The 58308-nt window shown below is 40.0% G+C and overlaps 5 protein-coding genes and 1 long non-coding RNA gene across 8 annotated transcripts; 1 reads left to right on the forward strand and 5 right to left on the reverse strand.

Moving 5' to 3' along the window:
• Window positions 1–12631: 12631 nt before the first annotated feature.
• LOC146473552 (uncharacterized) lies at window positions 12632–22430 on the forward strand. The gene is made up of 2 exons (XR_014866374.1): window positions 12632–15357; window positions 22215–22430. It is a non-coding gene; the product is annotated as an uncharacterized LOC146473552 (long non-coding RNA).
• On the reverse strand, window positions 15096–19877 carry LOC146473553 (uncharacterized). 2 transcript variants are annotated; one of them, XM_085118285.1, is made up of 2 exons: window positions 19762–19877; window positions 15096–16635 (listed from the first exon to the last, which is right to left on the reverse strand). In XM_085118285.1, the coding sequence occupies exon 2, from the start codon at window positions 16620–16622 to the stop codon at window positions 15999–16001; it is 624 nt and encodes a 207-aa protein (XP_084974411.1). In that variant the 5' UTR covers window positions 16623–16635; window positions 19762–19877; the 3' UTR covers window positions 15096–15998. The 2 variants fall into 2 exon arrangements, with proteins under 2 accessions (XP_084974411.1, XP_084974410.1); XM_085118284.1 differs by lacking the exon at window positions 19762–19877 and adding an exon at window positions 19359–19512.
• A 105-nt stretch (window positions 22431–22535) lies between the features above and the next one.
• LOC146473554 (uncharacterized) lies at window positions 22536–28519 on the reverse strand. 2 transcript variants are annotated; one of them, XM_085118283.1, is made up of 2 exons: window positions 28419–28519; window positions 22536–23480 (listed from the first exon to the last, which is right to left on the reverse strand). In XM_085118283.1, the coding sequence occupies exon 2, from the start codon at window positions 23465–23467 to the stop codon at window positions 22844–22846; it is 624 nt and encodes a 207-aa protein (XP_084974409.1). In that variant the 5' UTR covers window positions 23468–23480; window positions 28419–28519; the 3' UTR covers window positions 22536–22843. The 2 variants fall into 2 exon arrangements, with proteins under 2 accessions (XP_084974409.1, XP_084974408.1); XM_085118282.1 differs by lacking the exon at window positions 28419–28519 and adding an exon at window positions 28011–28162 and having other exon boundaries at window positions 22539–23480.
• Window positions 28520–30212: 1693 nt separating this feature from the next.
• On the reverse strand, window positions 30213–34445 carry LOC146473555 (uncharacterized). The gene is made up of 2 exons (XM_085118221.1): window positions 32922–34445; window positions 30213–31075 (listed from the first exon to the last, which is right to left on the reverse strand). The coding sequence occupies exon 2, from the start codon at window positions 31060–31062 to the stop codon at window positions 30448–30450; it is 615 nt and encodes a 204-aa protein (XP_084974347.1). The 5' UTR covers window positions 31063–31075; window positions 32922–34445; the 3' UTR covers window positions 30213–30447.
• A 69-nt stretch (window positions 34446–34514) lies between these two features.
• On the reverse strand, window positions 34515–35388 carry LOC146473556 (uncharacterized). The gene has a single exon (XM_085118220.1). It carries the CDS (start codon window positions 35386–35388, stop codon window positions 34558–34560), a length of 831 nt encoding a protein of 276 aa, XP_084974346.1. The 3' UTR covers window positions 34515–34557.
• Window positions 35361–37941, reverse strand: LOC146473557 (uncharacterized). The gene has a single exon (XM_085118222.1). It carries the CDS (start codon window positions 37939–37941, stop codon window positions 37339–37341), a length of 603 nt encoding a protein of 200 aa, XP_084974348.1. The 3' UTR covers window positions 35361–37338.
• Window positions 37942–58308: the final 20367 nt, after the last annotated feature.

Genomic DNA, 58308 nt, shown 5'->3' on the forward strand with positions numbered 1-58308 from the left:
CACACACAACTATAGGGTGCGGCTGGCTTCAAGCCAAGCGCTCGGTTTATTCTCCGAAAAGACTAAAGGATACATGACATATGAAAGAAAAGAAATATACAATCCAAGTAACACTAAGCTCCAAAACAAAAAAAAACTATATCACAAGCTAACTGAAATGGGGTCGTGGAACAACAAAAACCTCCCCGTACGTCCACTTGCACCTAGGAGGAAAAATCCCAGGCCAGCTGTACCCCATATACAACTGTCCCCTGGGCAAGACCAACTAAATAGAAACTTAGAAAAATTAAAGGCGGAAAGAACGAGAAAACTAAATACAACAATCCAAGCTCCATCCCTATACTGATCAGTTTTACTAGATTGAATAAAAAACTTTAACATCTCATTTTCGATCTTAACATCGGATCGAACAAGCTTAGCAAGCTCATCAAACCTGGGAAAGGCAGCAAAAGCTAGCAAGCAAATAACAACCAAACGAATATTGAACAAAGAGGCCACCGAGTCCGCCTTGCAGGCAATTATAACTGCTCCAGCTGAGAGACTGTGAGAGGCTCCTTCTTGGATGCTCGATGAGCCAACAAACGCTGCGCACCGGCAAGAATACTCTTCACTAACGGATGATCAGAAGGAGACGGCTCGCCACCCAACTGGTGAACCCAGGTAATGCTATGAACTGCTGACTCCAAGGGAGATGCTGTCTTCGCCTCAGTCATTAAATGACGCAAATAAAAAGCAAAGCGAAACGGAGAAGCAGGAAAAACTGAAGCCATGTTCTCGTGCCCAAGATCTCCATCTGTTGTAAGAAGAAAAATACTTAGAGGAAGTATTGGGAGCTCTGCTAGCCAAAGCAACATCCGGAATAGAACTTGCAAGGGATTGTAAAACACCAGATCACTGGGGAACCGCAGCCCGAAGATCCGACCACATAATAGAGCTAAAAACATCTGCAAAATAAAAGCAGAAAGAACACACACACATGATAAAAGGACAAAAACAAACAAAAATGACCCGAACGCTGGAACAGCAAGACCGAGAAGAAAAACAAAACCAGTAAGCCCAAATATATACCCCCACTGATTACCCACATACCAGCGCACATGCCTTAGCAAACATAAGAAACCGATGAGAGCATACTGTAATTTCCTGCTAATTACCGAGTCAAACGCAGGAAAATACTATACTCGATGGCTTTTTCAACTGGGAGAGCACCGGGCTAATGTACCGTGCGGGAGGTCGCGGGTTCAAACCCCGGCCGGACCAACACTCAGGCCGTCTTTAAATATCTGAGGAGAAAGTGCTGCCTTTGTAATGACGTCTGCAAACGGTTACACTTTCTAATCTTCTCGGATAAGGACGATAAACCGTAGGCCCTGTCTCACAACACTTGTTCCTAAAAATCTGTGGGGTGTAAAAGAACCCACACACTTTTGGAAAAGAGTACAGGACGTAGTCCCCGGTGGGGTGGTCTATCTCTATCTCTGATTTAATCTGTCTTTCACATTCATGCGTGAGTTCGGTGGGTAGGTGGGTGAGATCAAAATATGGACTGATAGCGGCTGACAGTGATACCTTTACATGCTGGTGTCCGATCTCACCCCACAGAAGAATTGTAAAGCGCCATGAGACTGTGAAATGTATTTTCTAATTTGTGAAAGAGGCATACTCGGAAAAATTCAGAGTTCTTCTAACAGGAGTCGAACCTATGATCTTCCGATTACTGGTCCGCATGCGCCTGAATACTGGGCCATGAAACCAAGTTCATACAAAGGTTCAATATTCTCTTTGTTTAGTAGCACGTTTTGCTGTTCTTAGTCTCAACCGGCCGCGGATGAAAATGTTCTTCATGCATTTGGTTCAGTTCCGTTGGTATGAGGTTTCAGACTCCAAAACTAGGAAGCACGTTTACATCTTACTTATTGCCAAAGAGTTAGCTTTCACTGAAATCAAATATTTCATCTGACTGTTGAGAAAATAGTTTTCGGTCCTGGTAAATTATTGGGGCATTCGTTAACTATTTTTGTGAAATTTTCTTTTTAACCGATTGGTGCCAAATTCAGTAGCACAAACGTGCCAGTATGTTATATACGTAAAAATTGAGCTTTCAAGATCTCTTAAGTCATTAAAAATTAAATACCTATTTATCGAAAACATTGCGCACGCAAAGTAGAAAGTCATCGGGATCGGATTTTCGGCGGAAAGCGTGCTGAAACTGAGATCGCTACTGGGAAAGAGCAAGTAAACCTGTCATGGCTCCTGGTCGAGAAACAATGCCTTCATCGTTCGGTCACTCGTTCAACTTGATTCACCGAAAAACTCCTGTCTAACCAATTCATTGTTTTATCATCAGCTTTTGTATGCATTGAAAAGCGAGGGCGTCTTATTAGCAGGCGGACTGAGTTTACAGCCACCAAAGGCCAGTTCGATAAGATAACAGAACGCCCCTTTAGCCTGCAGGGGCTGATTAAATGATCGCGTACGTGCAACCCATTACAGGCTAAATGTTCTGGGGGCACGTTCACTTGCCATTTTTCAACGAGAAAGGCCATCTGTTCCGCAATATTAAACTGATCGGTAGAGAATTTATCTGAGACCAGTGACCGTCGACATTGAAATTATTTATCAGTAAAGCGATTAAGTTTAATCCCCGACATCAGCAAAATGAACAAAGTCAGATATTTTATGAATTAAAAAAAATATATTTGTTAAGTAACATTAAGTAACCTATGCAATCACTCAACCGTTCCAAACTACTTTTTTTAATAGCGTATTAAGGAACCCACTTGAGCGGTAATTCAATGGCCGCTAACGTATTCGAGACATTTGCAGGTTTTCCAAATAAAACTTGAATAACCTGAAAAAGTGTGAAAGATTAAAAAGAAAACCCGGGTTGCAATCAGAAGTGAAATAGCCGAGAAATAACCGAGAAAGCTATTTAAGTCAGGCCTCAGCAATCAACATGCAAATTTTCCTCATTGGTCTTCAATATGTTTCGAAGACACTTTATTGTAGAGAAATGACATATGTTCGGATCATGATAATTTATTGGCGGATTGTATTTGAACACTTGAAACCAACCCAATTACTACTATATTTTAAATCAGGCTTTCTGTCTTTTTTCCAGCTTTTTGCGTCGAACTCAGTCTCGTGTAGGTCTTTTCAGCATTTGCAGTTTGTTGACGAAAAGCAAGCGATAAAACTGATTTTTTTAAAAACTAAAAACATGGTTTGGGGGCTATAATCAAAATCATACATACACACAACACCTTTAATTTAAATCTTACATTTATGCTGTATGCATGGTTTGACAAATAACAAAAGTTTCTTTTTACCGTACGGTTACCAAATATGTGCGCCAAGAGCCCAGCCAGACAAGCCAATATCAAAGCATTGAGCATAGAAGCCCTTTGCGCTGCCGAATCTCATCGACACATTTTTGCCAAATGAGTCATAGCTTTGAAACAAATGTTGCCGCAAAATTTTTCACGAAAACTAGCCATATAAGTTATCTTTTTTGTAAATTGCACCGCTATCATCGATAATTGGATGGTTCGCGCAGTCAATATTTTTACCCTCTGATTTAATATGAGAGCCGAGAGACTGGGCAATCCGGTCACCCTCCTCAAAAACAGATCGAATTGAAATTAACCCTCCTTTTCTCTATAATCATTATTTTATTATTATTTTAATTCGTTGAGCATCATCATTATTATTTTCAGTGGTGAAGGCATGCTTCGTAGAATCGAAGCTCTTTCTCTTGCATTTTCATTTTGTATATTCAAATCCTATAAGTGACAAAAAAAAAAAGAATAATCATCGTAATGATTAAAACAAATTTTTCTTTAGCTAAATGTTTGTATCGATGATCAGTAACCTTGACAGCCAAGCTATTTTGGCTGAGTGTAGAAGGGAGCAATTGAATAGAGTCACGAAAAATTATAAGCCGACCAATATCAATAATTATTTACTTTTACGCTAAGCACGCAAGGCTTGCGTTTGGCTTTGCTTTGCATCCTTTTGAATTTTCACCAACTTTGAAGTTCAAAGTTGGTGAAAATTCAAAAGGATTTCGAGCTCAGTCCGACTCAAAGCCTGGGATCGAGAAGCAAACAACATCGAGACGAGCGAAAATTCACGTTCACTCTATACATTTTTAATATATTTTAATCATAAGTTACCATATATACAATAAAGATAACAACGAGGCAGCCAAACGCATTATATTATTTCTGCCAAGATGTCACGATTGGCTTAAAGCAATTAGCTGGTCGGATTATGTTTCAGTGTCAAGCGAAGCTTCACCTTTCCGCTTTCAAACTTGCTAAGGTTGCAAACTGAAAAGAAAAAAAATCCAAACTCTTATTTGCAGAACCCTAGGAACAGCAAAAAGTTCAGCGTGAAAGTAATAACTCAACTGAATGACTCTTCATAGCCCTATAAGCTTTACAAAGTTTCTCTCAATCATGGCTTAGTCTCAGGAGTTGACTTTAAGTCTATGGGTTACAACCAAGCTAAGCGAGCAGATACTGTGCCGCCTATTATTATGTGGAAGTGTTCTTATGGTGTAAACGGCGGGTGGATGCCAAAATCCTAAAGCGTCACTGTTTAAATCGGAAAGGTATTGATCACAGCTTTGTTGCTATAAGCCAGCAGCTGTTCTCGTTGTTTCAAGATGGCTCTAACCTTTGACCATGCCTGAAATCGTCACGATCAAAGATCTGCGAAGCTTAAGTTTCCAACACTTTGCTGTAGTTTGCTGGTTTTCTTAACATTTCGCCGAAAGAAAGTAAAATAAAAAAATGAAATCACGTTTTTCCTATTTAGATTAACAGCCGGCTCTTGGCTGTGAAAATGGTGATCCACAGTACACAGCGCAGAGGTTGTTTAATTTCTTGGCAATTTTCCGTTTGTTTGTTTTTCAAACAATGACAAAAAAGACGGTAGCTAAATGTACATAAAACGGAGCCGTGAAAAATGAAGAAAATGAGAAAACGCCACTAAAATATAAACACGACATAGAACGATGTGGTATAAAGTGACTAAGTAATTACATAAAGCTTTTAAAAGGAACGTGACAATAAAATTTGACTTTATAACATACTCAAATAATTCGAGCTAATTTATTCACAACTGTGAATGCACTGCTTCCTTTAATATATCATTTCTACGTTGAAATTGCAAGATGATAAAGTATGTTTCCGCTTTAAGGGTATCATTTTAAAAACTCCTTTGATGTCAATGTTTCCATTGCATCAATACCATCCTTGAGTTGGTTCCGTTTGTGTGACAAAGGCGACTCAAAAAATAACGTGCAATTGTTTTGTCGTCCGCAGACGGTCATGTATATTGCGCAATTTCCTGTGTCACAAGAAAATGCAAAGTTTTAACGAAAATAAACAACAGCGGAACAAACCGTGAAGCCCAACTTTCTGCTCTCCGTGATCATATTTACAACGAAAAATTGCTCAGCCACAATCCGTCCTCGACTTGTTTCTAGTTCTTGCGTGATTAATTGCCAGCAGTCGCCTCAGACGCACAACTAGCGTATAATTAATTCCCTCGATGTTCTTGAGGCCGCAGTTTGCTATCTTCCCTGTCGTTCGCATTCGTCTCCATTTCTATCAGCGTGGTTTGAATTTCTGAACAATTGTTCTCACCATTGTCCTCCCGTTCGACTGTATCCGGGCCCAAATCGCCCAGGTCAACAAACATGGTTTGATTCTGTGTCTCGCTGTCCGCTGGCTGGTCGTATCTCTTACACGTTACGCCACATGCATCACAGAAATTAGCGATCACACACATTAGAAACCCGCTAAAGAAGGAAACCATTCCGCATGTGAGAACAACTTGCCGGGATGGTTCCACTTTGCCTGACCAAACGAGCCCCAATAACAGGCAACCCACGAAAATAAGAATAAACGGCAAGAGACAAATCATACAAAGTTGGTTTGGGGTTTTCCATCGCCTGAAGTCCTTCCATGATGACCCTACAGTAGAAGCATTAGAGCGCGAGTCGTCAACTACATACTCGACATGTTCTCCAGACATCGTCTTCGCTGTCTTTGCCTAAGTCGATTCATTAGGGTCTCCACGCAGCTGACCAAGTTTTTCTTCGAAGAACGCGCGATGCAATGAGCACGTGTTCTTAATGACGACCGATGCTTCTAGCCTGAAGCAGTGTTTACATTCTTTAGCGCAAATTGAGGAAATATATAACGCAACGTCGAATCTGCGTGAGGTATTAGCATTGAGGCGTGACACCCACTTGTCATGCTAATGTGGCGGTAATGCTATTAACAAGATTGAAATTTTATAAACGGTGACAGTTTGAAGGGCATTACCTGACAATTACATTGATCACGATATTTTTTTAAAAGACGGATTTCACAAATCTTAAATGTTATCTGGCGAAATAGGTTTGAGGCTGATTCTAGAGGCGATCTACGTAGCTATCGATATTATACAGTCATAAAGACCGTTGAATAGGTCTTAATAAGCCTGTATTGTTTATTTCACGAAAGGATTAAACTACCGAGTCTTACGTAATATCATCCCAATGAAACGCACAGCAACAGCTGTGTATGTTCATAAGCCAACACGCTCAGGTTAGACAACACATCTTCCGGCAATTGCAAGATATTTCCCCACGGATTGAAAGTGTACTAAAGAGGTTGTCTGTGAGCACTGTATTTGCTCAGCATCTTTTAATTTACTTTACTTTCTCAATGAGAGATTTATTTATTTATTAGTTTATTTATTTATTTATCTATCTATTTATTTATTTATTTATTTATTTATTTATTTATTTATTTATTTATTTATTCGTGACACCCATTTCATAGCATGAATTTCAGGTGGTTTGAGGGTACAATAAAATCAGAATTATAAAGCGTCTTGTAAGAGCCCTCAATCATCATGACCCCACTTATTTTTCATTCATTTCACCAACTTTTTTTTTCTTCGGTGTTAAACCCTAAGGGCCTACGCCATTAAGTATACGGGGCGCGTGATGATGAGGTCTGTAGCTTGGAGTTCCCAACTCAAGTTGTTTTGTTATTATTTTTTACACTAACTGTATGATTCCTCATGCCTTATCTAAGACCTAATTTGAAGGCAACAAATGTTTCATCAGTTTTGGCTTCAAATACAAAAATGACCAAAAATGACATTCGATATGAGCAAACAATACAGTGATATATTTCCATCTGCATTATAAAAATAGATTGATCTAGAGCAGGCTCAGTCATTTCCAGACTTTCTCCGAATTAATAGAAATATGGACATGCTTTGGAGAATTTCACTGAAAAAATGAAATTTAACGATCGGCATCGAAGATCGGAGAACAACATCCGGAGTCAGTTGTTCTTTCAATTCTCTACCCATTTCAGCTATATGTGTCCCTCGCGTGGTACAGACTATTATCAGAAGGCCGTTTGTGTGAAGTCAATGAATAAAATAAGAGTGATTTTAGGATTCTGAACACCCCGTGATGACTTCCTCTTGAAGCCCTTTTACACATGCGGGTGATAGCGTGGCACACATGATGTTTCTCTATGAAGACTGAAAAGCCCTTGGCCTGGCTCCAAAATTCACCTGCTGTATCCCTCGGGGGTTTAATAAACGCCGCCGTTTATCGGCCTTCCATCCCCCATAAGGTGCCCGCCAAGCTCAAAACAGGAAGAACTGAGTTCTAAAAGAAATTCGTTTGGTAAAGTATTGATAAATGCGGCAACACCGAAGCGCAATAAAACTTCTGCCCATGATAGAGGCTTTATCAGTTGGCTTGTCACATTTGATTGTCACTGACTGACGCCGAGGTCAGAGCCACTTTACATCGTAAAAAGTGGGTTAATTATATCGAGGTCAAAAGCCTCGCTGAGCAAATTAAAGATGGCATGTGACGCGGTCCTCCACATTTTCTTGTAGATCCGGCAACCTGGGTCTGTTTCATCTTTTTGTGATGTGGTGGCAGTATGATCTGGTGGTTAGGCGTTGGTTTGCGCCGCAAAAAGGCCTTCTGTTTTTGCATTGATCCCTGGTGGATCAAGCCACTGGTTTGGGGACTCTTAAGGGTATCTACCGTGCCTACTTTTTTTGCCATCTCTTTTTTATTTATTGCTGGCCTTGGCGTTTTGCAGCTATTCTGAACAGTTTTACATGCCTCATTGTCGATTATTTGGGGTATTTCACTTCAAAGGCTAAGAATTTGCGAGAAATCTTGTATCTTGATTGCGAATTTGTGATAACTGATTATCAGTCACCATCGGTGACCATCGTTTCTTCAAGGTCACTGTTTGAAGCTAATTCTTCTCGCCATCAGATGACTGGTTGTTATCAAAATTTTCTCTCAACTCGGAATACTGTTTTGGCTAAAACACAGATCATTAATATTTGACTGCCTTCAGCTGAGAGCATTAAAACTTCGTACTACGGTGATCATGAACAAAAGCTGTCGAGTTTTAAATAAATGGGTTTTTAATGATCTCTTTGTCAATCGCAGTGAAGGGCTTTCTGTTTCTCTTTCAGTTGATGTTTACTAAGTGCAGTTGAGTGGTTAATACATAGTTACGGACGCCTTCTTCGTTTAAGGCGTTCTGGGTTAATGGAATCGCAATAACACGATCTGTAGTAGGGAATTGTACGGTTCATGGGTACGCCGGGTTGAGACGAGAAAGACAGTTGTCATAACAACACCGAACAACGAATTCTTGCTATTCTAAATTAGCAAACAACAATTAATGGTTCTTTACTTTTCAGTAACTGCAGATTTTCATGCGTCTCCACAAAACTTCACGACACGTTGAAAACAAAAGACCAATACTATCGCAGTTAATTATAATTTAACGAAAAGGGTTGATCAGACCCATGCAGTGCGTATAATGAGTTAAGAAACTTTTAATTAAAAACACGCATTTATATATTTCGATTTAGTAATTCTGTTTGAAAGTGTTACAACGGCAGTTTCCGCACGTGTAGCCGAGGGCCAAAGTCACTGACATTTCCTGGGTACAAGTTAAGTTAACATCTCTAACACTCCGGTACAACTAGTGAACGGGAATTTTACTGCCATGTTAATCAATCTGTCAAACATTGTGCTGGTATGTACAACATATTCATTCTTCTAGATTAAAATATGTAAGGTACAGTACGTTGATAAGAGTGTTTTGATATGTCACGTCCCTCTAGAATTGAGAAGATACCAAAAATGTCACCGGTTGAACTCACGGTCGTGCCAGCGATGTGGGGCGAGTAAACAGTAACAAATGGGAGCACAGGGAATGGCCTTGTTTGCACTGATCAGGGTAAATTGTTATTGACAATGAGAGATAGCTTAACATTATTAAAAAGAAACAATAGCTCAGTAAGCAAGATAGATATCATTTATTTAAATATTTATTTCCCGATAAGGAACTTTTAATTTACCCTCAACATACAATTCAAAAAAGCTGCGCTCCACTTGAGTCAACTTCGCTAAATGAATAGTTGGCTTTTCTGCAGACGAATCCACGCAACTAGATATTCGTCAGGTGCTTCCCTAAAACCTTGTGACAAACTGATACTGTGGCTAATGTATCAACAGCAAAGGACAGCCAGTCTGGCCTGTATCTGTAATGTTGGGGGAACAATTTACAGTAATTCACTGAGTAATCTATCAAGCTTTAAGAGGTTTATCTTGCATACCCTAGAGTACGTTTCTTTTACTCTTCACATTCCGCGCTCTATTAAGAAAAAAAAAAACACCACAGAACACAAGAAAATAACTTCTCATTGATCAACCGTGAAGAATTCGAAGCCACGGGAAGGTTTCGTAAACGTAACAGCCCCGCAGAGATAGTACAGTGGTAAGAGTGGACGACAATTGACCAAGGTACCGCAGTGCCGAAGCTGCAATTGGAACGTGTTACTGAAACTTCTTTAAATACTTAAAACAGTGAGTGAAATTGATTGCTCTCAGCCAAGACAATGCGTATGGACGAAGTTTCAATAAGGACTCCCGTCTACAGATATAACCACGTCGATAACAATCCTGCTAGTCGAATTTACGCGGCCTGCAATTGCTTCCCGACGATACCTTCAAGATGGGATGCAGCATTAAGAATTTTGGGCATAATTCTGCTTCCCTGTCTCACCAGCTTCGGAGGGATCACAGTATTCATTGCTGGCTGTTTGACTAATTTGTCGGGTTTAATAATCGGTGGAGCAGTCATGTTCATAGTTGAAATTCTGCTGTGTTTGCTGTGCGGCCACATCTGCGATCGCTCCTCGACGAGGTCGCCAATTGGCGATAACGATTTTGACGGTGTGGCACTTTAAAGTGGATCGAGTTTTGCCCACTGACCTTTTTGAAAATGGCTCGCTTTTAATAGTAGGTGATATCTCTTACTTCAGAAATTTCCTTGGACAAAAAATATTTGGGAAACTTACATGACGTCACGTTCCGTTTTGCTAGAGTTGACGTTGAGTTACGATTAAGTTGATTCAGGAAAACAATGAACTTCTTAGTGTGTTCATTAAGTTTATTTTTTCTGTGGACATTTTCTTGAAGCCCATATGTGACAACTTCGTGGGAGATTATCAAGAATAAGGACTGAAGAGCAAGAAGTGCATTCTTCTGTAATTCTAGAGAATTCGTTAGTTTTTAAAGATCCGACCACATGTATATGCTGATAAATCAAAACCGGAAGTCAGACCGTGATAACAACTTAAAAAAGCTATTCACATTGGGGATAAGTCCAGACTTGATCAATTGACTGATCAGTTTGGCTTTCCAAATCATTGAGTTTGAAACAATCAAACGGTTGGATAACACATTTCGGCCCTACATTTTCTTTTTTTGGTAAGAACGTTAATAAGGCTGAAATTGGCTTTATTGATTTTAACACATGCTAAGAACGTACCCAAGGTGAAACTAAGAGATAAAGGTGTTCTTTTTTTTTTTTATTTTTATTTTTTTCAGCCCTACACTTTAAATCTCATCTAGCCAGGCATGTTATCAAGGTTCAAGGTTCAAGGTTCATTTATTCGATATGATACAGCGCACAATGGTCTTTTTTAGGTTTCCTGGTAACGTTCGTATCGGTTTTCGGACATTCTATACCACGTAACTTAAGAACATCCCAAGAACGTTTTAGGCTAAAAACATGAAGAAAAAAAAGAGAAATAAATAAAAAGTATATATCCAGTTTCGGTTCAGTCTCGGGCCCAAAATTAGACGTCCTTATTAAAAATGAGTGTATATAAAAAACTATAAGGAGAGTGAAAGCTACTGATTTTGCTACCATCTGAATAGAGAGATCTTACGGTCCGACGCGCCTTACCGTGGCCACCCAACAAACTTTTTTTTTACAAGTTAGTCAATACGCGAATTTGATTAACGGTTACGCCTCCTTGCAAAGTCTAACAGGCAAGTGACGCAACAACGAATTATTAAAAACATGTCGTTTTGTATTTTATGGCTAACTTGTAAAAAAAAGTTTGTTGGGTGGCCACGGTAAGGTGCGTCGCACTGTAAAGGGGCACTGTCATGCAGATTTTGCTGTATGCTGGTAAAACTGCTCAAAGATTTGACTATGAACCTCTTCTCTAACATGAAATTGCTCTTAAAGCACAGGGAGGAAAACATGAAATGATTTCTCAGAGAAAGAAGAAACTATAATTAGTTTTGAGAATGATGTATTATTCCAGAAAGTGACACAGGCATACTCGGAAAAAAGAAATCCGGGTGCTTCTATCAGGAGTCGAACCTAAGACCTTCCGAATACTAATTCGGATGCTCTACAACTGAGCTACACAAACAGGAGACTCGTGGGAGCTAAGGCCATTAAACTAGGTTCATGGGACAAATATCCTGCATACTGCTAGGATTTGAACTAGTAATCGGAAGGTCTTAGGTTCGACTCCTGATACGGAGCACTCGGATTTCTTTTTTCCGAGTATATGTCACTTTCCGAGAATAATACATCATTCTCATTCATTCACCAGACTTGAAATATACCATCACATTTATTTCATATACGTACCACACGTTTGACATTCAAATCCATTTCAGTGGATATCTGCTGAATGCCTTAATCGCCTCAGGAATTAGGATTTAGCCATGAAGAGGATTTTATCTGAGTTTTCTTCGGCAAAATGCCAGCTCAAAAATTTCGTAATTCTGGAAAAAAAATGTCTCTCGTTCTCGATGAGACAAATATATCGCCAAAAATGCGAAACTGAGGTCAGCTGGCATTTTCGTATAACCAACAACAGCTAGTAAATTCGAGGAATATAATTCAGTTTCCGAACAGATCGGTTGTCCTGTGATATTTTGTCTCTTTCCGTGTAATTGCCTGAGATCGCACTACTAATTTCACTCTATCGAAGGTACTGCAAGTACGTATCTAAAAATAATTTCAGCTGTTCGAAAGTGAAGGAATGTTGGACCTACCGGACAAGGGGAATCGGATTTTTTTAATTATCAGGATAGTTCACACTTTTTTATGTGTTCATCGGCTGTCCATTAAAACCAACCTCAATTATATTTTCACTGTTCTCGAATCTCTACTTTAGATCTTCTGAGCAGCAATTAAAGGGGAAGTATCATGGGTTTTTTTTATATCTTTTGTTAAAAATGATGAAATAAGACCTTCAATCACCTGCCAAATAATTCTAGAATGACGAGAAATCAACTCAATTCTTGAAAGAAACAACTTGTGATCTGTTCTAGCGCATTTTGGAAACAAAAATGCGAGAACTTGAAAAACATTAGCCTAATATTTTTCAAGTTTCAATCGAAACCGGCCTACACTGCCTCTGGCCAGAGGTATTAATCGACAGTTTTATTGTACTGGGGTGATAATTTTTAACAAACTTGACAATTATTTTGTTGTTTCTGCTAACAGTCAAACATTTTTGGGTTTTGAAATGACAGCAAATTTTCGTGATACCTCCCCTTTAAGTCTTTTGATCATTGACAAACCAAATGTTTAAATGTACTGTAAAGGCTGGTTGGTACCTCAGTCTGGAGATGAGCAAATATACATGCCTAAGTGTATGTCCATTCAGTTATAGACTCACTAAATAATGTTACTCCCGGAGGGTCAAAAGTGCCCAATCTGTTGTTATTGAGTATGTGAAAATAAATTGCACATTTTATCAGTGAAAAAGCCGTGCCAAAAAATACAACGTCAAAACGAGAAACCTACAGTATGTGAAAATAAATTGCACATTTTATCAGTGAAAAAGCCGTGCCAAAATCACAACGTCACAAAAAGAAAAATCTAAACAATAAACGAAACAAAAAGTATAGGGTCGATTTGTTTAGACTGCATTTTGTTATTAATGCTAATGACCAGCTGTGACACGTGAGTGATTAAATCGAACGAGACAATTCAATAAAAGCTTAACTCAGAGAAAAAGGTAATCAACATTTTCACCGGTAAGACAAAACTTAGGGATGAAACAGTTTACCGCCTTCAGTACAGTATCGCTTTTGTCAGTAAGTTTTTCAAAACTTGTATAATTAAATGCGGGCGTGCCATCTCTGCGCTAAAAATAACATTTTCTTCAGGTATTTATCTACTTGACGAGGGGTGAATGAAGCCAAATTTTACCGACCCCCTACAGTAAAGTCCCAGAGGTTCAGGATATAGTGAAACAGCTGTGCATACCTGTGACAGCTGCAATCGCAAGCTAACAAATAAAATTCCGTCGTAGTCATAAATTCATATAACCAAAACAACGTACCCTCGCACTTTACGGTTTTATTTCTACGGATGTCTTTGCTGATCCGCTATTGAAGGGCACAGCACTATTTTCTCAAGAAACAAACCTCTGATTGCAATGGCAATCCTATTAGTACACGATAGCTCAATGTTCAACGCTAAAGCTGAAAGAGATCGTAAACAGACGTGTTCCAAGTGTCATCACCACCACGTGAGATGTCTTTTAGTTTGTGCTTTTCCAGTGGCTGTTGTAACTGTAGGAGTATTTCTTGTCAGTGCCGGCCTCTGGTCATCTTCTTCCTCCACAAGGAGTGCTCTAATGATTGCTGGAGCGGCTGTGTATATAACTGGTGTTGTCGTTTTTGTGATTATCAACTTGAGGGATCGGTCTTCCAAACAGGAATTTGACAGCGGAGACTTTGGTGAAGAAATAAGCGAATCTTTCACGAGTGAATCAAGACAAAGCTTTCATACTGTGGCCATGACCATGGATAGCACGTCAGGGCGTAAGCACAGTATATTAGAAACAGTTTTATAGTTCTATTTCCAGCCCAATCCACGGTGGAGCTGAATGAGGTCACGAGACGTTCGTGATATACAACAAGAAATGTTTGTCAGTATCGTTAGTTCTCTCAGTTCTCCCATCATTTAGTCATCACCTTAGCTGTAAATCGCGAAATTTCGACTTGGTGTTTCCAACGAAGACTGACAGTCAAACCATTTTCATCCTTAGTGACTCCATTGTGAGATTGATCACTTCACTGCCAGTATATTACCTATCAAGGTGAACGGCAACCACCTCTTACAGTCGGACAAGAAGTTCATGAGCTACTTAGTGCTGTAAGGCATGGCTGTTTTGAGGGCTTTACTTCCTAAACTTATGTCAAAAAAGTATAGTTACAGTACAGTTGTCATTTGTGAAGCACCGCATGTAACTGCCCAAGGCTTAGTAATATGATATGTAGAGGTAGTCAGCGAGTAATATAAACGTACTTTTGATACCAGCAGCATAAACTATTTGTAAAAAAAAAAAAAAAAAAAAAACACGAAAAAAACAAAGGTTGACCCGACTGCTTTTGAATACATTTGTTGTAATGATCAGGAAGCAAAACATTTTCATTTAGACAGCCTCTTGACATAAACTAAGCAAGCATTCTGATTGGCTCCTTTCCGGTACTGTTTCAAGGTATACAATAAAAAAGAACAGGTGGTGTGGCTGTTACAGACTGGCACATGGAACTCCAGCTGGGTGCAAAGAGTTGGATATTTAATTGCCGAATTTCTTTATATTATTTGATGGCTTCTGCGGAACGATCATGCAGATCAATGACTGAGAGGTCAACTATCCCTTCATATTCATGCAATGCACTGAAGAATTAAGCGAGTCATGCAAACGGACCATAACCTCTTTTTATTTATTCATTCGCCTACTATTTTGGGCACCGCGAGGTTGTTTGGCTGTTAAAGCAATGATTCATTTACTCACCAGGCTTAGAATATCCCAACACATTTATTCCATTGCGCATATGCCACACATGACATTCCAATCCTAGCAGTATGTAGGATGTTTGTCACATGAACCTAGTTTAACGGCCTTAGCTCCCACGAGCCTCCTGTAGCTTAGTGGTAGAGCAACCGAACTAGTAATCCGAAGGTCTTAGGTTCGACTCCTAACAGGAGAACGACAGTTCGGATTTTTTTTCCGAGTAGTCTGTGTCACTTCCAGAATAATTCATCATTCTCAATGATTAAATAGTTCACTTGGACAGGTCAAAGTAACCGTAGGTCAGGTCTTTGTGGCGAAAGTGATACGGCACACGACTTTCGTACCGAAGGTCTCTGGTTCGAACATCACTTGGTCTAAAGGAAGACTAAAATTTATAAAAAAAAATCGTTAAAAATGTAAGTCGCGTAAAGTGGGGCATAAATGAGGCCCCTTATTAATAAGCTTTATAGCGGCTTTCTTGGTGTTTATATTATTAAAACAAAAACATTTACAGCTTAAACGGAGTAGACCCCCCCCCCCCTCCCAAAACGGAATTTTACAGCTAATCTACTTCCGTACCCGACTGATACATGTTTAGCTTTTCGAAAACAGACTAAGATTGTATTGTCTCGAGATTTAGTAACACGGGACAATAACACATTTCCGTAAGGTTTTCTTGGTTTAGCGAATTTTCTCAAAGTTAAAAAAATTGGCCTTTTTTAGTTTCTCGAATGCATTTAGAATTAGCTCTAAGCTGTCCTAAGCTATATCAAAGTCTCACAACAGCGCAAAATATGCGCTTGTCTCTGCTATTCCTGTCCATGAATTGAAGTACTCGCCATGCCAACCGTTGCCTCTTCATATGTAGGAGGCATCTCAAAACCATCAGCAGTGGCCAACCCGAGCAGCTCTTCATCTTCAAACAAGGATGACTGCTCCAGCGAAGATGGCCGCATCAGCGCTCTCGAGCCTACTGGGACGACGTCTTCGTTCAGGAACGGGCTGCGACGTTCTGGTGCTGGCTGAGGCTCACCATGACATAATTTGTCTTCGTTTTTAACAGCCACAATCACAAGAGGCGAGGTGTCCCAAAAGGCATTTTCTATCCTTGAATTCAATCCTCTATTGTTAGAACCAAGAAGGTTACAATTCATCTTCCCCAATCTTGTGCTAACTACGATGTAGAAGACGGTGCTGATCACGACGACGGCGCACCCAACACCTGCTATTATAGCTCTTCCTTCCCCGCCATCGAACACGATGAGCGAGACGATTCCAGCCAGGAAAAGCACAAACCCAACACAGGCCGTCATCAGGCAAATCGGAATAAGCATGCGCAAACACTCGTAGTATTTGGAGACTTCAGTTGAAACGGCCCGAGAATTTTCTGTGTTTGTGTTTGACCGTGTCCGTTCTGGTCTGTGATCATCCATACTTCAATTGAATCTGTAAGGATTAGAATATTCCGTGTGGTCAAGATGGCTTAAAATTGGCTATGCTATATTTTTACAAGAGGAGTGGCTTTGCCACGAAAGAGTTTGAACGCACTTTGCAAAATCTCTTTGAACTCTTTTCTTTTGTGGGCCTTCATCAGTTGCAACCAAAATTTTGAAACAAACGAAAGCTGGATAATTTCTGAACACGCTTACCTGACAAAACGATTTTTTTAGGTTTCAGTAACTTCCGCTGAACTTTCAGTTCGCAATAATAGCTCGAATACCCCTTAAAAAACCGCTTTTTCTTCGATATCCAATGGGCAATCATTAGTAAATATTCAATAGAAAGAGTTACATGTATCTTATTTAGCCTCGGAGAGTATGCGATCTTTGGAAGTTATTCAATTGTAAATTGACTTTTAATTAATAATACTCTCAGGCCGTGTACTTCATTTATCCGATTTCAGAGCCGTAAAATTGTTGTGCATAAATTTGGTGCAACTTCCATAACGCGTGAAAGGCAACAGTTACAGAAACGCCAGATGTAGAAGCCCATAAAAGTTTTGGCGCCAAAATGAAATTTGTTACTTCAAGTCTATTCTAAAACGTTTCTTGAAATCAAAAAATTAGATTTAAAACTGCTGAGCGCCAAGCCCGCTCACGGAGGGTAGTACTCGGGCACCGTTGCTACGGAACGGGCACTGGTCTGTACGGGATTTTGTCAGTTCCCGCGCTTTTTCCTCATGCCTCCTTGCGATACCGTATCGCAAGGAGGCATGAGGAAAAACCGCGGGAGTAAGCAAAATAGCGGGCACTAAACGAACGAGAACACCGTTACTCCTTGGGCACCAAGGAGTCTGAACAACGTCCTTTTCAGTGCCCGTACACAGGATCCCGGCACGGGCCTTATAACGTTTGACAAAATTTCACCTTTAATGCCGATTGCGGGTATGTTTGTTCTGTAAATTAACAACTGGGCCCAGTTGTTCAAAGCTCGATTAAGCTAATCCTTTGTTAACGTGAACCTTGATTCGAATTTTCGTTACTAATCAGTAAAAGATTCTTCCAAAACATTTTAGTCCCTTAAATTTGACTTAGACTTCTCTTTACCATAAACTTAAAATTAGCTTTTTAAATACATTTTTAACATGCGAGTTGAAAACCTCGGTTAACCTTTAATTGGGGACTTGGGTTAATCGGCTTTCGAACAACCGGGACCTTGGCCACAAGTTGAAAGTGTCGCCGAGTTCCTCGTTTAGTATCAATTTTACCACATTTTACAGGATCCAGTCAGTTTGGTGGAATATATGTGTTCAGCAGAGTTGAGGGAAAATGCCAAAAGCATATGTATTGTTCGTTTGAATAAAATTTGTTGCTGGAGAGGCTTTTATCGATTATTCCGTTTTTTGTTTATTCACAAGCGAAAAAGTAAACATTGTAAATTTGCATATTAAAGGTAACTTGACTGATTTGGTATAAGCTTACGGGGCCAATTTAAAAAAATGTTATGAAACAATTTTACAATTTTGTTGATTAGTTTGTTCTTTCAAGATCGGTCATTGTATTTCCTATAGCTAGCGATGTAAAGAATCAAATCTAGTTCAAATAACTGTTTAATTTTGCGGTCACAGTTGTTGCATTTCCTTTTTAAAGTTCACGCAGTTGCCAAATAAAGTCCCCTTTGAATGACAATTTCAAGACAGTGTGGTAATCGGCAATGCAAATTCCTGACATATGGTTTATGTATTTTTGTAATAAAGTGTTGAGTTTGAAAAAAGAATAGTTAAATTTTCTTTATCAGTGGCCAGCTGGGGGAATCATTAAAATTAGGTTTGACTTGCGATCGTGAGCCCAGACTACCCCTGCACTAGTTCACATCGCTCTTTTTTAAAAGCGAAAATGCTTGTATCTAGACATAATTTTTTACATTTCTTAGTTCATGAAATCCACACAGTTAAAGTGATGGAAAATGGACAGCTCGCAGCGAAGAAATTTGGTATTGACTGGCCAGATTGTGTTTTGCAATGCTGAGAGGTAAGGTCAAGCTTAAGCTTAAAACATTACCTGCGCTGCAGACTTTGTTGAACTGATGCCTAAACGTTACTGGAAATCCACTTTATAAAAAAATTAAAGGTTTGATTGTCAATTTCTACTTGAGGTTTTCGTGTTCACTTAGGAAAGCTTTTTTTCTGTTTGTCTTTTTGTCTTCAACAATTAATAGTCTGCCCCGGGTACCCGGGTCATGACGTTTTCCGAAAGCAATTTCCTGTATGATCTCGGATAAATAGGAAATATAGAGCCCTGAATAGCGCGTCATGGCGAGTACCGTAACGCAATATTTCAATTGCGAAGGGAGGATAGCTTTAAAAAATCTGCGAAGCATACAATGGTAATAAATCAGGCACAGCATCACGCATAAATGCCAGTACAGGCATCTTGTTGAATAAATGATGACTCAGCCATAAAATATTGTCACTACAAGTCCGTTTACCTCTAACCATTGATATCTAGCTCCTAAATCCGGTGAATGCTTGTTGCAATTGATTGAAATGTTGTTGGATTGGTTGCTTTGTGGACTGTCGAGAAACATTTTAAGGGGAATTCGAGCAGTTATTGTGATAAAAAATAGTAACTGAAGATAGAATTGAAAACCGATGCGCGTATGCTATGCTATAAGCGGAAGACACAAACCCTACTTTGTGAGGAATAAGTTTACTTATTTTGTTTACCTACCTTTGATCGACCGACGAAAAAACACAAATTTCTCTCAGCGGTTTTCGATAGCAGCAAAATGCAACACTGATGTACCACAGTTGAACGCAAACTCCTGTAATTCACAGACTTTCAACTCGAGAACGGAAGTATTTTTGCTTATCGGGCAATTGTCAGTATGATAAATAGGTCCGCACAGATATAATTATAATATAGGGGAATTCCAGTCTTTCATTTTCAGTTTCATTTCTTTTAGTGACGTCTGCCGTGGCCTCCTTCACCTTGATCAAATATTCATGAACTTTAATCAGCTTTAATTTTCTCTAAGCTTTTTTCTGAAAAAAAATATTTTGTTTCTATTTTCATCGTCGATACACAAAACCCTACTTTCTGATGAATAAGTGTACTTATTTTGTTTACCTACCTTTTGTCAACCGACGAAAAAACACAAATTTCTCTGGTTTTCGATAGCAGCAAAATGCAACACTAATGTACCAATCGTTGAACACAAACTCCTGTAATTCACAGACTTTCAACTCGAGATTGGAAGTATTTTTCTTGCGTATACTTTTGCTTATCGGGCAACTGTCAGTATGATAATTAGGTCCGCACAGGTATGATTGAGGGGGAATTCCAGTCTTTCATTTTCAGTTTCATCTCTTTTGCATAACGTCTGCCGTGGATTTCGTGACCTCAAGTGATCAAATAGTCATGAATTTTAGTCAATCAGCTTTAATTTTCTCTAAACGTTTTTCAGGAAAAATGTTTTGTTTCTATTTTTATCGTTGATTTAGGCATTTAACTAAGACTACAAAAATAAAAGCGACTCGACGCTTCCATGTAATACCTAACAACATCAAGAAATGAATTCAATTGATGAATTTACAATTCATGAACTTTAATCAGCTATTCTCAAAACCTTTTTCATAAAAAATTTTTTTTTTATCTTTGATTTAGAAAAGTATTCAACTTAAAATACGAAAAATTTTAGCGACTCGACCGTTTCGATGTAACTGCTAAACATTTAAACAACAGTTGTGAAGGGCAGCAAAAGAGTTCAAAAAAAAAAATAAAATTAGAAAAGCAAGCGGCATTCGTCTCCGCAGTTGTCCCATTTATATAAATACTTTCGCGAGAAATGAATCACTTTGCACGTTGGGTTCAGCTCTTTTATAAACAACATCTCATAGATGAGACAGTTAAGTTTGTTCCGGCGCCTTTGGAGTACCGAAAAGTTCTCGGTTATATTAAGGATGGCTTGTCCAATTCATGCAGGTGTTTCAAGTGTTTCCCAATCGTTGACAGTAAGGCTACCGTATTCCGCAATGCGTTGGTGTAGGTATAGGTTTGATATAACGGACAGAGCGTTTTTCGCATAGACCACATTTAATGTAATACACAATGCAATACTGGTTCACGATCTTTGGTTTTGGCTCGGTAGGTTTAAATTAGAGTCGCACCTATTTTTCTGCTTGTGAATTGACAGGTTGTTTCGAAACCGATTTTGTTACTGAGCCACTATGAAGCTGTCTTCTTGTGTTGCCAGGTGATCTTTGGTCCGATAAATTAAAGGAAGGGAAATTAAAAGAAGATCTTATGAGGGGTATCCGGTGTCAATCACTCCCGTTGTGCCCGCCATGTGACTGTTGTTACTGCTCGCAGTATAGACTGCAAGCAGTCGCACTTTTTTCCTCTGACTAAAGCGCGCAAGGTGATGGTAAAATTATTGAAATTAGAAAAGTGAACGAGGAGGGTCTGGGGAGAGGGAGCTCCGCGCCCGCGTTTCTCGCGGCTTCGTCGCTCGCTAGATCCATCGCGCTCTGTAGAAATTAGAAGAAGAAAGAGACTGTTAGCAGTCTATCTCTCTAAACATTTATGGCACTTTTTGTGCTCCCCCCCCCCCCCCTTTTCTCATTTAAAAAAGCTTATGGTAAAATTTTGAAGGATGTGTATTCGAATTCAGTTCCTCGTGGACGTTTATGTCAAAAGGTATTGAAGATAAGATCTTCCCTATTAGAAAATAAGATGGGGAAACGTCCAAAAGGTGTTCCGAGCTCGTTCGCTTATTTTATTGGTGGCCTGAAGTCGTTTAGCTGTTAAAATCGTTGTGCCACGGAAGCCAGATGGTTTGACGCACGAAGATAATAATTAAAGAACAAAATTAAGCATCCTGAGATAAGTTGTTCAGTGTGATGGTACATGACTTTGGAAGCGGAATCAGCTCGGGTTTAAAGAAGGGTCCTCTAGTCCTCCTAGGGCTGAATGGAGAATTTTTTGTTGTTGTTTCTATTTTTTCGTTTCCCTTTCGCCTTCCAAAGCCGACCTCAGTACCGGCCAAAGGCTCCAAACAATTTCCAAAATTTAAATATGCTTGAATAATAATTTAGACAAATTTACAAAATTACCAAATGTTTCAAAACGTTGAGGACCACTATTCACAAAGCTAAATCTCGCTGAGGGGAACGCCCGAAAAAAAAAGCTAAGCGGTGTAGGATGCGGAACAAATGAGGCCGCTTATTAAGGCTATATGGCTTTCCAAGTTGTTTTGGTTAGAAGAGAGCAGTGTTCAAAGGCTTGAGTAGGTCAAGATCGTGCTTGCAAAAAAGAAAGAGAAAATACAATGGAGAAACCCCGCCGCATGTGAGAGTGGTCCGAGCTCATTCGCATACTATTTTGTGTACTGCGAGGTTGTTTGGCTGTTAAAGGAATGATTCATTTATTCACCAGGCTTAAAATATCCCATTACATTTATTCTATTGCGCATATGCCACACATGACATTCCAATACTAGCAGTATGCAGGATGTTTGTCCCATGAACTTACTTTAATGGACTTAGCTCCCACGAGTTTCCTGTCATCCGAACTATTAATCCGAAGGTCTTAGGTTTGACTCCTGATAGGAGAACTCGGATTTTTTTCCGAGTATGTCTGTGTCACTTGCTGAATAATACATCATTCTCAATGATTAAATAGTTCACTTGGACAGGTCAAAAAAACCGTAAGTCAGGTCTTTGTGGCGAAAGTGATACGGCACACGACTTTCGTACCGAAGGTCTCTGGTTCGAACACCACTTTGTCTAAAGGAAGACTAAATTTACAAAAAAAAAATCGTTAAAAATGTAAGTCGTGTAAAGTGGCGCATAAATGAGGCCCCTTATTAATAAGCTTTATGGCTTTCTTGGTGTTTATATTATTACAAAAAATCTTTACAGCTTCAAAGGGAGTAGACCCCCTCCCCTCCCCTCCCAAAAAGAAAATTTTACAGCTGATCTACTTCCGTACCCGACTGATGCATGTTTAGCTTCTCAAAAACAGACTAAGATTATATTGTCCCGAGATTTAGTAACACGAGACAATAACACATTTCCATAAGTTTCTTGGTTTAGCGAACTTTCTGGAAGTTAAAAAATATGTCTTTTTAGTTTCTCGTATGCATTTATAATTAGCTCTAAGCTGTCCTAAGCTATGAAAGTCTTACAACAGGGTAAAATATGCGCTTGTCTCAGCTATTCTTGTCCATGAATTGAAGTATTCGCCATGCCAACCGTTGCCTCTTCATATGTAGGAGGCATCTCAAAATCATCAGCAGTGGCCAACCCGAGCAGCTCTTCATCTTCAAACAAGGATGACTGCTCCAGCGAAGATGGCTGCATCAGCGCTGTCGAGCCTACTGGGACGACGTCTTCGTTCAGGAACGGGCGGCGACGTTCTGGTGCTGCCTGAGGCTCGCCATGACATAATTTGTCTTCGTTTTTAACAGCCACAATCACAAGAGGCGAGGTATCCCAAAAGGAATCTTCTACCCTTGAGTTCAATCCTCCATTGTTAGAACCAAGAAGGTTACAATTCATCTTCCCCAATCTGGTGTTAACTACGAAGTAGAAGACGGTGCTGATCACGACGACGGCGCACCCAACACCTGCTATTATAGCTCTTCCTTTCCCGCCATCGAACACGATGAGCGAGATGATTCCAGCCAGGAAAAGCACAAACCCAACGCAGGCCGTCATCAGGCAAATCGGAATAAGCATGCGCAAACACTCGTAGTATTTGGAGACTTCAGTTGAAACGGCCCGAGAATTTTCTGTGTTTGTGTTTGACCGTGTCCGTTCTGGTCTGTGATCATCCATACTTCAATTGAATCTGTAAGGATTAGAATATTCCGTGTGGTCAAGATGGCTTAAAATTGGCTATGCTCATGTTATATATAATATATTTTTACAAGAGGAGTGGCTTTGCCACGAAAGAGTTTGAACGCACTTTGCAAAATCTCTTTGAACTCTTTTCTTTTGTGGGCCTCCATCAGTTGCAACCAAAATTTTGAAACAAACGAAAGCTGGATAATTTCTGAACACGCTTACCTGACAAAACGATTTTTTTAGGTTTCAGTAACTTCCGCTGAACTTTCAGTTCGCAATAATAGCTCGAATACCCCTTAAAAAACCGCTTTTTCTTCGATATCCAATGGGCAACCATTAGTAAATATCAATAAAAAGAGTTACATGTATCTTATTTAGCCTCGGAGAATATGCGATCTTTGGAAGTTATTCAATTGTAAATTGACTTTTAATTAATAATACTCTCAGGCCGTGTACTTCATTTATCCGATTTCAGAGCCGTAAAATTGTTGTGCATAAATTTGGTGCAACTTCCAAAACGCGTGAAAGGCAAAAGTTACAGAAACGCCAGATGTAGAAGCCCATAAAAGTTTTGGTGCCAAAATGAAATTTGTTACTTCAAGTCTATTCTAAAAAGTTTCTTGAAATCAAAAAATTAGATTTAAAACTGCTGAGCGCCAAGCCCGCTCACGGAGGGTAGTACTCGGGCACCGTTGCTACGGAACGGGCACTGGTCTGAACGGGATTTGTCAGTTCCCCCGCTTTTTCCTCATGCCTCCTTGCGATACCGTATCGCAAGGAGGCATGAGGAAAAACCGCGGGAGTAAGCAAAATAGCGGGCACTAAACGAACGAGAACACCGTTACTCCTTGGGCACCAAGGAGTCTGAACAACGCCCTTTTCAGTGCCCGTACACAGGATCTTGACACGGGCCTTATAACGTTTGACAAAATTTCACCTTTAATGCCGATTGCGGGTATGTTTGTTCTGTAAATTAACAACTGGGCCCAGTTGTTCAAAGCTCGATTAAGCTAATCCTTTGTTAACGTGAACCTTGATTCGAATTTTCGTTACTAATCAGTAAAAGATTCTTACAAAACATTTTAGTCCCTTAAATTTGACTTAGACTTCTCTTTACCATAAACTTAAAATTAGCTTTTTAAATACATTTTTAACATGCGAGTTGAAAACCTCGGTTACCTTTTAATCGGGGACTTGGGTTAATCGGCTTTCGAACAACCGGGACCTTGGCCACAAGTTGAAAGTGTCGCCGAGTTCCTCGTTTAGTATCAATTTTACCACATTTTACAGGATCCAGTCAGTTTGGAGGAATATGTGTTCAGCAGAGTTGAGGGAAAATGCCAAAAGCATATGTATTGGGGACCGTTCATTTTTTATGAGCATGGGGTTTAGGGGGGGGCCACGAGAAAAAAAATGGCACTAAAGGGGGGGGGCTACCAAAAAAAATTGGGTGAAAGAGGGGGGGGTCACCAGAAATAATTGGCTAGTAGAGGAAATTGAAAGTGGCTCAACAGAGAAACAGATGAAGAAATTGAATATTATTCCAATTATATTTAATTAATACGATTTTCCTAACCACTTTTAATTTGTTTTACATACTGAGGTCGAAATCTGCATTTCATATTAACAACAACTGAGGAAATGACGCATATCTGTTGGAAAAGCAATAATGAATATAAACTGAACTAGACACCTATGTTTGTACAAGTTCAAATTAATATAAAAACGTAACAGTCTTATTATTGAATCATCCGTGGGGGAGTAGTTTTCTATTAAGTTGTTGTACTCAGAACTATATCAATAGATTGTTTAATGTTCTGTTTAATAGTACTCACTTTTATAAAGATTGTTGATTAGTAAATTATTTGAACCCAGGAGTATCAGTAGACTCAGTAGTATGCCTAGTGTGAACATCCAGATTAGTTTTTAATAATAGAACTGTTGTTGGTGACTTCAGTTGACGGTAAATCTGAGCCGTAGGCCATCTTCAGGAAAGCTTGTAACTGTCATTTTTAATAGCAGTATTTAATATCCAGGCGTGTAGGAGGGGGTGTGGGGGGGGGGGGGGGTCGAGAGGTTCGAACGAACCCCCTTTGAAGATCAATAATGGCGGAAGAAAAAGCACAATGAGGAGGTTGAACAACTACATGAGGTGTACCATGCGAGAGAGTAGAATGTCCGCCCTGGTTCTAATGCATATCAAATATGATATGCCTGTCAATCTTGACGAGATAGTCAATTTGTTTCAAGGCCTACACCCGAGAATGATGCAGTTTACCAGCTTGGTGTATAACTACTGATCAGCAGATCGAATAGCTATCAGAACTTGACAGGGCGCGGAATGTACATTGAACTTTCTTGTTTAAGTTGAGACAATTATGCCGCAGAAATGATGTATATAGCTTAAAAAGCTGCTGTTAAACAAATTTGTGATATGCCTAAAATGGGTCTCAAAATGCAGGAAATGAGGTTTCTGGGAACCTAGATTTTCAAAAATTTCCGGGGGAGCATGCCCCCGGACCCCCCCAGTAACGCGCCTCCGGCACTCAACAAACACCCCTATCTAACCCTTAACTACGCACCTGATATCTGTGTGTCCGCTGTTTTTTTTTCTGTTTAATATGACTTGTAATCGTTGATTGGTATGCTTCGATCCGTATTTTGTTAGATCTGTACGTGTATTAATTGTTTCTACTCGAAGGGGAGTAATTTCACGTTAAACATTTGCTTGATTAATTTTTATAGTTCCTCTAAGAATCTAAATGGAAATTTAGGGTTTGCCGTTGCCGTAAACGTGTTGCTATCTACAAAACGTTTTTTTTAAACAAGAGAAATCTTTACCTAAGCAGAGAACGGTAACTTTTTAATAGTACTTTAAAGAAATCACAGTAACAATTACGTTTATCTTTGATATAAACAGTACATTAACATAAGCGTTTTGCTAAAGTTAGGAGTATGATTTGTTTCTGGTTGGGCGGGAGGGGGGGGGGGGTCATCAGAAAAAAATAGTCCTGCTTGGGGGGGGGCCATGTTGAAAAAAATTGCATGCTAGGGGGGGGTCATACAGTTTTGTAGTGGCAATTAACCAAATTCCACCAGCCCCCCCATGCTCATAAAAAATGAACGGTCCCTTGTTCGTTTGAATAAAATTTGTTGCTGGAGAGGCTTTTATCGATTATTCCGTTTTTTGTTTATTCACAAGCGAAAAAGTAAACATTGTAAATTTGCATATTAAAGGTAACTTGACTGATTTGGTATAAGCTTACGGGGCCAATTTAAAAAAATGTTATGAAACAATTTTACAATTTTGTTGATTAGTTTGTTCTTTCAAGATCCGTCATTGTATTTCCTATAGCTAGCGATGTAAAGAATCAAATCTAGTTCAAATAACTGTTAAATTTTGCGGTCACAGTTGTTGCGTTTCCTTTTTAAAGTTCAGGACAGTTGCCAAATAAAGTCCCCTTTGTTTATGTTGAAATGACAATTTCAAGACAGTGTGGTTATTGGCAATGCAAATTCCTGACATATGGTTTATGTATTTTTGTAATAAAGTGTTGAGTTTGAAAAAAGAATAGTTAAATTTTCTTTATCAGTGGCCAGCTGGGGGAATCATTAAAATTCAGGTTTGACTTGCGATCAGGGGAATCCACGTGAGCCCAGACCCCTGCACTAGTTCACATCGCTCTTTTTTAAAAGCGAAAATGCTTGTATCTAGACATAATTTTTTACATTTCTTAGTTCATGAAATCCACACAGTTAAAATGATGGAAAATGGACAGCTCGCAGCGAAGAAATTTGGTATTGACTGGCCAGATTGTGTTTTGCAATGCTGAGAGGTAAGGTCAAGCTTAAGCTTAAAACACTACCTGCGCTGCAGACTTTGTTGAACTGATGCCTAAACGTTACTGGAAATCCACTTTATAAAAAAAAATTAAAGGTTTGATTGTCAATTTCTACTTGAGGTTTTCGTGTTCACTTAGGAAAGCTTTTTTTCTGTGTCTTTTTGTCTTCAACAATTAATAGTCTGCCCCGGGTACCCGGGTCATGACGTTTTCCGAAAGCAATTTCCTGTATGATCTCGGATAAATAGGAAATATAGAGCCCTGAATAGCGCGTCATGGCGAGTACCGTAACGCAATATTTCAATTGCGAAGGGAGGATAGCTTTAAAAATCTGCGAAGCGTACAATGGTAATAAATCAGGCACAGCTTCACGCATAAATGCCAGTATAGGCATCTAATTGAATAAATGATGACTCAGCCATAAAATATTGTCACTACATGTCCGTTTACCTCTAACCATCGATATCTAGCTCCTAAATCCGGTGAATACTTGTTGCAATTGATTGAAATGTTGTTGGATTGGTTGCTTTGTGGACTGTCGAGAAACATTTTAAGGGGAATTCGAGCAGTTATTGTGATGAAAAATAGTAACTGAAGATAGAATTGAAAACCTATGCGCGTATGTTATGCTATAAGCGGAAGACACAAACCCTACTTTGTGAGGAATAAGTTTACTTATTTTGTTTACCTACCTTTTGTCGACCGACGAAAAAACACAACAGTTTCTCTGGTTTTCGATAGCAGCACAATGCAACACTGATGTACCACCGTTGAACGCAAACTCCTGTAATTCACAGACTTTCAACTCGAGAACGGAAGTATTTTTGCTTACATATACAGGGCAATTGTCAGTATGATAAATAGGTCCGCACAGGTATAATTATAATAAAGGGGAATTCCCGTCTTTCATTTTCAGTTTCATTTCTTTTAGTGACGTCTGCCGTCGCTTCCTTCACCTTGATCAAAATATTCATGAACTTTAATCAGCTTTAATTTTCTCTAAGCTTTTTTCAGAAAAAAAAAATTTTGTCTCTATTTTTATCGTTGATACACAAAACCCTACTTTCTGATGAATAAGTTTACTTATTTTGTTTACGTACATTTTGTCGACCGACGAAAAAACACAAATTTCTCTGGTTTTCGATAGCAGCAAAACGCAACACTAATGTACCACCGTTGAACACAAACTCCTGTAATTCACAGACTTTCAACTCGAGAACGGAAGTACTTTTCTTGCGTATACTTTTGCTTATCGGGCAACTGTCAGTATGATAATTAGGTCCGCACAGGTATGATTGAGGGGGAATTCCAGTCTTTCATTTTCAGCTTCATCTCTTTTGCATAACGTCTGCCGTGGATTTCTTGACCTCAAGTGATCAAATATTCATGAATTTTAGTCAATCAGCTTTAATTTTCTCTAAACGTTTTTCAGGAAAAATATTTTGTTTCTATTTTTATCGTTGATTTAGGCATTTAACTAAGACTACAAAAATTAAAGCGGTTCGACGCTTCCATGTAATACCTAACAACATCAAGAAATAAATTCAATTGATGAATTTACAATTCATGAACTTTAATCAGCTATTCTCAAAACTTTTTTCATAAAAAATTATTTTTATCTTTGATTTAGAAAAGTAATTAACTAAAAATACAAAAACATTTTAGCGACTCGACCGTTTCGATGTAATTGCTAAACATTTAAACAACAGTTGTGAAGGGCAGTAAAAGAGTTAAAAAAAAAATGAAATTAAAAAAACAACCGGCATTCGTCTCCCCAGTTGCCCCGTTTATATAAATACTTTCGCGAGAAATGAATCGCTTTGCACGTTGGGTTGAGCTCTTTTATAAACAACATCTCATAGGTGAGACAGTTAAGTTTGTTCCGGCGCCTTTGGAGTACCGAAAAGTTCTCGGTTATATTAAGGATGGCTTGTCCAATTCATGCAGGTGTTTCATGTGTTTCCCAATCGTTGACAGTAAGGCTACCGTATTCTGCAATGCGTTGGTTTAGGTATCGGTTTGATATAACGGACAGAGCGTATTTCGCATAGGCCACATTTAATGTAATACACAATGCAATACTGGTTCACGATCTTTGGTTTTGGCTCGGTATAAGGTTTTAATTAGGATCGCACCTGTCTTCCTGCTTATAAATACAGACCGATTAGAAAAGTGAACGAGGAGGGTCTGGGGAGAGGGAGCTCCGCGCCCGCGTTTCTCGCGGCTTCGTCGCTCGCTAGATCCATTGCGCTCTATAGAAATTAGAACAAAAAAGAGACTGTTAGCGGTCTATCTCTCTAAACATATATGGCATTTTTTGTGCTCTCTTCCCCCTCCTCTCCTCTCCTCCTCCCCCCTCCCCCCATTTAAAAAATCTTATGGCAAAATTTTGTAGGAGGTGTATTCGGATTTTCCTCGTGGACGTTTATGTCAAAAGGTATTGGATACAAGATCTTCCCTATGAACGCAACTTAGAGAAACGTTCCGCCTGTTTTCATACTTGTATATATTTCGCTCGATCTCATCGGCTGCTCACCAAATATTCGACACGCATAGTTAATTAAGACTCAGAAAATCTGTCGAGGCCTAATGTTGCGATGTCCGATCTCTGCCCTTAATGAAATATCGAAATGGATAACATATTAATCGCTCCTGAGATGGTTTATTTAGGAGATTTGACATAGACGCGTTTAGATTCGTTTATGTTTCAGGAAGAGGTGTGCTGTACACACTAATTTTTATTACATTTGAGGAAACCAGGGGAAACATTTTATCTTTAATTCCCCTCGATTGGGTATTTCTAGAACTGTAATATATATTAAAAAATTGTTATCAAAAAAGTAATGAAACAAACATCTGATGCAGCGTGATGATTTGGGAGATGGGGAACTTCTCTGGCCCTCTTTTCAAGTTACCCAACAGCCGGGATGTGTTTTGCTTTTACATGTTACGAGAGATCGGGATGACATTTCACTAAACCGAGGAAAATTTATAGCGTGATTCTCAGGTGCATTTATAGGTACCATTCATTTATTTATTTTGGTGGAAAAAGCGCCTTGTAGATTTATGATTGGAACTAATTTTCATCATTATCATTAAAAGTCACCCCAGTTTTTTCGCTTGTCTCAGCTAGTCCTGTACAAATTTGTAGCACTCGCCAGCTGTCGCCTCTTCGTATGAAGGAGGAAGCTCAAAATCATCCTCAATCTCCAACCTGATCAGCTCTTCACCTTCAAACAAGGATGACTGCGGTATTACAGCTGTCGGGCCTCCAGGGATGACGTCTTGGCTACGGAGGGGGCTACGATGCTCTGGCACTGACTGAGTCTCGTCATGGAATTCCGGGCTTTCTTCGTTTTTAACAGCCACAATCGAAAGATCTGAGACATCCCAAAAAGCCTCTTCCGCCGCTAAATCCAACCTTCTGTTGGCAGATCTAGAACCGGGAGCTTTGCAACCCGTCCCCGCCACTTTGATCTCAAATATGATGTATAATATCAAGCTCAACATTAGGACGACACACCCAACACCTGCTATAGTAGCTCTCCCTTCCCTGCCATCGAACACGATCAGCGAGATGATTCCAGTCAGGAGAAGCACAAACCCAAAGCAGGCCGTCATCAGGCAAATCGGAGCAAGCATGCGCAAACACTCGTAGCATTTGGAGCTGACTTCAGATGAAACGACCAGAGAGTTTTCTGTGTTGGTGTCCGACTGCGACTGTTCTGTTATGTGGTCAGCCATTTTTCAGCTGAATCTATAAGGATTGGAATATAAGCCATGACTCAAATTGGCTGCATGGAATAGCACGTCGTCCCAAATGCAACAAATTCAAATAATTAACGAAACTAGTTAGTACAAAGCTTGAATTTGCCATCTTTTTTTTTATCCTGAAACTGCACAGGACACTTTCAACTGGTGAATCCAGACCGTCAGTTAACCTTCTTAGTCGTTGCTGATAATCTTTTTATTTTAATTTTATCGATTTTTATGTATACGGGGGCCCGTTTCTCGAAAGTCCCGATAACTTACCGGGCACGATAAGTATAATGTTTATGTCGCCGATTACACAGTGATTACAGACATGGTACTTGGCCAATATTTACTGAATTATTAGATTTTAAAATTTATTATTCAAAGCTAACAAAAATTGACTTCTGTTAAGAAACGTTTATTAACAAAGGCGCTTATCGGGCCCGGTAAGTTACCGGGACTTTCGAGAAACGGACCCCTGGTCACCGATTGATACCAGTCAATCTAGTCGATTAACTGACCGGTTTTATCAGTCAGATACAAAGGTTGAATTCGCTGAATTCTAGGACCTCCACATGCGCAGTGCTTCCTAATGCAATTTGGATTAAAATCTTTCCGGCAAAGTGTTTTTTTTGTTACCAAAAATAACTTTAGAAAGTACTCTAATCTCTCATTTACAAAATTTATGAAATGTTTACTTAGGTTTTTTAATTTTCCCAGCGTCTTTCCAGGCAACCAACCGCTAGCCAAAGAACCTAAGGACCCTGGGGCCCGTTTCTCGAAAGTCCCGGTAACTTGCCGGGCCCGATAAGTGTCTTTGGCGATAAATGTTTCTCAACCGAAGTAAATTTTTGTTAGCTTTGAATACTAAATTCTAAAATCTTATAATTCTATGAAAACATTGGCCAAGTACCATGTCTGTAATCACTTTCTAATAGGCGAAAAAACGTTTAAAAATATACTTATCGGGCCCGGTAAGTTACCGGGACTTTCGAGAAACGGGCCCGTGGGTACGAGATTGACGTGAAATGCACTTTGGCGAAAATAAAAAAGTCGTACTTAATCCTTCCAGGCTCTATAAGGGACAATTACGAACAGTTATTTAAGTGAAAGGTGAAGGTTATAGATTTATGAAAAAAAAAAAGGCGGCTGTGGATGGGTTTAGAAACTTCACATTTATTAAGTAAAACTTTTTTTTCTCGTATTTGTTGCGACTAATTCGTTGTAGAGCGATTAAACTATATAGATCAAACAAATCTATTTAAATATATTTTGATCAAAATAAATTTCTCAAGAAAAAGGCAAATGTCACGGAATCATTAAAAACATTTGGTTTTGTAAAGAATAGAGAGAAAATTTGCATTGACGTAGTGGAACGTAGAATCTATTCAAAGCTATCGCTATAAGTTATGTTCCCTTTTCCCAAAAGTTTAATTTTTAATAACGGCTAATTTGCGACGATTATAGTTTACTAAAGCATATGCAACGAGTTTGCCTACAAATTCTGAAGGTCTCTGAAGAGTCTCTTGGCCGAGACGAAACGCCGCGTCAGACTAGCCACGATCAATTCACAAGTATTTGACAATTTTTCAATTCTTTATTGTATAAAGCATATGCGTTTCATAAATTCATCCTATTTCATTGGTGATCAGCACTGGTAATTCCATCGTCATTATTAGAACTGTGCACATTGTCATATAAAGTTGTCACTGATCAATTTGAATTTCCTAAATACACACATTAACACGCGAACAACTAGAAAGTATATCCCGACTCAGGATTTAGAATTATGCAGAAAAAAAGAATTATCTCGCTTTAAGCTTTAAAGAAGTTATGTTTTCCAACCATACCTTCGATGGGAAACTGTTCGGACGTCTTCTTGTTGCTATTACCCACACCGATGGCGGACACAACTGGTCTTCAGTTACTTTATTCGATAGCGGCAGATTTCAACACAGATGTACGATCATTGGACGCATACTCCGGTGTCAATTACTGAACTCGGGGATGGCAATATATTTGTGCGTGTATGTTTGTTGACAGCCAGGTTGATCAATATTCAAGGGGATATAAAGTCATTCAGTGAAATTCTGTTCTGATTGGTCTGATGCCAAAAGAGCTAAATTATGCAAATAGATCTTCCAGGAAATGATCGATTACTTTAATTTGCAATGATAATTTTGATTTCTATCAGTTTTTTATTTATTTATTTGTTTATTTATTTATTTATTTATTTATTTATTCTTCCCGTTTAAATTCTGCTCTCTTCTCAGACGTCATTCATTTCGCTTCAATGGCAAAATAGGAGATACCAGGCGCGCAGGCTATCCAGGAAATTTATCGAAACAAAATTTCGAGAGCGAAAAAATGGAGGAAGGGGGAGGGGAGAGGAGAGAGAGGAATCTCTCTCCTCTCCCCCTCCCCCTCCTCCGTTTCTTTCGCTCTCGTCCCAATATCCGCTTGGTCAAAAAGCGAAAAACGAACAAAACTCCAACGGAAACGCTTGCTACTCAGGCTACAAAAAAATGCTCAAGTTCAGAAATGGCCTTGTATGCGAATGTAAAGTAAAGGATTCACTATTTTGTCCGTAGTTTGCTTTGCGAAATTACGGCAGGAATTAATTAAGGAAATCCCCTGTTCCCGGCAGAGGTAGGGGCCGGTTTAGACTGCGGGAATTAATCCTTACCAGTCAGACCGCCGCGCAAACGTGTTAAAGAGGGCAACGCTTAATAAAAGTGAAAGACCGACTCTTGAGACTACACTGTGAGCAGTAGCTAGCGACCTGAAGAACGAAAGTGCAAGAATCGTTCGTCATAAGATTACCACGTTACATTATATCTCAGTAGTTGTTCGTCGCCGTTATTTCGGAAATTTTGACTGTAATTCAGTGTTCCAATCTAAACAAATTAAACTTCATGTGAAGTAACTTAGTCTGGATTCAATTGACGCGTGGTGCGCAACTGGATTTTTCGTTTCTCCCGGCATCGCAACTGGTAGCGATCAATTGGTTTCTAACCGTTTCGAGCTATACGCCCCGATGGCATCCTTAAGACCACGGCACGTAACTAATCCATCCTTCAACCCTTCAGACTCGGGGGGGGGGGGGGGGGGGGGACTCTCATATGAAAGGGGCAGGGACGCGCGTCGGATATTTTGAATTAAACCCCTGAAGGAGACCAATCTGGGCATGGCCCAAACTTTCTTGACCCCCACAAAAGAGGCCATTTTAAAACACAGACAAATAAAAAATACAGTAACTTTTCGCGTGAAACCCTAAACGAGACCTTCACGGCTAAATATGATGGCGTTTTACTCGGAACAGCCTTAGTGAGACCAAAATCCGAAATTTACCCCACTAAGCGAGACGATAAGCACCCCCGCCTCTTTTATATGAGAATCCCCCCCCCCCCCCCCCCGGGCCTTCAGAGCAATGGATTTTGCGGTAACCTTGAAACTCTTTCTTTTTATTTTAGCTCACGCGGTTCTTTAAACAAAATCCCCATACGGTGGGGGAATATCATTTAACCACGGTATTCTATCCTGGCTATGAGTCATTTCAAAGTCATAAGGAGGCGGCGGAGGATTTCGAGTTCCGCTCCCATAGCTTGTCGGCGCTCCAGAATCTAAGCCCACCCCACTCACGCTTACAGTTCTAGAAAACTCTCCGGTATTTGTTGCATACAAGGTTATCGTGTGCCCGGCATCCCTGCCACCCGGATTTTCGGAAACGAGTGCACTTCCAGCCAAGTTTAGAGATGTCCCCGTGCAAGTGCAGGATAAAGTAAGAGCCGAGTTTTCGAATCCCTGGGAAATCGCATAAGGAGGTGGATTATCGGAAACTGTTCCTTCCCCGGCCGGGGGAGTAGAAAACCCCGGGTAACCTGGTAGAAATGGAATAGCCAACACTACATCCGGGCTTTCTTGAAAGGTTTGCCGAGGATACGCTGATTCCAGGGTAATTTTAGTCCACCCGCAGCCACAGCGGCGGAGCAAATCACAGACGAACGCCAAACATACGCCAATGATGGCCAATACTATTCCAAGAGCGGCCACCTCGTTACCCATTGAAGCGAATCCCACCACTGTGAAAGGAATCCCCACCGCAAAACAACTGACATAACACAGAAAAAGGAACAGCCACCAGCTTGAAACTCTGACGCCAGTAGTGTTGTAAGGGCAGGAAGGTAACCGACAGGATATCCAGTCAAAAGAGCCAATGAATTCTCGCCGTCTGTTGCTCGCCATGCGATCGTCGCTCGTCATTTCTTTCGATTCCTCGATACTCTCACTTTCCTGTGTTTTTTTTTTTTTTTTCATTCAGTTCTGTGAGCACCCGAAAGGAAAAATAGATCGAAATATACATCAGCAGTTTGATAGCAAGCTGTAGCGTAGCAGCGAAACGAAACGGGAAGAAAAATAAATTTATGATAAAAACATCAACGTTGGATCAAAGTACTGCACTCACCCTGAATAGCAACTGACAGTCGACGAAAATAATTTCTGTACTCGGCGAGGGCTTTCAATTTGTCATCTGGTTTTGAAAGAAAGCAGTAAAAAAAGCGAGCTGGCAGCCCTTGCTTGGTTTTCGCTCAACGATTTCCGAAATTGTGACAGTGAAGAAGATTTTTATGATGAAAAACAAAACAAACTGACATTTTCGTGCTGTTGGCGATTCTGCACGTGCAAAGCTTGTGAATCGGCTCATTTAAATTCATCTTCGTGTTTGCCGGCTAACTACTTTGCATTCGTTTTGCTGCTGGGGATGATACCAGAACTAACGCCACTTTGTTTACCACGCACTCTTCACGTGCTAGGTTAGAGAGGAAATTTATTAAAAATGTATTGTCAAGCCTTACCGTACATAAGGTTTTTCGTTTAGTACTTACAGTTTGCTAGTTATAAACTAACCCTTATAATTCGAAATTCCGTCCTTTTCATTTTTACGACTGAAATTGCAAGAAATGTCACCGAAAAGCCAGTGAAGCAGGCATTATTTTGCTTTTATTTTGCTGAGGTGACTCGCGGGGAATTAAATAAATAGAGTCATCGCTTTATTTGGCTCTGGGCGCGGGATTTAATTTTGGTCACGCACGCACAGATTGTCAGATGAGCTCGATAAAAACCATTCTTTTCTTTTTTTTACCTTTTTTTTTTCGAAATAACTGTTAGAGTTTTTATTGAGTAAAATACGTTCAAAATGAATTAACATATAGTGACAAGTAGAGAACTGATTGATTGCTGAATGCGTCTAACAATTTTCGCATCACGCAAGCATGCACGCAACCTTGACATGACAGACAGGTGGCATGCCGATCGCAAGTGAATTTTCTGAATATTTTAAAATGCGCACTCTGAAAACAGCAGCAGCTCTCGTAAGTTTGTAATTGTTTTAATTGTGTACCAGCTGCTATTGTTTTTAGGGTTGGGGGTATTGTTCTGTTGTTTGTTCTATTGTCTTCTAGGAAGGTTGCAAGCCAATCACGTGAGACCTCATGACAGCTGCTTAACCGCCCATGTCTGACCGACTGTCGATCAGTTGTGTTCAACTTGAAAATAAACTTTTTACGCGAGTTTTTATGCAAAGTTCAAGCAAACAGAATTATATCAGGGCCTGTGGAAAGTTATGATTTTTCTAACTCGACAAGCCGTAAAAAAAAAACTGCTTGCATAGACTTTCAGGAGTACATGTTTTTAGAACGGCTATTGGCTATGAAAATAATTTCGCATTACCGTTTGTGTTCTTTCACACCCGCAGCTAAACTGACCCAAACGTAGAACGAAAGTAACCGGGGGGTAGTTTTAGCCCTACGTATCAAGCTGTGAGCAATACTAATATTCGTTGCCACTTGTAAACATCTTTTCTTTTGAGACAATAGAAAGGATTCATTCTTTCGGAGAGTATTATGCTGATCTATGACGCTGGAAAAATAGATTTGAACCGTTATATTGAAGAAATGCGTCAGGGTGGTAGCGAAAAGAATCAATTTCTTAGAGACGCAGTGTTCGATATCCTGTTCGATATCCCGGAGTTTCGATACCCTGTTCGATATCCCGTATTGTCATAACGGTATTGCCCAAATAGTTCGGATCCCGCTAGAACTAATCGGACTTCACTGTCGGTGTAAACTCTGCCAGAGATTCTTTATCCTGTATCAAAATATCATCCCTTTTACAGCGGTATTAAGTTTTGACATCTCGAGTAAAGGAATCAAAGTCGTAGCAACCATGATGATCAAAAATCGCCTGACAGAAGATACGTTCTGTGTGCTACACTTCGGTCGTCGTTATCCCTGGTGTCACAGAACTTTCATATGAAGGCGGTGGAGCATTTCCGTCGACATACACTCCTTCGCCGTCATCATCAGATAGGTCCGTGTAATACGGCGGAGGGGCACAAGCTACCCCCGTCGTTGCATCACAATAGTCCGCGTTTCTAGTTACCTCTTCGTAAGTCGGTGGAGAACCTAATATCCTCGACAGAAGAAAATTGATGTCTCTTCTTGAAGTAGATAGGCCAGTTCGCTGCATATCGTTGGTATTGAAACTCTCTCGGTCGCGAAGAATCAACTCGAAATATTCGGCGCTTTGTGTTACAGAAGTTTCACGATTTCCTTGCAGCGCTCCTTGCGATGATCTTTGCTTGAAATAAGACGAACAACATAGACATACCAAAGTTAGCAATCCGAGACCAAACATCGTAAAACCTCCTGTTCGCATCTGCAAATTGTCCTTGATGAGAGCGACTACCGCCATTAGAAAGCCGAATAGAATTAATAGTACCGCGACGAGAACCCCCTTCGTCTGGCGGTAACTTTGTGTTGTAAGATTCCAGTGGAAACCACTGTACCAAACAGCACTGAGTTCATCCATTTTGAAGCTGTAATTATTCTACTTATGAAAGTAATTCAGTATCAGACAGCACCCTTTTAACCTTTCCACAATTTGCATATCATGCATCAGTTGTGCATGATATATGCACCCGTGTTGTTCGAGTTAAAGACGTTAAACGCAAAGGTCAAACTCCGCAGACTTCTGATCATACCGTCACGTTGTGAATGTGGGCCCTTGGTTTATTTTTAGAGAGAGGGAAGGACTGGCTATTGTTGTATAAAAGGAGCTTTGCTCGTCAGCTAAACAGATGGGTCGTCAGATTGACAGTGAAAAGTGGACTTAAAACAGCTCCGGGCTAAAGACTTCGTGGACACACTAATCTGCATGACTTCAGAAAACTTTTTTCCCTCCCGGTTCAGTCGGTGGGCCTTCAGTTCACACTGAAAGCAGAGTTTTCGACCACTGCGAATGGATCATTATTATGAAGACCCACGGAAACGCTTCCCTGGCAGACTAATCCTATTACGGCGGAGGAGACGAAAAATAAACAAAAATGGCTAGAACAACTGGAATAAATTATAATAAATTAGCGCGATACGGTATTTCCAGGAGTTTCTCCCGAGGAAGGTTTGTGTTGAATATAGCATATTTCGGTTATTCTACCCATTTTGTTTATCTTTTGCCACCAAATGTCGCCGCCAAATTAGGAGAAGCCTGTCGTCTCTCTCTCTTTCAATGAACGACTTATCTAAATAAGACCTTGAAAACACTGGCAGATTTTTCAAGTTGAAATCCATTTCCATCCACGCCATCCGCAGCCAAACGAAATTAATAATAGTTTCTGTGTACTAGTACTAGGGTTATCGGCTAACAAAACTGGACCATTTTTTGACGTTCCATCGATTCAAATATGTTTTTTGGCTATTCAAAGTGCCACAAAAACATAGGCGACACTGCCCCTTTAACTCCAAGCTCGAAGAGTGTTTAAGGAGCTGTGGTTGGCACCCTGATATGATGCCGCGGAGAGACTGGGTACGTGACGATGATTCTTGTCAGGAAATGTAATCGGGGATAGAGGCTGTATTGAGCGCGAGGCTTGTTCCCAACATAGTTAATTGAGGGACTGGTTATGAAACCTTGTCTTCTTCAAAAGTTGATTTTAATACTGGTGCAATTGATGTTGGAAGGGTGGGGGGGGGGGGGGGGGAAGGGGAATTCTGTCCGCGCTGACTTACTCCAAGATCGGCCGTCATTTTGAAAACATGGCACTTTCAGATTGCGGACCTTAACGAAAACATCTTTGGACGTATTATCTCATTGTCAATCGCATTTTCATAGATATATGGAGGGGGACGGAACCCCAAAAGTCCAAAATCAACGGATTAGTTTAATCTGAAGAAAAGAAATATACGTTTCCTGAAGTCATGCGGATTAGTGTGGACGAGGCTTTTAGCCCAGAGCTGTTTTTATTGTTAATCTCAACAATAGTAGCCTATCCTCATTAGAAATCCATAACGAGAAATGGGAAGAATTTATACCATTTTGTCAAATCATGATTAATGCAATCCTTTTAAATCTTAATCCGTTTCAGAGTAAAAGTGACATTATTATAATTGCTCCGAAATTTAAACTAAAGAAGCTCTATGTAAGTGGCTAATTATAAATGCATGGCGGTGGGCTTTATAAATATGCAATCACATAGATAAATACCTATATACATGTTCCTTGTGTACAAACGATAATCTGGTTGGCAAAATTTAACAGAGATAACAAGATAATACAATTATACTTGGTTCATTATTCCTTAGTCCATTGCGTCTTATTCAGCTTATTATAGACGCGCGAGTGAGCAGTAACGGGGTCCACATATCGATAACAACTAGCAAACTATTAAAGAGCATTATATTTGAACCAATTTCCCTGATATCTGTGGGGCGAGTCGGACAATGCAACTCAAATACTAGTGCCTAGCCACAGCTATACACTCTTTTTTTTTTTATAAGAACCTTTCTTATAAGAACGTCGAGGCTGAAATTAACCAAAATTTTAAGAACATAATAAGAACATTACCCAGGCTGAGAATCAATTAAGAACATTTTTATTTTGACCAATGGTTTAATTAATATGAAGTGTATAAATTCGGATAAAATGATACGTGTAAAACTTCAGTTTATACAGTCCAGTTATAAAACCAAATGATAAAGGGATACATTTTAATATTAACCCCTTGGCACCACATTACAGCAAATGATATTGCTCTTTGATAGGTGTATTGGTCACGTCCGCATGAATTTATTAGACTACAACTGGCAAGTTAGAAACATCTTAAGAACTTTTTCAGGCTCAAATTGCCAAAAAATAACAACGTTCACGGTCTCAGCCCCAAAGGTACACCGTTCTTATAGAAAAAGAGTGTACTGTCAGGAATTAAAATTTCCATCACTGAGCTTGAAAACGTCCACAAAAAGACTTTGGATCTAACCATGATGTTCTTCAAAAGGAACGACGATTATGGTGGGTGAATATGTTAATGGTTACACATCTTGAAATCTTGGGTACCTATTCGCCGCGATGCTGCTAGCTTGCAAATTTACTACTTGTCATTTCTAACAGCAGTCTTCGTAGGAGGGAGGCGCCATTTCGGGATCAGAAGTTTCTGAAGGAAGCAAACTTCCACGAAGTCATGGATATGACTCCAATTAGGATTCTTAGAACTTTCGGCAACTGCAACTCGACTGACTTGATGCTCAGGCACGTCTGCATGTTCTTCATGATCACGACTCGAACTTGTACCTTCGGAAAGGAACCAATCTTGCTCCGAACGCAACAATACCATAAAAAAAGAGTAATAATCCACTGAGAACCATAACAAGCGGACCAGCTCTTTTGAAGGCTTTTAGCGAAGCCGTTGCGCCCACCACTGTTAAAACGATGCCAGTGATAAAAACAGCAAACGGAATTAAATGGTAGAGTTGGCAAATTCGTTTGTCCGTTGGCCTGTTCATCTTTGTTACTCAGCGATCTGCTGTGCACTGACTAGTGATTAGCAGGCCGATGTCTTAAACAGACTATAGATAACAGGCAAACAGGATATAAATTATCGATGATTCAAATACATCCGTTCTAATAATTAAGATATATTGAATGTGAACTACTAACATATCGATTTTTAATTGTTCGGCAATTTATTTTAGGTGCCATGCAGCCCTTTGGTAATGACGAGCTTTCTGAAACCTTCACTCTATTCTAGTCCAAAATATGCATGGATTAAATATTTAATTAATTATCGACGATTCAAAGAGTTCGTTCTGATACAAGTTAAGATATATTTAAACTGAACTACTAAAAAACAACTTTTAATTGCTCTGAAATTGATTTTAGATCATGACATGCAGCCTTTTGGTTATGACGCGCTTCCTGGAACCCTCACTCAATATATTTTAGTCCAAAATATGCCATTTTCCCTACGATATTTCAGACCATGCATTTTAGACCATGCAAATCTTTCAAATTATCGTGTTAACCCGCTACAAATACACTCGATTGCAAAAGCGTTGACGCCTAAAAAGCATAAACCGTGAACGATGAGACCCAACGGATTTGTGGGTAGTGTTTAAACAATAACCTTATTTCCATAATCAATAATTTACTATTCTCATTCTTTGCAATAAAAAGGTACATTGCTGACTTAATTCTTCCGAATAATTTTCTACCAAATGTTGCTTAAGTTCATTAACTGATTTGAACTTAGGCAATCGCGAATTGTATGTGACTCAAATTGGCCCTTGTTGGCCAACTTGGACAGTTTCCATCATTCACCACGTGCAACTAATTTTGGTCATCAACCGTCGCACGAGAATAGAGTATTATGCAAGTAAATTTAGTACACTTATACCCATAAAGCCATTGGGTCCCATCGTTCACGGTTTATGCTTTTTAGGTGTCAACGTTTTTGCAATCGAGTGTATATAAGAAGCTAAATTGGTCGGAAGACCGAGATAAAAGCGGCAAACATGTGAGAAGGAATTGTGAAGGCATTGGATCCAACCCCATTTTACTCTTGAAAATCAGTCAAAATCTAGACGTCATTTCAGACCAAAAAGGCCCAAAAACCATACCCTTTGGCGCCGCACATATATAAATAGCCTTTACAGGGGAGTACCCCCTCTCCCCTCCGGATAGTCATTTGGGTTGATTGTCTTGCAAGGTTGTATGATGACCCCAAAGGCTGAATGCGTCATGAGAAGCCCAGGCTGCCACAACTCCAAGTCACGTACATAGTGTTGTTTCGTTTGCTGTGTTATGATGTGCGTTCATGACAAATCGGCCTTCTTACATAGCAATTTATTTTGCTTAATAGACAAGAGTCAAGATGAAGCAAATGCTACCCTCCCCCCTCCCCCACGACCTCATCCTCTGGAGCTTGTCTCACTGGCCTGCTTAAAACTGCGCCAATGGACTCGCACTGAATAGGAACAAAAACAACGCGTAATCCTCAATTCTTTCCAAACTTGTCTCGGAGCATTCTCGGTGTTCAAGAAATAAGCAGGAAAACATTGAGAGAGAAAATAAGTGAAAAGGATAGAAACATTTCTCAGAGATGCAAAAAATTCTGCTCTGTTTTGTTGAGAGAATCGGGAAGATGGAATCAAAGGGCAGAGTTGTGAAGGGATGAGTTGCTGGGCCCTCCATAAATTGAAGGTCCCCACCGTACAGGAATCAAGTGTCTGGTGAATCCAATCGCTGGAAAACAAAATTCCAGATCTTTTTAGACCATAGAAGCTGGCGTGCCCATGCGTGTCGCAGACTAATTCAGCAACAGTATTTTACCAGCCCTTGGATTCAACATCCACTTTATTGCAGTAGGGCAGGGACCTTCAATTTAAGATAAGGCCCAATCGCTCATCCCTTCACAACTCTTCCCTTCGATTCCCTCTTCCCTTTTCTCCAAAAAAAAAATAGAGCAGATAAGTTTTGCATCACCGAAAAATGTTTCTATCCTTTTCACTTATCTTTTTCTCTCACTGTATTTTTTGCTCTGTTCTTGAACACTAAAAATAATGCCCCCAAGGCAAGTCTGGAAGAATTGAGGATTACGTGTTGTTTTTGTTCCAATTCAGTGCTCTTTTGACGCAGTTTTGAATAGACCAGTGAGACAAGCTCAAGAGGATGAGGACCTGGAGGGCGGCAGTTGCTTTAGCTTGACTCTTGTCTATTGAGCAAATAAATTGCTGTGTAAGAAGGCTGGTTTGACGTGAACACAGCAAACGAAATAACACTATGTACGTGACTTGGAGGAAGGGCTTCTTATGACGCATTCAGCATTTGTAAGGGGTCGTCACACAACCTTGCACGGCAATCGACCCGAATGGCTATCCCGGGGGAGGGGATACTCTCCTGTATAGGCTATGTAGATATGTGTGGTGCCAAAGGGGTATGGTTTTTGGGCCTTTTTGGTCAGAAATGTCGTGGAGATTTTGACCCTTTTGGTCTGAAAGAGGGTATAGTTGGTCTAGAACTAGAACTGGGTATGATTTTCACGAGTAAAATGGAGTTGAACGCCTACACAACTCTTACTTACATGTTTGCCGCTTATATCTAGGTCTCTAGGTCTTCCGACCAATTTAGCTTCTTGTAGATTTGTACCGGGTTAACATGATGATTTGGAGGATTTGCGTGATCTGAAATAGGCTATCATACTATGATAGGGAAAATCGCGTACTTTGAACTAAAATGGGGTAAGAGTTTCAGGAAGCGCACCACATCTACCCACCCAAATTTTCGGGGACTATCTCCCCCCGGAATGCCTGCATCATACGCATCACCACCTAAGGGCTGCATTCCACCTAAAATATTTTGCAGACCAATTAAAAGTTGGTATTTAGTAGCTTACATTATAAATATCTTAATTATTACACCGGGTGTCCTTGAATCGTGGAAAATGTACATCCTGTTTGTCTATTATCGAGATGTATAGTCTATTAATCTCCACTGTCTACTGGTCACCATTCAGTGCACGTAAGATTCCACAAGTCAAACATCAAAAGCAGATGACAACTTACTGCACAGCAGATCGCTGAGTAACAAAGATGAACCGGCCAACGGACAAACGGAAATGCCAGCTTTTCCATGTAATTCCTTTTGCTGTTTTCTTCTTGGGCTTAGTTTTAACAGTGGTGGGCGCAACGGCCTCCCTAAAGACATGCAAAGCAGCTGGTCCGGTTCTTATGGCTCTCAGTGGATTATTGCTCCTTTGCATGGCATTATTGCGTTCGCGGCAAGATCGGTTTCTTTCCAAAGGCACAAGTTCGGGTGGTGATCATGAAGAACATACAGACACGCCTGAGCATCAAGTCAACCAAGTTAAAGTTGTATGTTCTAAGAATCCTTCAGGTTCGAGTCTAAACCATAACTCAGTGGAAGTTTGGGTTCCTTCAGTACCTCCTTATCTCGAAATGGCGCCTCCCTCGTACGAAGAAGCTGTTAAAATGACAATGCAGTAAATTTGCAAGCTAGCAGGGGCGAATAGGTACCCAAGACTTCAAGATGTGTAACCATTAACACATTCACCCGTCATGCATAGTCGTTCCTTTCGGAGAACAACATCAGTGGTTTTAGATCGAAAATCCTTTGTGAACGTTTTCAAGCTCACAGTAATTTTGATATTCAACAGTATAACTGTGGCTAGGCCCTATTTTGTGTTGTCCGACTCGCTCCAGAAATATGAATTGGTTCAGTATACTACTCTTGAATACTTCAGGCCTAGTTGTTAAACAATGTGTGGACGTTACTGTTCACTTGAGCGTCTATAATAAGCTGAATAACACGTAATGGCCTCGACACGCATGCAGACGTAAGGAATTATGAACTAAGTATAATTGTATCTTCTTGTTATCTCTGTTTGTTAACTTTGCCAACCAGATTTATCGTTTGTACATAGAGCACATGATGTATATAGGTATTTACCTCCGATATCGATATTTGTATAGTACTACGATTAAGATCTGAAAGGATTGCATTAATCAGAATATGAAAAAAAACAATATAGATTCTTCCCATTTCTTATCATGGATTTTTTAATGACGAGCCTTTTTTTATTATTTTTTTAGATTTTATTTTTATTTTGTTTTTCTATTAGTCGTTCTAATCGATATGTACATTTTATATTGGCTTTCAGTATGGAAACTGAGGGTTTTATTTCCAAAAAAAAGAAAAATCACTTGCTTACAACTGGCATAACAATTTTATTGTTCTCGCTCGTCCTCGGAGTCTTCGTAGATGAAATCCTGCAGTGTGAGCCAGTGGGACGTATGTTTCTTGACATTTCGCACAGTGAATTTTGATCCGTTCTCGCTACGCCATGTATCAATATTAGCGCCTTGCATTTGATGTTGAGCACTTGAGAGTGAATGGTAATTGATATGACGATGAACTGTCTGCTGAGACAGGTGAAAAAGGGACATGTTACATTTTTTTTCTCCTGGGTAGTCCCGTTGTTTGGACGCGGTTAAGTACGCAGTATTATATAAAGTGTCAAGAGCTGATTTTTCATTGTGCAAAATTCTTTCTTACGTTTACGTGCAAATAATACATTCATATTTCATTGACGTCCCCCTGAGGGCTTTACCTTGGCACAACAGACAATAACAAAACACTGAGTGCCATTAGACGCCGCTTCTTTAACTTTTCTATTCCCGCAAGATATCCAAATCATTGTATCAGAAATAATACATTTAACACGAGGAATGGTGTTTCATCCATTTCTATTCACGGTTTGATCGCGAAATATTATAGTTGATCTTTATTCTTCTGTCGGTTACCAAGGCAAGTATTAGGCTAATCTGATATGAAGTTGAAAAACGTAAAATGGTATCAAAAAATAAGGAAGGCAGTACATCCAACTAATATGTGCGGAATATCGAACTGAATTCCATAGCTGACGTGCAGCGTTTAATAGGTCTGCAATAACCGACTGCAGTTCTGACTTCCTGTGGAAGTTCAGAGCGCACTTTGCGTTTCTGATTATCCGTTCAGGGTTGACGTCACAGGTGAACAAAATGTTACGCCTGCAGAGCGCGGGGGACACCCATGAAAGCATGCATGGAGCGTAAACGAAGAAAAAAAATGCTGCTCTAGATTTTCTTTTTCGCTTCTCTCGCTCGCTTGACGAGAGAACGACGGCTGCGTAGGCCAAAGAAAAAATGATCACTGGGATTCACATTGAACAGGCAGCTAAAGATTGAAAATAAACGAAGCCACTTGCTGTGATAAGTTGTTTTCTCGAGACATTGCACTGATGTGTAAATTAAATAACTTGAATTTCTATTTGCGAACCAGATAATTTGTTTGGCTATTGCTCAGTCTTACTAGCACAGGGTGCTTATTGCTTGCAACTGGCCGAGCGAGAACAGTTACAACTTCACAAACCACCGTAGGAGCACAAGTTGTGTGGAGACTGGTTGGATACTTGCAAGCATGCACATGGTGTGATTGTTTGAAAGGCACTGACTCTGTAGTAACGGAAAATAATTTTGTAATTTGATCAGGGAAATATGTTTGAGTCAAACTGAACTTATGAATTCAACCGAAACTGCATATCCTACACAACTAACTATTCCGTTAAATGATGCCGGTTTCTTTTACTTTTCAAAATTAAGTTGCGTTAGTTCCACAACAGTTTTCAAGCTTACCGTTGAAGCAAGCGGAAGTTGTCAATTCGGTTTTTGATTGTTTTGTTATAGTTTGTTAAAAACATTCAAAACGGAACAAGACAATCGATACCGTAACAATGTCTCAGCTCAGAAAAATGTGGTTTTTTGTCGAAACATCTACACTGAACACACATTTTCAGTAGATATAAGTTCAACTTTTAATAAAGACTGAGTGTAATACCTTTCGTTTTCATTTTTTCACATTGAAGCAGGCATTCATTTTGGAAAATGAACTACAGTGTGCGAAGTTCCAGTTGCCATTACAGGTGACACAGGTACGTCACGTTTGCCCACAATTCCGGTGGCGTAACACGCAGCAATACTGATACGCTCTATTTGTTCTATGTGCCACCGACAAACCAGACGAAATTATCAGAACTGCTTATTCTGTATCATCGTGGTACTATGTCTGTCTGTCTATTTTCTTATATTATATTTATTTACTCTTTGTACATAGAACATACCTATCTATGTATTATTTTATCTTTTCTATCGTTTGTTTCCACAGTCCCCCGTCACATATTGACTCACCACTTACCCCAGTAGTTAATCTCCATTTAAAATTTTTAGAGCCGTTATATATTTTTCACTACTAAAACCTTTGGTCCGGTGGGAACAAGTTCAACTTATCGAAATATTTGCCTGCATTAAATCTGCCCTCCTTTTTATCCGTTGCACTAACGTTGCAGTTTTGCAATTGGTCAACGGTGCATCTTCAGTTTGAGTAACGTCTAGTGCATGTAAACTTCCTTTCTTTCCTCAAAAACTGAAGGAGATTCGGAAAGAACACGTGCCACACTTTTCTACGTTGCGTCACGTAAGGGACCCCTGCATTCGCCGGAAAAATTCAATGGATTGCTATACTGGAAATGGAGCCCAGCGTTTCGTCTTCCACTCCGTCATAAAGCGCGGAAAAATAAGAGCTAGCCTTGAAAACACTTTCTTAAACTTTTCATACTGAGCTCAACCAATAATCGACGCTTTGACTCGAAGTAAAAACTTACTTAACATCTGTGGACAAAATAATATATTGCATAATATAAACTTCGCAGTGTGACGTAGGTCTTTACAAAGCCTACTTACTACGTATGCAGTCGCACTGTTTTTGTTCCTCCGGCCCAATGGTTTAGAAGTACCGTAATTCAACTTACAATTGCTTTCCGGTCAGATTATTTCCGGCTCTTTAGTATCACCGTGTCGTAAGCAGTGCAGAGGATGTTGAAAGCCATGCAGTCAACCAGAAACTGGCTAAGAACCCGGCTACAATATAAACGAAAAAAACTTCGCGAGAAGTCGCTTTTCTTGTCGCCAACAAGCTTTCTATAAACTACGAACGCGCAAGCTCTGAGTGCAGAGAACTGTTTTAACCACTTCAACAACCACAGAAAAACTGACGAAAAATGATCCAGCTACCCAGCCCAAAGGTCTGCCGGATTCTTGACTTTAGTCCTCTCATTTGTGTCGTCACTGGTTTGATTTTAGTGACAGTGGGTTTCGCTGCGTCGTTAGAAATTGTCAAGATCGCTGGTCTAGTTGACATGGTTACCGGTGGTCTGCTGCTTGTTATTATTCCAATTTTGAGAGAAAGGCGACACCGTCTCTCAGAGGACACAAGTTGCGAGGGGCGTTTAAACTCGTGCCAACAGAGTGGTGCACCGCCTTCTGACGAAGGTTCCATCTGTCAACAGGGACCCATTCATGAAGTCGAGCTTTGGATTCCTTCAGAACTTTTGGTTGGTTCCGAAAGTGTGCCTCCTTCATACGAGGAAAGTGTCAACAACAACAGCATAGAAGTTAGCAGCGCAGTTGTGAACTTTCAAGACACACAAGGATTGGACAAGTGCAACAAAATCCCCTCTGAACCTTCTTCGGATAAGGAAAGGCGCGATGATGTATAGCCTCGTCTAAATTTCCTTAATATTTTAATTGCTTTCAGACAATTTTAGCAATTCTTCTTGGGATATCTTTCTGCAAATAATCAAGACATATATATCATTTCTGTGCTGGTGTGGCCGGCCCTGTGGGTGTACCCCAATTAGCCACAACACAGCTGATAACTCAGCTTTCAAACTGAAAAGCAAACATAAGGACTTTGAAATTGATTTGAGTCCATTTCTGTTCAAAATTAACAGTCCTATGAAGGTAATTAGAATACCTTAGGAACAAACCATTTTTTGAAAAATCGAAAACGTTGCCTTTCTTTGCTGCTTTGCTTGTTTCGTTACAATTACCGCAAGCCGGTTTAAGTGGGCAATGCAATGTAAAGATATGAAAAAAATACCTTAATAAATTGTTGTTATTGTTGTTGTTGTTGAATCATAAAAGGAATTTTATAAGTTATTTAATTAAACGTTTGGTACCTCTTTGTTCGAGTCCGTCTGCCTAGCAACAGATTGAGTGATTTTCACGTGAGCAGTTAGTAGTGACCAAAATTTGTAACTGATGATACCCACAGACGTAAAGCCGAGATGGAAGTCAGTAAATATATGAAAGCCGTTTATTTTGAGTTGCAGATGAAAGAATTATTAAGTTAGCGACCGTCGAAGCTATATAGCCAAATGAATTTTAGAGGTCAATTAAACATTTAACTCAGTTACACTTATTACGCAGGATTTTAGTCATATCCTGCACTTACTGATTTCTTGTTGCTTTTTTGTTGTTCGTACCCGCTTTACGGGAACGTGATTGCACTGTAACAATTACATGAATATAAATTAAGTTCCTTTATATTATTTAATTTTGTTTAAACTCTCTGATGAGGTTTGTGGCTATGCCATAATCATACGAAACCGGTCATAGAATACAACTTGAGTCTATAAGATTTCTTTGCTGACGGCACTGCTCCGTAGTTTCATTTGTTTAAAAAAAAATGTAAATGCATACATATTTTATTGATCTTACCCACCTAACGGCTTCTCAACAATCAAAGTGAGCTCGAGAAGCAAAAGAAACAAAAAAAATATAGAGCAGCATTATTTTGGCTTCTTTTCACGCTCCTTGCTTTCACGACTCTCTTGAAACCCAGAGACTGTTACGCAAGCTTAATGTTCTCTTAACCGATGACGTCAATCCTGAACTGATAAAACGCAACAAGTTGCGCAACACTCACTGCAGATATGCTCTTATATTGATACTCCGCACGTTGCATACTGTCGTACCGGTTTTGGGATATCCATTTACGTTTGTCAACTTTATATGAGTTGGCCTACTAGTTTCCTAGTCGTGGAAAGCGACAGAAGTAACTTGCTAGTAAAAGGCGTCTCTGCTTGACTGCGTCCATATACATCCGATTACACTTTATTTGTTGAGAAGGCCCTTACGGTAGCTCTTAGTATTTTAAATGTTCTCCTTGGGTACCCCTGAAGAAAACGGCGTCCCTGCTTGACTGTGTCCATATACATCTAATTACAATTTGTTTCTTTCTTAAGAAGTCCTTAGGCGGGTAACACCAATAGTCCCAATGAAATATGTATGTATTTAAAATTTCTTTCAATAAACACTGACTAGTGAGCAGCACTGTTAGCAATGAAGTTGTCTCATTCGGCCGGCTTCGTCTGATAACTATAGCTACAAACTTCATCAGAGAGTTAAGACAAGATATGTACCTAAATGTTTTCCCGTAAACCCGGGCGGTGCGAACCACAAAAAAGCCACTGGCAGGAATTAAGTCCAGGATATGACTAGAATCCTGTGTAATTGTAATAAGGGAAATGTTTAATTGCCCACAGAAATTAAGTTGCCTTTCTAGATGCGGTGGTCTCTGACTTCGGTTTTATCAGTTAAAGACATTCAAGTGAAAATCACTCGATCTGCTGCTAGGCAGTCAGAGAAAAGGTATTCGTCCTCGATAAAAGATGGACCAAAAGTTTAAATAACTTATATCGTTCCTTTTATTATTCAACAACAATAACAACAATTTATCAAGGTATTTCGAAATATTTACATGGCATCGTCTATTTAAACTAGCTAAGGGGAAATTATAAAATCTTTAATCACATCAATTTAGATAATAGTAAACAAGCAAATCAGTAACTAAAAGGCAACGTTTCCAATTTTTTAAAAAGTGTGTTCTAAGGTATTCCAGTCACTTTGACATGACGGTCAACCTAGGAAAGAAAAAATTCTCTGGTTGATCGGAAATAGGCTCAAATGAAATTTAAAAGCCCTTATGTTTGCTTTTCTGAGTTTGAAAACTAACGGTCATCAACTGTGTTAAGGCCAATTGGAGTTCACGCTTTATAAGCACAGGGCCGGCCACACTGTCACAGACTGAACTAATATGTCTTGATCATTTGAAAGACTGTCCTAAGGAGAATTGCTAAAATTGCCGAAAACAATTAAAATATTAAGGAAATTTTGATGAGGCTATATAACATCACGCCTTTCCTTATCCGAAGAAGGTTCAGAGGGGATTTTGTCGCACTGATCCAATCCTTGCGTGTCTTGGACGTTCACAACAGCTACTGCGCTACTACTTTCTGCGCTCTTGTTATTAACACTTTCCTCGTACGAAGGAGGCACAATTTCGGGACCAACTAAAAGTTCTGCAGGAATCCAAAGCTCGACTTGCTGAATGGGTCCCTGTTGACGGATGGAACCTTCGTCTGAAGGCGATGAACCATTCCGTTCACACGAGTTTAAACGCCCCTCGCAACTTGTGCCGTCAGAGAGGCGATGTCGCCTTTCTTTCCAAATTGGAATAATAACAAGCAGCAGACCACCGACAGTCATCAGCACTGGACCAACAATCTTGAAGATTTCTAATGACGCAGTGTTGCCTACTATCGTTAAAATCGAACCAATGACGACACAAACGAGAGGAGAAAAGTCTCTTGCCTGTATCCTGCAGTCCTTTGGGCTGGTTAGCTGGATCCAGGAGATCATTTTTCGTTTTCCTGTGAATGTTGGAGAGTTAAAACTGTTCTCTACACTCGCGTTTCCACGTTCGTGGTTTAAAGAAAATTTGTCGACGACAAGAACCGCAACTGATTAGCTTTCCAGAACGCGGTTCTGTTTTTTATATTGTGGTAGGGTTATTAGCCAATTTCCGGTTGACTGGCTTTCACACTAAAGACGTGACGTAAGAAATGACGTAAAGCAATTATAAGACGAATTACGGCATTTGTCAACCATCGGGCTGTGTAAGCGAAATATCAGCTGAGACTTAGATAGTTATTTTATATCGCCCCTGTCTTTGGGCTGAATCAGCTGGCGTCAGACTGAGTACAGCACGCAAAGTGTTGTCAAGCCTCGATTTTGTTTCCCGCGATTTACCGGGTGGAAGACGAAACGCAACGGCGTTGGGCTGTATTTCCAGTCGTGTAATGACTTTTGAATGAATCTGCCCTCCTCTCTTTCCATTGCACTTTATACTCTGCAGTTTAATTGCGTTCTGGCTTCCGTTGTTGTGACGTACACTACGGAAGGCCCCTTCTCGTCAAAAAGGATATCCGGGACCAAACGCCGTAATTTACTACGGTGATGCGTAGCGTGAGGGTCCCTACATTCAAAAAAGTCTTTACATGACTGGGAATACAGCCCAACAACAACAACTTTATTTCACATTTCCTTACATTTTCACAACTTTTCAAACTGTTTTGTATTACAGACACATATTACATATAGAATATACAATTACATTTTACGCTGAATATATGTTATATTGGTGTAAGGAAAAACCTAGAAGCTAGTTCTTTGCAAGTAGTTTCGGAAGTGCAGGACATCACAATGACTAGATGCACGACAAAATCACAGGAAACATATATGCAAACACCTTAAAACAAAAAAACAAACAAAAACAAACATAGATGGCGAGAAGAGAAATCAGTCACATAATGTGTAGTTGCAAAATTAAAGCGTTGCGTTTTATCTTCCACCCCGTAAAGAGCATATTTCGCCTCGTCTTCGGGCTAATTGCTATACGTCCTCTGCACAGAGTACGCAAAGTGTCAGTGTCAAGCCTCGCTTTGAAACAAAAGCAAGGCCGGATAACACTTTGCGTACTCTGTGCAGTGTGCCCCCCCCCCCCCCCCTCCCCCGTATAGCAGCAATTCATGAATGTAAATATATGAAACAAATCTTTTGAACTGCGGATGAGAGATCAAATAGAAGAAAGATCTATTTGATCTCTCATCTGAATTTTTTTCAGGCTTTCTATTCGCACTAACTGCGAGGATCTTTCTTCTACTGATTTGATTTGTATAGCAATTCGCCTGAAGACGGGGCGATATATGACAGATTTAATATGCAAAATAACTAGACAGCCGCGCCAGCGCCTATACATCTGGACATGTCCTGCGAATGCAGACGTATTTCCAGTTGTCGCTTCTCCCCGCCTAAAGATTTTCGGCGGAGCCGGAGGAGACAGCCGGAAATACGTCTGCGTTCGCAGGCTAGGCCTAGCTACTCTCAGCTGGTACTTCGTTTCACCGCACAGCCCGATGGTTTAGAAATAGCGTAATTCATCTTATAATTCATGAATGTAAATATATGAAACAAATCTTTTGAACTGCGGATGAGAGATCAAATAGAAGAAAGATCCTCGCAGTAAGAACACAACTTAAACAGTTGCGAAAAGAAAGCCTGAAAAAAATTCAGACTTGAACGGGGATTCGAACCCATCACCTCTGCGATGCCGGTGCAGTGCTCTACCAACTGAGCTATCAAGCCAACTGGGAGCTGGTTATATTATGAGTTCGTAATATAAACGTGAACGATGAATAAATGAATGTAAATATATAAAAATATTATTTTAAACTGTTTTCGCAACTAATTAAGTTGCGTACTATAAACTGCGAGGATCTTTCTTCTTTTTGATATCTCATCTGAATTTTTTTCAGGCTTTCTATTCGCACTAACTGCGAGGATCTTTCTTCTATTTGATTTGTATAGCAATTTGCCTGAAGACGGGGCGATATATGACAGATTTAATATGCAAAATAACTAGACAGCCGCGCCAGCGCCTATACATCTGGGCATGTCCTGCGAATGCAGACGTATTTCCAGTTGTCGCTTCTCCCCGCCTAAAGATTTTCGGTGGAGCCGGAGGAGACAGCCGGAAATACGTCTGTGTTCGCAGGCTAGGCCTAATTACTCTCAGCTGGTACTTCGTTTACACAGCCCGATGGTTTAGAAATAGCGTAATTCATCTTATAATTGCTTTCCGGTATGACGTCAGTTCTTTAGTATCACTGATCAGTGTTGTAAGCAGTACGGAGGATGCTGAAAGCCAGTGAACCAGAAATTAGGTAACAACACGACCGCTGACAATATAAAATCAGAACTTCCTGCAAAGCTAATAATCAGTTGCGGTTCATGTCGTCAACAAGTTTTCTTTAACTACGAACGTGCAAGGAAAATTAAACGGAAAATGATCCAGCTAACCAGTCGAAAGGACTGCCGGATACTTAACTATACTCCTCTAATTTTTGTCCTCCTTGGCTCGATTTTAACGACAGTGGGTTTCGCTGCGTCTTTAGACATCGCCAAGGATGCTGGCCCAGTGGTTATGATTATCGGTGGTCTACTGTTTATTCTTATTCCAATTTCATGCAAAAGAAATTCTGAGGGCACAAGTTGCGAGGGGCATTTAAACTCGTGTGAACGGAACGGTGCACCGCCTTCAGACGAAGGTTTCATCTGTCAACAGGGACCCATTCATCAAGTCGATCTTTGGATTCCTCCAAGACTTGTGGTTGGTCCTGAAATTGTGCCTCCTTCGTACGAGGAAAGTGTAAATAATAACAATATCACCGGGGCTAGAAGCGCTGTTGTGAATTTTCAAGACGGCACGAAAGGATTCGGCGATTTCGACTTCGACAAAACCTCTTCTGAACCTCCTTCGGATAAGGAAAGAACTGATAATGTACAGTCTCGTCAAATGTCCCTTCTCTTTTGACTGTCTTCAGACATTTTTTGCAATTCACGACTATTCCGTGAAGTGTGACCTGTCCTGTGATTACTAAGCGCGACTACAATTAGCCACAAACTGAACCTCTTCAGTGCCTCTTCGAATGAGCAACCTGCCGGCTGATGATTCATGATTCAGTTTTCACATTTTTGAACAGCTGAGATATGATAGTATTTTTCAAATAACTGTTGAGGAAGCAAGCACAGCGACTTTGAAATTCATCATTCACCTGGTAAATTGGGTACAATTCCGTTCAAAATTGAAGCTTTAGATAGTTTTCTTGTTTAGCTTTACTGTCATATTAAAGCCGAATTAAAATACGTTAGGAACAATTTAAAATTGAATGAAAACGTTGTCTCTCTTTGCTGCTTTGCTTGTTTGCTTTGATATAATACAATTAAATAATTTCCTCTAGCTAGTTTAAATAGGTACTGCAATGTAAAGCATGTGCAAAGACATAGAAAAACGTTATAAATTGTCGCAAGGTTGTCGAATCATTACCAGCAAAGAAGAAAACAAAAGGAACGATACGAGTCACCGCATCGCTACTCGGCTATTGATTAATGTCTAGAAATACTGAATTATGAGACTTCTATCAGTTTAATTCATTTGGTATTTAACAACTGAATATACTAAAGTGTTGTTTTGTATACATTCAGTTCCCATTTGTGCCTGCCAACTATGAGATTCGAAATAGACGTTTGACGAACGCTGAGTAGCGGAAATATGGGAGACCGATAAACGGAACACTTATAGGACTCGGTGCCTTGTTGGCGGTTTTAAACTACGTCAGACGTATAACTGCAAGGCGGACACTTGAATTCTCTAATATGGGCATGGTTAGCTAGTCCCAGCCGAATTCATTTTAAGTCACTTGTTTGACTGTTGCTAACCTGTCCTTAAGGTAGACATCTCTTTTAGGGGGTCCCGGAAACTAAATAAGCAAAATTGGGGTTGAAAATACCTACCAAGGTGGGCACTAGGGGTGAAAATTTTCCCACAAATATTGCAATAAACAGAGGCATCGGTGGATATCGGATAGCCTTAATCGCCTCAGAATATTCGAACTTAGTCAGTAAGAAAATCTTTAGTTTTCTTCAGCAAAATGTCAGCTTAAAATTTTGTAACACTGGAAAACTAGTTCGTTTTGCCGTTTTCGGAGGAGCAAATATGTCTTTAAAAATGCGATCAGCTGGCATTCTCGTAAAGCCAACAACAGCTCATAAATCCGAGGTAATAAGACTCCCTTTTCTAAAACGTTCTGCAACTTATATTTTCAGGTAAAGCATCCGAGCAAATCAAGCTATATTAGCTTACATAGATATACCTCTAACAGAACACAAGCTGCAAATTAATTCAAATTGACGGCTCGATTACCAGCCGCTGTTCGGGAAAATGAGCCCGCGCTAAGCAGGACCCGAGGGAGCGGCGGAAATCGAGCCTAACCGATCGACTGATCGAGAACGTTTTCCATTTTTTTTTTCATTAAAAGAAAACTGTTGTCGGCCTGTTGAACAATTACCAGCGTGTACAATTCTTTTTTTTTTTAAGAGCAATTTCTAAGCAACAACCGTGGACGATAATTCTGCTGGTATACGTTGGATCGATTGTTGATCTGATCGGCTCAACAAATACAAATGATAAGAAATGCAGAGACCGATACTAACGTAGAATTACGTTTTAGAGTGTACTAGCTATATTTCGGCTGGGCAAACCAGCCTACTTCAGGTACAATAAGAATTTGCATTGGGACATACAAAAGTGGGTCTCCGCGTATTTATTAACGGCCGTGCAAAATAAAAAAAAAATTGAAAAGAATTTGTATTTTAATTATAATACCAACCTTAAAAATCTTTCCAAATGTGTTCCTAGTGTAATCTTTTATCGCAGCTAAGAAATCGACTGCTTCTCCGAACACTCGTATTAATCGGGTTTCTCGGTGTCTCGGATCGAACCTCGAATCCCGACACTTTCGATAAAACATCCCATGATGCAATTGGCTCGAACCAAAGACGATTGCTTCAAGAGTAGCACTCGGTTCGAACGTTACCCCGTCGTCGTACCGAACTCAATTCATCATAATTAGTATGAACTGCGTTCGACGTTTGTACGAAATCTGAATCAGCTGTCGAGCCAAGTAAGAAAGCACGACAAACTTTGTCTAGCTACAGCCGAGCTTAATTCAATTGTGTTGAGCTTGAGTAGCACGACGTTGGCGCCTAACCGAGGTCGTTCCCTATGGTTCACGCGTTATCGAGAGACCTAAATGTTCACTGAACCTCTACCCGAGTTTAAATGGGCGACGGTTTATTTCGTTGCACCGCGGCGTTCCTAGTCCAACGCTGATGAATTCTTCTTCCACTCGGTAAACAGCGGGGAAGGCAAGAGCAGTGAGGTACTCCATATAATGGACTATACGGGGACATTCCCAGTAAAATCTTACTCATTTTCAGAGTTTCAGACCAAAATGGTTTAAAAAATCCACACCTGTTTTTAGACCAAAATGGCTAAAAACTATAGCCTTTAGCGCCGCACATATCTAGTATATAGCTTATCTAATGGAGCATCACCCCAACAACAACACTTTGCGCACTGTGTTCCACCGATATCTCCGGCCCCTTGGCACGGGCGCAGATGTATGTGACGGCATAGTGTGCTCTCTCCTCCGCAGAGGCTCCTTGATAACCATGATAAAATAAGGACCGAAAAGTCGGAAATGCAAAGAAATACCGCCGAAATGGCGAAAAAAGGGGCGCGGGAGACAACGGGAAGAGTGAGAAAAGGGAAGCATCCTTTCTTTCTTTTCCCTTCCCATCATCCTCTGCGATCCTCATTGTTTTTACTCTCTCCAGTCCCTAATTTGTCTCCGCTCGACCCCGCGCTCCTCAGAATATCTTGACAGCCGCGCCGATAATGAAAGTTATCGGTTAATCTGGACCTATTTTGGTCTCGGCTTGCTGGTACTCCGTTTTCATAGCCTACCAAAACGCGCGTTTTTTGTTACTGCGATTTGACTAACAGTACAACATTCTTACGGCCGTTCAAGCAGTAAGACGATACTGACAACCAGTCGACCAGCAACTGGCTAAACCCGGCCCCAATATAAAAAACGGAACTTTTCGAAAAACCAGTTTTGCGGTTCTAGTCGTCAACAATATTTATATTTAAGCTATGAACGTCCGGCAAGCGCTGAAGACAAACATGAACCAGCCAACCAACCAAAAAGATTGCCGGATACTTAACTTTTCTCCTCTCGTTTGTGTCATCATTGGTTCGATTTTAACGATGGTAGGCAACACTGCGTCATTAGAAATCTTCAAGATTATTGGTCCAGTGGTTATGACTGTCGGTGGTCTGCTGCTTGTTATTATTCCAATTTGGACAGAAAGACGACATCGTCTCTCTGAGGACACAAGTTGCGAGGGGCGTTTAAACTCGCGGAACAGAATGGTGAACTGCCTTCAGACGAAGGTTCCATCCGTCAACAAGGACCCATTCATCAAGTCGAGCTTTGGATTCCTTCAGAATTTTTAGTTGGTCCCGAAATTGTGCCTCCTTCGTACGAGGAAAGTATAAATAACAAGAGCACGGAAGCTAGCAGCGTAGTCAGTGTGTATTGTCAGGACCAACAGGGATTCAGTTTGGATAAAACCTCCTCTGAACCTTCTTAGGATAAAGAAAGACGTGTTAATGTGTAGTTTCATCAAATTACCTTAATCTTTTACCTGCCAGTTTCAGACATTTTTAGCAATTCTTCTTGAGATCAAGACACTTATTTTGTGAAGT

This window comes from Pavona decussata, unplaced genomic scaffold (genome assembly GCF_977016875.1).
Source record: "Pavona decussata unplaced genomic scaffold, jaPavDecu1.1 SCAFFOLD_93, whole genome shotgun sequence".
NCBI classification, from domain to species: domain Eukaryota; kingdom Metazoa; phylum Cnidaria; class Anthozoa; order Scleractinia; family Agariciidae; genus Pavona; species Pavona decussata.

Bases quoted from the DNA above. Each gene is read 5' to 3' on its own strand.
- LOC146473553 (XM_085118285.1), bottom strand. From the start codon at position 16,622: ATGGATGATCACAGACCAGAACGGACACGGTCAAACACAAACACAGAA.
- LOC146473554 (XM_085118283.1), bottom strand. From the start codon at position 23,467: ATGGATGATCACAGACCAGAACGGACACGGTCAAACACAAACACAGAA.
- LOC146473555 (XM_085118221.1), bottom strand. From the start codon at position 31,062: ATGGCTGACCACATAACAGAACAGTCGCAGTCGGACACCAACACAGAA.
- LOC146473556 (XM_085118220.1), bottom strand. From the start codon at position 35,388: ATGAAAAAAAAAAAAAAAACACAGGAAAGTGAGAGTATCGAGGAATCG.
- LOC146473557 (XM_085118222.1), bottom strand. From the start codon at position 37,941: ATGGATGAACTCAGTGCTGTTTGGTACAGTGGTTTCCACTGGAATCTT.